Source organism: Oryctolagus cuniculus, chromosome 20 (genome assembly GCF_964237555.1).
Source record: "Oryctolagus cuniculus chromosome 20, mOryCun1.1, whole genome shotgun sequence".
NCBI classification, from domain to species: Eukaryota; Metazoa; Chordata; class Mammalia; order Lagomorpha; family Leporidae; genus Oryctolagus; species Oryctolagus cuniculus.
In genome coordinates, this window is record NC_091451.1 from 3,568,307 (window position 1) to 3,620,793 (window position 52,487).

General features: G+C 38.0%; 2 pseudogenes; both read left to right on the top strand.

Moving 5' to 3' along the window:
• The first annotated feature begins 23,430 nt into the window (after positions 1 to 23,430).
• On the top strand, positions 23,431 to 24,434 carry LOC138847299 (zinc finger CCCH domain-containing protein 8 pseudogene; annotated as a pseudogene).
• Positions 24,435 to 25,473: 1,039 nt separating this feature from the next.
• Positions 25,474 to 31,293, top strand: LOC138847305 (UBX domain-containing protein 6 pseudogene; annotated as a pseudogene).
• Positions 31,294 to 52,487: the final 21,194 nt, after the last annotated feature.

Sequence of the window (52,487 nt, forward strand, 5' to 3'; positions counted from 1 at the left end):
GTGGGAGATGGGAGGAGTGTGAGTGGGAGGGAAATTATGGGGGGGAAGCCATTGTAATCCATTAACTGTATTTTGAAAATTTATATTTCTAAATAAAAAATAAATAAATAAATTGAAAAAAATGAAAAATGTCTATTTAGGTCCTTGGCCCATCTCTTAAGTGGGTTGTTTTGTACTGGTGGTGTTTCTTAATCTCTTTGTAGATTCTGGTTAAACCTTTATCGGTTGCATAGTTTGCAAATACTTTTTCTGTTGGTTGCTTCTTCACTTTCCTGTTTCTTTTGCAGTACAGAAACTTCTCAATTTGATGCAATCTAAATTGTTAAGTTTGGCTGTGATTGCCTGTGCCTCCAGGGTCTTCTCCAAGAAGTCTTTGCTGGTGCCAAGATCTTGCAGGGTTTCTTCAATGCTCTCTAGTAATTTGATGGTGTTGGGTCATAGATTTAAGTCTTTCATCCATGTTGAGTGAAATTTTGTGTTAGGTGTAAGGTAGGGGTCTTGCTTCATGCTTCTGCACATGGAAATCCAGTTTTCCCAGCACCATTTATTGAATAGACTGTCCTTGCTCCAGGAATTGGTTTTAGATCCTTGATCAAATATAAGTTGGCTGTAGATGTTTGGGTTGATTTCTGGTGTAACTATTCTGTTCCATTGATCTATCCATCTGTTTCTGTACCAGTACCATGCTCTTTTGATTATAAGTGCCCTTTAGTATGTCTTGTAATCATGTATTGTGATGCTTCAAGTTTTGTTTTTGTTGTACAAGATTGCTTTAGCTGTTCGAGTTCTCCTGTGCCTGCATATGAATTTCAGCATCATTTTTTCCAGATCTGAGAAGAATGTCTTTGGTATTTTTATTGGTATCGCATTGAATCTATAAATTGCTTTTGGGAGAATGGACATTTTGATGGTATTGATTCTTCCAGGTCAGAAACATGGCCACCAATGCAAAATAAGGTAAAAGAAGAAAACCTCTCAGTAAAAGTTCAAAGGAAGTTCAACGTATGCATTAGGAATATCTTTGGAAAAATGGCAGAGCAAAGTCATTGCCTATTGTCACCTTGATTGTAAATGGCCTCAACTCCTCAGAAAAGGCACAGACTGGCTGAATGAATTAAAAAACAAAAGCCATCTATTTGCTACCTACAAGAAAACACATCTTACCAACAAAGATGCATGCAGACTGAAAGTGAAAGAGTGGAAAAAGATATTCCATGCCAACAGAAAGCAAAATACAGCTGACATAGCCATCTTAATATTAGACAGTAGCTTTTAACACAAAAACTTAATGAGACAAAGAAGGGCACTCTGTATTGAATAAAGGATCAATTCTACAGGAAGATGTAACTATTATAAACATATATGCACCAAATTACAGGGAACCTGGCTGTTTAAAACAAATGTTAAAAGATTTAAAGTGTGACTTAGACTCCAATACAATATTATTGGGGAGTTTCAATACTCTACTTTCAGCAATGGACAGATGAATCAGAAAGAAAATCATCAAGGAAACAGTAGACTTATTTGACACTGTAAACCAAATGTACCTTGCAGATATCGGAAGTTGCTCTAGTATTGACTCCATACTAGGCCATAAAACAATTCTCTGCAAATTCAAAGAAATCAAAATCATACCAATAATCTTCTCAAACAACAATGGAATGAAGGTCGAACTAAGCAACTGAAGAATCTCTAGAGCATATGCAGACACATGGAGACTGAACGATGTGCTCCTGAATGAACAAAGGATCAAAAAATAAATCAAAACAGAAATCGAAAACGTCCTGGAAACAAATGAAGACAGTGCAACATTTTCAAAACTTATGGGATACAGCAAAAGCAGTATTAAAGGAAAGTTTATTGCAATAGGTGCCTACAATGCGAAATTTAAAAGACAACAAATAAATGAGCTATCAATGCATCTTAAGGGTCTAGGAAAACAACAGACAAAACCCAAAACTAGTAGGATAAAGGAAACAATTAAAATTAGAGATGATATCAACAAAATTGGATGCAAAAAATTAGAAAACATCAGCAAAACCTAGAGCTGGTTTTTTGAAACAAACAAAAAAACACAAAAAACAAAAACAAAATTGAATTGACATACCATTGGCCCAACTACCAAAAAAAAAGGTATAGAGAAGATTCAAATAACAAAATAAAATAAGTGATGTAAAGAAATGTAACAACAGACACCACAGAAATGGTCATCAGAAATTACTACAAAGTGTTGTATGCCAACAACCTGGGAAATCTATCAGAAATGGATAGATTCCTGGACACAAAAAACCTACATAAATTGAGCCATGAAGACATAGAAAACCTAAACAGACCCATAACCCAGACAAAAAAAAAATCAATATTAAAGGCCCTCCCAACAAAGAAAAGCCCAGGACTGGATGGCTTCAATGATGAATCTACCAGACATTTGAAGAAGAACTAACTCCAGTATGTCTCCAGCTATTCAAAACAATTGAAAGAGACGGAAATCCTCCCAAGTCCTTTCTACTAAGCTAGCACCACCTTAATTCCTAAACCTGAAAAAGATGCAATAGAGAAAGAGAATTTCCCTGATGAACATAGACACAGTTATTTTGGCTCTAAGACTATTGAAATCAATGGCATAGAATTTCTTGATTTAAGACAGTACAAATTTTCTGTAGTTCAATTGTTTAGGGCTGTTTTTATCTATGTCTGTTACATCCCCTTTTGGCCTTATTTCTGCTTCTACCAAACTTGTCATGGGTACACCCAATAGTCAGTATACCACATATATGAAATTGTCACATTTCTCTGTTTTTCATATTATATTTGAATTTGTTTACTGAATAAATAGTTAGTAACCTAATTTGTGCCAGTTCTAGTGCAGGAAACTTAAGGCTACCGTGATTTTCTTTATCATTGTTAGGCCATCAACTCTCCAATTCCTGGTAGTTGTCCAGACGAATTGTATGTTCACAGTAACTGATAACATTCTAGGGTTGTTCCTTCAGTGTCATTAGCCAGGGTGTTCATTTTTAGCCTGACATACATTCTTGGAACTTGAAATCAACCATTTACTTTGGAAATTTAGGTAAATATTTCTGATCCTTAATTTCATTGAACTTGCTCTTTTTCATAAATATTCTAGTCTAGGATAATTCCAGCCCTGTGAACGTGTGGTCATGATGATTTAAATTTTTATTGTGAGATCACCATCACACCCAACATTCTATAAGTTGTCCTGGAAACTTTCAGTTATACAGTGTCTCAGAGTCATCTTACCAATCATAATCATTCTCTTCTCAAGGTAACATATACATATACATGAAAAAATAATTAGAGAACTCTAAATTATTGTTTGATTATTCAGTTTTTTGATTATTCAAATTTTCCACTGTGTGTGTGTAGATCTTGGCACATTTCCTGACAATTGTGTGGGTAAGTGATAGGATCTTGATGTGGTTTTGATCTCAAGATTGTATATGTTTATCTAATTTTAGAGGTTGGTGAAGAGGTAGAGACAGAAACTATGAGCTACATCTGGTGGCTTACTCCCCATTCTTGTAATGAACAGTAGCTAGATTATTATGGAAATCTAAACTGTACTTTTTAGATAATAAATTATATATATATATTTGAAGTTTTGCTCTATGTACAAATATATAAATAAATAAATAAAATGTATACATTTTGTAAGCGTGGCCAAATTTTCACAAAAATCTCTTAAATGTCTAATCACATTATTATTGTTACTATCAATTAATTGAATCCTACTCAAGATATTGAAATGTAATTTTAATTCTAAACAATGCACCCCTTTGTATATCTAGTTTTCTCTTTGAGAATATTCTTATCACCTGTGTAAATGATTAGTAGTCTAATGAAAGCCCATCCAAGAACTAAACCTATGCATATGTTGCTTGGATTTTATATTGGAAGATCATAAACATACTCAAAATTTTGTTAATTTTTGGTCACTTTTATGTATATTTCATCAGAAGCATTTTTGGCTCATATTCTCATTCTTCCATATAGTTAATATACTTTTAACTTTGGTGTTTTTTTGTGAATGTTAAAAAAAAATCTGTGATTATTGATAATTTTCAAAATGTAACTGTAGATGCCAGTATCATTCATTTAAGGGTGGCTTTTTTGATAAATGGCATATTTTCTTTTCTTTTCTTTTCTTTTTTTTTTTTTGACAGGCAGAGTGGACAGTGAGAGAGAGAGACAGAGAGAAAGGTCTTCCTTTTGCTGTTGGTTCACCCTCCAATGGCCACCGCGGCCAGCGCGCTGCGGCTGGCGCACCGTGCTGATCCGATGGCAGGAGCCAGGAGCCAGGTGCTTTTCCTGGTCTCCCATGGGGTGCAGGGCCCAAGCACCTGGGCCATCCTCCACTGCACTCCCTGGCCACAGCAGAGGGCTGGCCTGGAAGAGGGGCAACCAGGACAGAATCCGGTGCCCCGACCGGGACTAGAACCTGGTGTGCCGGCGCCGCTAGGCGGAGGATTAGCCTAGTGAGCCACGGCGCCGGCCTATTTTCTTTACTTATCATTGTTGATTTCTTTTATTTCTCAAGATTAATGCAAATTTAATACATGTTGGTTGACCCAATTCTGTTGCATATGCTTGTTACACTAGTATTGCTTTTACATTATTGCTGTCACTTCCAGTAATCAGAATACGGGTCATATCCTTATTGGAACATTACTTTTAATCTTCTTCATTTATTTCTATGACATGTATTCATCATGATGTAGTGTATGCTGATCCTAGTACAGAAAAGTGTAGCTCATCCTGGTTAACTTTTTCATTGTGGTTTCATCAATTTGATGGAAATTCTTTATGCTTGTCCATTTTCTTTACACTACTTATTGAACTCTTTTACTTAATTTAGGGCTAACTTTACAAACATTAATTAAACTGCAAGATCTTTATGAAAATTATTGGTGATAATGGGAGAGGGAGGAGGAAGAAGGTTTGGAGCATGGGCAAAATGGAGGGTAGGGTGAGAAGTATCACAGTATTTCTAAATCAGTATAAATGAAATACACAGAACTTGTATAACATAAATAAATTTTAGAAAAAGAAGGAAATTAAAATTACCACGATTGTGAAGAGAGATTTATGCACAAGGATATTTGCTTGTTACTTCTAATGGAAACAATGGAAATAAGCCAAAATTTGAACAATGAGAGAATGAATAAGGAATTAAGGTGGCTGTCGCTCCCCCACTCGTGGAGGAACGACACCAGATCCTGCGCTGTTCTTTTTCCCCGGCCCTTCCCAGGTTTGCTGCTGGCCCCCGTTCCTCCGCAGAGGGGTGGCACCCCCACCGCTTTCCCCGCTTCCGCGGAGGAGTGGCACACCACCGGCCGGCTCTTTCAGGGGTTGCTCAGATGTTCCTCAGATGTTCCTGGTGCATATTGTCTCTCTCCTCCTTTATAGTCCTCTTCCACCAATCCCAACTCTCCTGGCGTTCTCTCCCCACACGCTGAGCACGCTGCTCTCCTCCAATCAGGAGCAGGATCAGCTCCTGCAGCTTATTAGTCGAATTGGTGAGGCAGCTGTGTAGAAGTTGTTTACTCTCTCAGCGCCATATGATGGGAGATCAGATGCATAGAATTAGTCTTAGTTCCAGTAATTTAGTCTAGTCTCAGTTGCTCCCCACAGGGGCACCAAAAATATTCCTTGATTTACATTCCTTGATTGTAAAACTTTTCTCAGGGTAAAAATATTTACTAAATTATTGTTCACCAAACACCTTTACGTCTACTGATACTCTATTATTTATCCTATATATATCCTTATATATATATATATATATATATATATATATCCTTTATAGTCTAATTACAATCATCAGGATATAATTCACATGATAAAATGTGCATTGTTTTCATTATTGTCTTTATTCACTAGTGTGACCTTTTTATATCATCAGTATCCTACTTGCTTGGCTTTTTCTTATGACATAACATGATGGAAATTATTTAAATTCTCTTTGCAACTATTTTATGCCACAAATTCTCAGGTCATCTTGACCTAATCTTTCTCAGTTCCCAGAGGATGAAAAGTTAATTTATATTCCTCTGGAATTCCAAAAAAGCTAAAAAAATCATCTGAGAACTGAGAAAGATTGGGTCAAGATGGGCTGAGAATTTGGGGCATGAAATAGTTGCAAAGAGAATTGAAGTAATTTTCATCATGTTGATGTCATAAAGAAAAAGCCACCCAAATAGAATATTGACAATATATACAGATCACACTAGTGAATAAAGACAAAAATTAAAATAATACACATTTTATCATGTGAATTACATTTTGATGATTGTAATTAGAACATAGGATAAATAATAGAGTTATCAGTAGACATAAAAGAATTTAGTGAATAATAATCCAGTAAATTATTTTACTATGAGAAAAGTTTTAAAATCAAGGAATATAAATTGAGGTACACTTTTTGGTGCCTTAATTATTCATTCTCTCATTGTTCAACTTTTGGCTTATTTCCACGTTTCTATTTTAAGAAGAAACACAGTGAATATTCTTGTGCATAGATCTCTTTTCACAATCCTGATAATTTTATTTTTTTAAAAAATATTATTTATTATACAAGTGCCATGTATTTAATACATACTGATCTAGAAATATAATGAGACTTCTCACTCTCCACTCCCTCTCGCACATGCTCAAACTCTTCTCCCTCCTCCCTCTCCCATTACCACTGTGAATTTTTTAAAAAATGTACTTTCATTTAATTAATGCCTGTAAAGTTAATCCTAAATTAAGTAAAAGAGTTCAAAAAATAGTTTAAAGAAAAATAAAGAGAAAACATAAAGTATTTTCATCAAATTGATGAAACCACAATGAAAAAGTTAAGCAAGATGAGCTACAGTTCTCTGTACTAGGATCAGCATACACTATGTCATGATGTATACATAACAAAATACACAAAGAGGTTACTGGCTAGAATATAAATCATATTTTCAATATTATGAGTAGAAATCAATGACTTGATAGTAAAAATAATAATGTGACAAGCACATTTCAAAGATTATTGTGAAAAATAATCCATGCTTTTATACATACATATGTGTATATATATAGTTCATTTATTTTATATTTGTATATAGAGCAGCTCTTTAAAAATTTATATATATGTATAAAGTTTATTATCTAAAAAGCATAGTTCAGAGTTACATAATAATCTAGCCACTGGTCATTACTAGATGGAGATTAAGCCACCAGATGTAACTCATATTTTCTGTCTCTCTCTCTCTCTACCAACCTCTAAAATTAGATAAACATATAATCCTTAGATCAAAACCACATCAAGATCCTGCCACTTACCCACATATTTGTCCAGAAATGTGCCAATATCTAGACACACAGTGGAAAAATTGAATAATCAGAAAACTGAATAATCAATGATGTAAAGTTCTGTAAAAATCCAGAAGCTTTATATATATACATATAAATTATATATAGCTGATAATTTTTCATATGTATATATATATGTATGTATATATTACCCGAGAAGAAGGAATGATTATGCTCAGCTAAGATGGCTCTGAGACACTGTATACCTGAAAGTTTCCAGGACAACTTAGAGAATGCTGAGTGTGATGGTGACCTCACAATAAAAATTTAAATCATCATGGCCACAGGTTCACAGGGCTGGGATTAGCCTAGACAAATAATTGTGAAAAAGAGTGAGTTCAATGAACTTAAGGACCAAAAATATTGGCCTAAATTTTCAAATTGAAATGTTAATTTCAAGTTCCATGAATGTATGTAAGGCTAAAACTGAACTCCCCTGTTAATGAGACTGATGGAACAGGCCCTAGATTGTACTCAGATACCGTGAACATAAAATTTGTTTGGATAACTTCCAGAAATTGGAGAGTTAATGTCATTAAAATGGTAGCCTTAAATTTCCTGCACTGGAATTGGTACAAATTAGGTTATTGTCTATTTACTCGGGTTGTAGTAAACAAATTCAAATACAATATGTAAAATAGAAAAATGTGACAATTACATTTATGTGGTATATTGACTATTGGGTGTGCCAATAACAAATGTAGTAGAAGTAGAAATAAGGCCACAAGGTGATCTAACAGACATAGATAAAACAGCCCTAAATAAACATTTAAACTACAGAAAATTTGTACACTCCTAAATTAAGAAATTTTATGCCATTGAATTCAATAATCTTAGAGCTAAGATAACAGTGTTTCAACCTAATACGTGGAAAACTTAAAGTAAATGAACAATTTTGAGCCCCTAAAAATAAACTATAAAACACATGTGTCCTTGAAAGTCTGAAACAATTTGATGTCCAAAAGTGATTTTATAGAACATGAAAATGGAGTTTGCTAACACAACTTGAATAATTTTGAGTAAATTCATGGCATTACAATATAAATGCCCAAAGAATGACCATATTATGGCAGTGCTAAGATTAGATTCCATGTGGATAGTGATAAACACAGGTTAAAGTAATAAAATGAAAGTCAATATAAAAAATACAAATCTGATGCACATGGCAAGGGAAAAGTTTGCTTTGCCTTAAGTAACAATGAGTCTTTTAGTGTGAGACATAATTTAAAGATAAACATGTGGATGGGTATTTCTATAGAAGAGTCCAAAATAAACTGGAAAAATCTTATGTCAGGGAAATGTATTTTGGAATATTTGAAAGATCAGAAAATAATTTACAACTCCAGTAACATCCAGAAAGATGTAGTATCCCGTGCTGATGACCATGATGGTACTGGCCCTGTCATGTGTTGAAATCCTGTACTCATGACAGCTTCTAGGATAACTTCCAGCATTTAAACTGAGTTTATGACCACAGAATCATAAACCAAACTATGGCATCCACTGTTTCCTTGTGTTAGTATTGTCATAAATAAGGTTATTAATTACACATTCAGTTGGCAGTGGTAAATTCTAAGACAAATTTGTAGAAATAGTGTCACAATCATATAGAGATGGCATAGATGAATACAAACCTTAAAATTACATTAAAGAATAGCAAAAAATAAGGAACTTAAATTAGAAAAGACCATACTAATTAACATATTAATTTTTAGTCAACATAAAAGTGCCTTGACCTAAGAAATATTTATGGTCAAATTTTTATTTTGAGTACTTAAAACACAAAATATAAAGAGAATACATTAATTTAAATATCTGAATAAGTCCACTGTAGTGACACAATTTTGCAAAATCATGTACATGGAAAGAGTTACACAACTTAGAGAATTGTGAGCCACTTGATGAAAAATATGGCACAGAGAACTACATTTTGGACAATTTCAAAAATATAAGATAGTTCTCTAAATATTCACAAGAGTAAATATATATTTCCTGTCAATGAATATGATAGCACTAGGGCCTAGAAGATTCTGAAAAACTATGAACATTAAAGGTACTAGGAAACCATCCAAAATATACAGGGAGTTGATGACCTCAAAATGAAGAATGAAAAAAATCATGTTTTCTCTGATGTGTACTGGCCAATATACAGAGTACAAAGCAAATTTATTGTATGTGAGTGAAACTTTCATGTTGGGGTTTGATTATTATTTATAATGCTTGTTTTTACTCCTGTGAACAGTGGTCTTTCTACTTTGGACTTGTTGAACTCTTTATTTAGTGGTACATTAAGCCTGTATATAAAACTGTTATCAGAAAAATTAGAAAAGAAATACAGAAGAGGAGGTGAGATAAATATCATTATAACCTTAGAATTGTGCCTTTGAATTACATGAAATCTGTTCTCTCTACAGTAATAAAAATAAATTATTAAAAACAAATAATCCATTCTATTGAGTGACCAGGTGTTTTATTCTGTCCTGTGACTTGCCTGTTTTTTCCTCAAAAAACTATTTTTATCATATTGTGCTGCTCAACATTAGATGATATGTAAAATGCAACCAAGAAAGGGTTATCAAAGAACTGTGCTTTCTCTTTGAACTATTCCATATTTAGCAGAATTCCCATGCCATTAGTTAGGAGCTGTATTGGAAGTGCAGCAGCCATGAGGACATGAATCAGTGCTCATATGGAATGCTGTCATGGGCAGAAGAATTACCTGTTCTGCCACAATGCTGGCTCCTCATGCACTTTTACTTGTATGTGGACTTTTACGAAGTGTGTTCACATAATTTTCCTTTTTCATTGATTTGCCTTATTTTGTTATAAAAAGCCAATACTTTCAGTTTCCAACAGTACTAAAATTCCAACAATGTGCTTTATCACTCTCACTTTTCTCATTATTAAAAATAAGATTACAGCAATTATAACCCATAAAATCATACAATAAAGGGAAGTCTCTAGACTGTTCCTGAACAACAAATCAATTTAATTGCAGACGCCATATTAGTTTGATGTATCTGATACTCTTAAAAGCATAGACCATATTCTAGGCCATAATTCAAGTCTCAGCAAATTCAAAATTTGAAATAACATCATGCATCATCTTAGATGAAAAATGGAATAAAGCTGGAATTCAACGACTCAGGATTCTCTACATCATATGGAAACACATGGAGACTGAACAAATGGTTTTGAATTAACAGTGGGTTAAAGTCATGGGATTCATGTAACCACTTTGGAGAAAGGAGTAACCAAAAACTGCACAAACCACAGCTTCACCCTGCAGTCCTGGTTCTCTTTAATGACTTTCATATCCTCACTACACAATGGGGGAGACTAGAGCTGTGGGTGTGGAGTTTCCCAGCAGGTACTTTGTGAGTGATCCAGAGTAGCTGCTTACAGTGACAGGACAGGATGTATGATGTGTTGGGTGCTCCTCCAGTCCACACTTCATAGGCCAAAAGAATTAGGGAAGAGGCTTTCCAAGAAGGAGCCTGCATCCATAGATTTCAGAGCTAACCATGGTTCTCCTGGGCCTCATTACAAGCATTTCCATACAATTTCAATAAGTTGCATGCTCCCCCTACCTGATGCCCAGAACTACACCCACCATGTCCAATACCCCAGCTTCCAAGGTATCCCAGCCTCCTGGTTTCCAGCATCTATGGTGAGGGACAGTCACAGAAAGTGGAGTATGAGCCACTGACTGACACCTCAAAGCAATCTGCAACTATGGCAGCTCCCAAAATGATAATCTTGCAAGATTAGGTAGTGTTGCAACCAAGGATCCTGCTGATTGAGCAATTTGCACAGCCTCTGAGCACGCACATCAGAACAGATGCAGGCAATCAGAATCCTCCCTATAGCTAGGTGGGCCATTTGTGATTGTGCGATGTGAAGCAGGAGTGAGCCACAGGGTCTGAGTTCAGATCTGAAGCCACCTCCTCCTCCTGGGCCCAGAACCTCCCTAAAGTGGGAGCAGCCATCAGCTTCTAGGTGGTCTCACCTCCAGGAATCCCTCCTTGCCTCCTGTGTCTATTTTCCTGCTACGAAACTGTGATTTGTTGATGGACATAACCTGTTGCAGGGGAAGTTACAATTCACTGACTGTTCTTTGGCTTCTGGACCTTTTTCTTCATATTTTACACTCATTTTTTGTTAGGTCTGTGGACTTTTTTAAATATATTGTTTTGAAGAATGTTAAAAGATAGTACATAGATTAATCCTCTTTTACTTATTTTTTATTGAGATATTTGTTTCCTTGTCTTTTTTGTTGTTTAATAAGATTTTTTGTGTTACATAGTAATGGTGTTAGTTTCATTTATTGATCTTGTATCCAGTAATTGTGTTTAATTATTGTCAGGTTATCTTTCATATAATGATGGGATCCACATGTATGGTTGCCCAAAATAGATCCTTATAGTTCAAGTTTCCTGTTTGTTATTTGTTTCCATCACTAAACATCCAGTGAAATGCTGAGGAGAGGTAACAAGGAGAGGGAATCTTGTCTGAGTCCACTCCCAGAGAAAGCATTCAATGATCCTGTATTAACTGTTGCATGTACATTTTAGACTATCTTGATCAGATTAAGGAATTAACTATTTTTACTCTTCTATTTTTTAAATATTTAAATAATCACATAAGGGAAAGCTGGAAGCATTTTCACTAAAATCTGGAACCAGACCAGTATGCTTACTCTCACCATTACTGTCCAATATAGGATATATATCTCCAATTAGGATAAATCCACTATAGGATATATACTATCCAATATAGGGCTGGATGTTTTAGCCAGAGCCATTAGACAAGACAAATAAAACAAAGGGATACAAATGGGAAGGGAGGAAGTCATGTTTTATCTTTGTTTGCAGATGATATGGTCCTAAACATAGAGGAACCAAAAGACCGCACTAAGAGATTCCTAGACTTTATAACAGAGTTTTGAAAAGTAGGATATAAAATCAACACACAAAAACATATAGCCTATTTCATTGCTGAGAAAGAAGTTGTAAGATCAGACTCATTCACAATTGATATAAAAAATATATACCTTGGTATAAATTTAACCAAGCATGTGGAAGACCCTGGAAGGCACAGAAAATAAAGGCAAAAACAGACAAATGGGTGTATATCAAGCTAAGTATATTCTGTACAACAAGGGAAACACACGACAAAGTAAACATCGACCAACAGAATGGGGGGAAATAGTGCAAATTATATATCCGATGAAAGATTAATATCCAAGATATATAAGGAGCTCAAGAAACTCAACAGCAAAACAATCCAGTTAAGAAATGGACTAACGTATTGAACACCATTTTTCAAAGGTGAAATACAAAAGGCCAACAGACATATGAAAAGATGCTCAGCATCACAGCCATCAGGGAAATGCAAATAAAAACCACAGTGAGGTTTCACTCGCCCCATTTAGATTGGCTGTCATCCAAAATTAATGAATAACAAATGCTAGTTGGGGGGGTACCCTAATACACTTTAGCTGGGAATGTAAATTAGTACAACCATTGTGGAAGATAGCTTGATAATTCCTCTGAAATCTGAAAGTTTTACCATCTGACACAGTCATTCTGCTCCTGGGAATTTACACAAAGGAAATGATATCAGCATATGAAAGTATTATTTGTACCCCAATGTCTGTAGCAGCTCAATTCACAATAGCTATGACTTATAATCAACTAATATTTAAATCACCTGAAGACTGAATAAAGAAACTGTGGATATATATGTGTATATGCATATATATATATGTATGTATGTATGGTGGACTATGATTTAGCCATTAATGTAGGACAAATTCCTGTCTCTCACAACACAATATGTGTAACCAGAGACTATTTTGATTAGCAAAGTAACCCGTTCTCAAGAAGACAAGCATCATATGTTTTCCCTTATTTGTGTTAATTCAGAGTACAAAAAAAGCAATGCATATGAGGGAAATTCACATTTTGAGATCTGAGTATAGACCTTGTCTGTATACTTGAGAACAGTGTTTTTTTCCTACTTATAGCTTGTTGAAATCTGTATTCATTGGAGCATTAAGTTTGTGAATATAAATAAAATTAAAAGTATGTCATTGTAATAACTAAAGGAAAAACAAGGAATGAAGGAAGGAGGGTGGGAGTGAGGGAGAGAGAGGGTAGAGTGGGAAGTACCATTATGTTCTTAAAACTGCACATATGAAATTTGTTCCCTTTATAGAATTTTTAAAATATTAAAAAGGACAAGAAATACATAAAATTTACCAATCAGCTGCCAGTAGAAAGCATAGGACAAGTGAATTTAACGATCATAACTTGTAGACTCTGACCACACGTTTGTTTATTGTTTCTAATTAGGACTGCCAGGAGGCAAATTGTTGAATTAATCAAATTAGGATACAAGAAATCCTTGTGTCTCTAGAACAGCAATGCAATATAAAAGACATGCAAATACTTAACCTTGGACCTTGGATGGAATTACAGTCAAATCACATGCTTTTCTCACCTGTAAATAGAAACAAGCAAGGGTTTTTGCTGATCATTTTCATTCATTGTGGATACAAATTTAAGACTGATGATGTGGGGCTGGCATTGTGGTGTAGTGGGTAAAGCCACCACCTGCAGTGCCAGCATCCCATATAAGCACCGGTTTGAGTGTTGGATGATCCACTTCTGATTCAGTTTCCTGCTAATGCACATGGGAAAGCAGTGGAAGATGGGCCCCTGAACCCATACCGGAGACCCAGAAGAAGTTCCTGGCTCCTGGAATTGGTCTGCCCCAGCCTCAGCTGTAGCAGCCATTTGGGGAGTAAACCAGCAGATTCTCTCTCTCTCTCTCTCTCTCTCTCTGGATGTGTGTGTGTGAGTGTGTGTGGTGTGTGAGTGTGTGTGTGTGTAAAACTCTTTCAAATAAATAAAATTAATCTTAAAATGATTGATGATTGATGATGCATAATACTAATTGGGGGAAAATAAGTTAAAACACACCAAAATGGTTGCCAGTTTGTAACTGTAAATGAGATTCAAACAAACACATACACACAAGTAAGAAGGTACTCCAAAAAGTTTGAGGAAAATGGAATTAAAAGGCACGTTTATTATGATAGAAATTATTAAAACCCATACATATTTTTTTTTCCTCACAGGAGGAGTAGTGGGCATTATTGCATAGTGGGGTAAGCTGCCACCTGCAACTCCTGAATTCCACATGGGCACGAGCTCAAGTCCCAGCTGCTCCACCTCTCCGCTAACACACCTAAGATAATAGCGGAAGACAGCTGAAGCGCCCAGGCCCCCATCACCCACATAGAGACCCAGACGAGGCTCCCAGTCCCTGGCCTCAGCCCAGCCCAGCTTCAAATGCCGCAGCCATTTCAGGAGAGAAACAGCAGGTGGAAGATCTCTGTCTCTTGGTGCCAGCGCTGGAGCGCAAGTCAAGCACCTGCCTGCAGCACCAGCATCCCATACAGGCACTGGCCCAAGTCCCGGCCACCCCACCTCCAATCCAGCCTCCCGCTGATGGCCTGGGAAAGCAGCAGAAGACAGCCAAGTGCCCCAGGCCCCTGGACTACGTGGGAGACCGGGAGAAGAGACTCAGAAGAAGCTCCTGACTCCTGGCCTCAGACCACACAGCTCCAGCCACTGCAGCCATCCGGGGAGAGAACCAGCAGATGGAAGACCTCTCACCCCGTCTCCCCCACCTCTGCCTATCTCTGCCTCTCGAGTAAATAAATAAATCTTTAAAAAAAACAGATCTCAGTTTCCCTCTGTCTCTCAAATAAATAAACAAGTCTTTTTTTAAAAAAAAAAACGACTAAATCTATATTAATCAGGGCTCTCCAGAGATACAGAACAGATATGCAAGTAAAGGGATTTATTAGAGGAATTGGCTCACATGATTCTGGTGGCTGAGAAGCCCCATGACAGGTCATCTGAAAGCAGCAGACCCAGGATGCCAGTCGCACGGCACAGGATAAGTCCAAGGGCATCAGAACAAGAGAAGCCAATGGCAGATCTCTTGGCTCAAGGCTCAGATGCTGAGGACTCAGGAGCCCAAAGACCAGTGGGCCTGTGGTTCTGATGCCCAAGGCACAGAAGAAAACTGCCCCAGCCTCAGAAATGGCCCCACTTGCCTTCTGCACTCGATTTCTTCAGGCCACCACTCCACAGGAGCGTGTCGTCTATGCTGAGGGCTGAACTCCCCTCCTCCACCCCACTCAGATACACACATACTAATCACCGGACAAACCCTCAAACACACACCCAAAATGATGCTTTACCAGGTTTCCAGGCCTTCATTCCACCTAACATGATGCCAGTATCCTGTGGATAAATGAAAATGCACTAATCCCTTCCCAAGAATCCAGCCTTCTACCAATTTTATATAGCTGTTTTTTCCACTTAATAGGAATTGAGATTTTTCAGAATTTCAAAATTTGGGATTTTAATCTTTTGGGTTTATGATTTTCAGGATGTTACACTTTAAGCATCTGGACTAATAATTCTGATCTTCTGGGATTTCAACATTCAGAATCACTGCTTTCAGGATTATGACCAACACCACTCACTGTGGTTCTTCACAGTGCATGAAGCCTCCCTTTAGTTCCATGGAAATTCCCAAAATAAATTGCATGACTGCCCACTACTCTATCTTCAGATGGTTAATCTCAACTACTGAGACTTTTAAAGTGGCAGTTTAAAATTTGGTTCAAACGCATGAATACAAAAAGTACCAACAAGTTCAACCAGGAAAACACCATTTCCATTTCCAACATCAAGCACTGAAGCATCCAGTGGAATCTTCTCTTTCGGCATCCACCTTATTAGTTGAATCATACTCTCCTCTTCAAAACTGTTATAAAGATTTTTGTTAAATCAAGTAACAGATAGCAAAAGTTACAATCCTTTCTCATTTGTTTATAACACATGGCCAGTTAAAATTTTATTAAGATTTATTTTATTTCTTTGAAAGGCAGAGTTACAAAGAGGGAGGGAGGGAAAGAGATTGATCTTCCACCTGCTGGTTCACTCCCCAAATGACCACAGTGGCTGGGGCTGAGCTAGGTTGAAGCCAGGAGCCAGCAGCTTCATCCAGATCTCCCACATGGGTGCAGAGGCCCAAGGACTTGGGTCATCTTCAGCTGCTTTCCCAGGTGCATTAGCGGGGAGCTGGACTGGAAGTGGAGCAGCCAGGGCTCGAACCAGTGCCCACACGGGATGTTGGTACTGCAGGAGGTGGCTCAACCCGCTACGCCATTTTGGCCCTATAAATTTTTTTTTGAGAGGCACAGAGAGACAGAGATCTCCCATATACTGGTCCACTCCCCAAATGCCCGCAATGATCAAGCTAGACAGGCTGAAGCAAGGAATTTTTTTTTTTTTGAGATGTTCAACAGAAAGAATTCCAAGACCATGAGCACAAATCACAAACACAGTCACATGCCAGCCTATCGGCCAGGGGCCCCAGCAGCAGGGTTTTTGGGTCAAGATCACTAGAGCATTAGCAGGAAGCTGGGATTGAGAGAAGAATCAAGGTACTTGGATGTGGGACACGGTGTCTTAATTGCCAGCTAAAGTCTCACTCCATCTTTTTTAAAAATAAGAGGTAGTATTAACAATGAGTTAATCTTTGTCTCTATTGTTATTTAGAAGAAAATACTTCCAAAAAGAGAAAATAGTTAAGAACAGTATTGATGCCTTTTGATATCAGCAGTAACACCTGTAGACGTTGGTGGCTCAAAATCACATTGAATATTTTAAAAAGACAACTATAAAGTGGAAGTAATTTCTTAATACTCTGACCAAATTTAAATGAGTCTTTAAAAGAGGGAAGAGATACCTTAAATCTGAACACTAAAGCCAGATTCAATCCAGGGCTCCCAAAACTTTCATGTTTTCTTTGACTCAGGATTTACATTAAGTGATGTCTATGTCTGTGTATATAACATATACACAACCTTCTGGATCATAACAATTTTTTATCCAACTCACCAGATTTCTCCTGTGTCTCCACATTCCTGGAAAGTTTCTAATTCTCTCTCACAGACTGCATCCCAACTACATAAACGGTGAAATGTAAAGCAAGACTCTTGAATTAAACTATATTATTAATTAAATGTTTCTATTAAATTACAGAGCTATTTATGACAGAGGCTTGGACCATTATTAGCATTATCAATGAAATGCACATAGCTCAGTCTCTTAGCATCCTTGGGTTAAACAGAATGAAAGTCATGGACAAACAGAACAAGTCTGCACCTGCAAAGCACTTGGAATAACAGCTGCTGCGTGAGAAACGCTGCATTTCACTGAAAGAAAAACACGGAGGCGTTCACCCAGGGGTGCCCACACCCAGAATGTGACCCTGCAGCAGGGCTGACCACCCCATGTGGAGACACGGGGCTCCGCCAGGACGGGGGCGGCTCATCAAGGAAGAATCTTAACCTGAGGCTCAAGTCTCACCCCCATCTCCTCTGCCTCTTCCTCCCCAGCCTTTTGCTCACGTTTTCTCCTCACCGTTTTATGTACAGCGCCCGCGCGCAGCCAAGCCCTTCACTGGCCTCCTCGTTCCCACTTCACCCCTCTCAATCCCTGCTCCCCGCGGTCGCCCCAAGTTCCCGCTCATCCTAATGAGCACCCCGGCAGCCATTCATTCCTCCGCCAGCAGCTCCCTCACATTCGCCTCTAACCCAGGAGTGCCCACCTCCTCCCCCACCAGCCCCCCCAGGCCCTAAACTCAGGTCCTTGAGCCCTGGGATCCCCAACCTGCCCTATCCCTCCCCCCGCATCTCGTTCAAGACCCTCAGGAGGCCTCCCCCAGGGCCGCAGGGTCCTTAACCCTACCCCAGGAGCCCTTGAAGAGCGCCAATGCCATAAAATTCCAGGTAAGGGCCCCAGGGCGGCCCCTGTAGATCCCACCCTCTGCAACCCGTCTTGGCCTCTTGCAAGGCCACCTCACGTTTCTTCCCGTCCATACCCCGCCACAGCTTCCCCTGGCCCAGGACAGGCAGCACCGCTCACCCTCCCCTGCCATGCGCCACAATCACTGCTCTCTGGTCCCCAGAGCCAACGGGATGAAGCCATCATCCATCATGGGACTGCCCTCTTGTGTTGGCGCTATGGCCACACCTCCGCCACGGATGTTGTCCTCAGCGCCCAAACCAGTTTTTTTTTTTTAAATAATACGCATTTCCATGAACTTTTTGAAGACCAATCATATATAAGAAAAAGAAGAAGAAATATGTACATGAGAGAGTGGGAAAGCAAGTAATTTCTGATGACAGTTTATTCAGTCTTCTAAGTATGAAAGAAAACACCCTTTTCTAATAATTCATGCATGTATAGACATCTTCCAAAGTAAGAAAGTAATTTAGTTATACTTCAGACCTCAAATGTAAGTGGCATAAACTATTTTTCTATTTGAATTTATTTTGATTGTAGAAAATGAAATTTTAAAGTTTGGTAGAAATGCACAAAGAAGGGATCCATAGATGGCATTTACAAATGACCACTAAACTAACTTGTTCACTAACTACTGCCTGATGCAAGTTCAGATCAGATAGTGCTGGGTAAACAGTAGGTATGAGATCCCAGGCATGGTGCTGGTCAGCAGTTGAAGAATAAGACTGCAACTGTCACCTATTCCAGATGGGCAATCAATAAGGACTTGAGGGTGTGAACACAAATGATGGCTGATTTGAAATGCAGAGTTCAGGTTCAAAGGCACTGCCTGATGAGAGAAGCTGTCCTGTACCAAGAGGGTAAAAGAATGCCTCCAGAAAACAGAGTGAAGCTCCACTTCAAAATGTATAAGAATTATCACTGCAAGAGAGGGATGCAAGTGTATTCTTGCAAAGTAAACTGCATGGGCAAAAGCACTGAGGAAGAATGCATGGCATATCCATGGGATCATCCTACCAGATAGCACCAGCTAAGCTCTAGACGTAGTGGGGATTCAAATTCTACCTCTACCAATTACAATTTGTGTTACTTAAGGCAAAATGTAAAACCATGTGTCAGTGTCCTTCATCTGTAAAATGAAGGCTATTATTGTACTTAACTCATAGGCTGGTGAAGAAAGAAAATTAGCATACAGACAGCACATACCTAGTTTTGTTAGATATATGTTATATAAAATTTTTTGATATTTTATAATACTTTTCTAGATAAAATTAAAACAATGATCATTTGCTCTTCTGTTAAGGGTAAAATGAACAAAACACTGGTTTAATTTTAAAAAAAAATCTTGGAGGGTGAACCAACGGCAAAGGAAGACCTTTCTCTCTGTCTTTCTCTCTCACTGTCCATTCTGCCTGTCAAAAAAATAAAAATAAAAAAATAAAAAAAATCTTCAGATACAGCTTATACATAAAATATTCAAGCATTCTAACAGTACCCTTCAATGACTTTTAGAAAATATATACAGGTGAGGAATCATCACTATGAACTTCTGAAGTCTTTCTCTACTTCCAGCCACCAGCCCCATGTAACTAATACTATATATCTCCATATGTATTTGCATTTTCATATAAATGGTATCATGTAATATGTTAAAAAGTTTGGTCGAAATAAGAACGTGGTTAAAGAAGGTTTTGGGGGGCAGTGGTTTTATGCTGTGCAATGATTCTAATTAAAAAAGATCAGTAGAAATTCTTGTTTTTCCAGAAATCTCTTATTTAATGTATAAAAACTTCATGCATTTCATAAATAAAACTTTAGGAGCATAGTACTTCTTCCCATGATACCTGCCCTCCAACCTGCACTCACACCTTCTTCCTGCTTCTTATCCTGTTCCTATCCTATTATTTTTTTTACTAAGATCTATTATCAACATACACAAAAGATTAAATCTATACTAAGTAAAAAGTTCCACAAATATTATGAAAAAAATGTTCCTCAACAGTTGAGACAGGGGTGTTCAAAATCACTGCATCTCAAATTGTTAATGTCACTCCTTTAGATTTCCTTTTAGATGTGCTATTAGTTAGCACAGATTATGAAGAACATATAGTATTTGTCCTTTTGGGAATGGCTTATTTCACTAAGTATGATCTTTTCCAGTTTCATCCATTTTGCAGCAAATGGCAGGATTTCTTTTTTACTGCTGTGCAGTATCCAGTCTTCAGTTAATGGACATTTGGGTTGATTCCATACCTTAACTATTGTGAATTGAGCTGCAATAAACATGAAAGATAACTCTTTAATATGCTCATTTCATTTCCCATGGGTAAATTTGCAAGCGTGGGATGGCTGGGTCATATGGTAAGTCTATATTCAGATTTCAGAGATATCTCCATATTGACTTCCACAGTGGCTGGACCAGTTTACATTTCCACCAACAGTGGAATAGGGTACATCCCCACATCCTGCATCCTCACCAGCATTTGTTGTTTGTTGATTTCTGTGTGAAAGCCATTCTCACAGGGGTGAGGTGAAACCTTATTGTAGTTTTGATTTGCATATCCATGAAAGCTAGTGATCCTGAGAATGTTTTTCAGAGTGTCTGTTGCCCATTTGGATTTCCTCTTTAGAAAAACCTCTGTATAAGTAATTTGGCCATTCCTTAACTAGAGTTTTGTGCATCCACACACTCCACGTGGATCCACAGTGTCCCTCTAATTTACATGGAGTTTTCTCTGAAGTTTTCTCACTAATACTTCCTGGAGATTTCCCTCTCTCCACTTTTTTAAAAAATCATCTTCCCCTATATTAGAATAGTTAACTCTCTCCCTCATCTGCAATATTGGAATCCCTCAGAGTTTCAACTTGTTCTTTCCTCCTGTTTGGAATCTTACCAAGCCCAGTCAACAAAGCCATAAAATACCAGGCATTCTATTATTTTCACAGCAACACATTGTAAGAATGATCAGAATCATAAAAGCATCTTTGAGATCTGTGATACCAACTATGAAATAGATATAAAAAGAAAATATTCTGACAGAGGAAAAAATGGTGGATTAGGGAGCAGTGCAATTTGCAAGGCTATGGATAAACAGTGAGGAGAAAAGTGTAGGAGGCACACTCTTGGCAGGGAATTGGAGAGAAAACCCCCTGGGAAGCCCCATGGGAGGAGGCAAAATGGTGTGAATCTGCATGGTGAGTGCTGACGCATAGCCAGCACAGCTGCAGTGGCGGAATGGCAAAGCTGGCAGCATTCTTGAGATGCAGGGGAGGGCAGACTCCATCAATCTGCAGGTATAGAGCTGGAGAGAGAGTGTGGCATGGGTCCAGACTGGAGCCTGGAGGGCTGGCAGTTCTGGTGCTCACCTATGGTCCTAGTGGAAGTGGAGGGAATGGTTCAAATCAAATCACTCTCTCCAAAACAAGCTGTGATCCAGCTGAGATAGGCGAGGAATCATTTTAAAACAGGGCAACAACTATGGAAGCCTGAAGGCATGCACATAACAGCTCAGTGAGATGGGCATCTGAATGCAGTCCTGGCAGCAGTGGTGGGTAGGTATGTGCCCAGTGGCTCTAGTGTGCATGTCTGATCCAGAGCTTTGAGTGGAGGGAATGGCCTACAAACCCCACTGACAACTTGGCTAGGAAGTGGCTGGGCAGCTACAAGGGACACAGGGGTACCCACACCAGCAGTGCCCTGTGGACTCAGTGACTGTGGGAGCCTTGTGTGCTGAGACCTTGGGGACTCAATGGCTACATGAAAAGGTGTGGGGTATAGATGGGTATTGAGTTCTACCACGACCAACTGGGGTGTTACCCTGGAGACTCACCCAACCCTAGAGCCCCCTGGCCATACCCACCACACACTACCTAGTATCCACTGAAAGGGCAGACATTCCATTAAGCCACACAGAAGAATAGCCCCAAACATACAAGCAATCAGAAGAAAAAAATTAAAAAATCATCTCTACAAATGCAGAAAAATAAGAGCCGAAATTCAGGAAACAAGAATAAGGAAGTCACGATGACCCCTGCCCAGGAGGAACGCAGCATTTCCACACTAGAATGCAAAGATGAAGAGATCAAGGAAATGCCAGAAATGGGATTTAGAAAATTAATCATAGGAGTACTCAAAAAATCCATGAACTAAAGAAAACTATACATGACATGAACAAAGATTTTTCCTTAGAAATTGAGAACTTAAACAGAAATCAAAATGAAATATTAGAAATGAAGAATTTAAAGGATCAAATAAAAACGCAGTGGAAAGCATTAACAGTAAACTTGACGAGACACAAGAAAGAATATCCGAACTAGAAGACAAATTTTGGAAATATTATAGTCAGACAAAAAAAAGAGAAGAAAATAGAAAATTTAAAAACAGTGTTGGAGATCCATGGGATACTACCAAAGACCCACCATATGGGTCTTTTAGGCGTGCCTGAAGGAGTGGAAAGAGAGAAAGGAACAGAAAGCCTATTTAGTGAAATAATTGCAGAAAACGTCCCCAATCCAGAGAAAGAAAGGGATGGTCAAGTAGAGGAAGCACATAGAACTAACAGAAATGACCAGAAAAAATTTTCACCACAAAAAGCTTTCTCCAGTAAAACATCAAGAAAATATTCTAAATTGGCAAGAAAGAAATGCTAGATTACTTTAAGAAGATCACCAATTAGACACACATGTGCGCTCATCAGAACTGCTACAGGCTAGATGGAATGACGTGATATAGACCAAGTCTCAAAAGAAAAAAAAAACTGTCAACCCAGAATACTGTACTCTGCAAAGTTTGCATTTACGAAGGAAGGTGAAGACCTTCTGCAACAAAAGAAATTGAAATAATTTGTCAATACATAACCACTCTTACAAAGGATGCTTAAGCATGTGCTACACACAGAAACAAAGATAGCCATCATTATCAAAGAATGAAAACGCAGAAATCTCCCCAGGAGAAGCACGAAAGAAATCCATAGTAAACAATAGGAATCTTTATGGAAAAAATGACAGGGCCAAATCAAAGTTCATCAATAGTCACCCTGAATGTAAATGGCTTCAGTTCTCCAGTTAAAAGATACAGACTGGCTGAATGGATTGAAAAATAAGACCCATCTAGGGTGGTGTGGTGCATGCACCTGGGTGAGACATGCCTGCCCTATGCAGAGCCTGCAGGTGGGCCCACCTGCCGGTACCCTCATGCATTTGTGGTTTATTTTGTAGTTACAACGAGAGAGAAGCCCTTGGTTGGGTGATGGATTTTGAAGACCTCTTCTCAAAGCCCCTCAATCTGGCCCTTAGCAAAAAACAGACCTTGGATTCTGGTGAAAGAACCAAAGATGAAATATATTATTCAGGCATTGAAGACACAAGAAGAGAAAATAAATGGTAAGTAAAACTGGAGAGTGAGCAAGTCCCAGAAAAAGCATGGCACATCAGAAACTCTACATCACCACCAAAAACTTTGCTACATAGAAAATCAAGAAGCAAGGACTATGATGTATTATAGTAACAGTGATATCTGTAGTCAGGAACCAGAAGATATTTTTGCAAGGAGCTTCAGCAGTATATGCAAGCTACAGAGATGGCAAATGTCATGCAACCATTACCATTTCCTGAAGAATAAATAAAAAAAGAGGAAGCAAAAGATAGCCAGCAAGCTGCTAAACAGAAAATAAAACTTTTCAAGCTGGTTAAAAGAATGATAAACACAAGAACATGAAGCAGAATTGGCCTGGCATTGGAAACAAAAAAATCCATTGCATTATCAAGGAAAAGGGGCTCACAGGAAGAGGACAGTAAACCTGAAGAGAAGCAGCAGCATGTGACAATGAGTCAGGGATTCATCAACCAACATACTGTGGGACGCAAAGGAAAACAGATCTGTAAATATTTTCTTGAAAAGAAATGTTTTAAAAGAGACCAATGTAAGTTTGACAAGATGCCTATGTCCAGAAGAAAAAGAAACTGTGTAAATTTTATGTATTTTTATGTAAATTTTATGTATATTGTACCAGAGGTGATAAATATCTGTATTTCTATAATGAATCTCCTTGTAAGTTTTACCCTACAGGAAAAACATTATGCAAGGGGAAGTACTTCAAGTTTTCCCACGCTCCACTGAATGAGGAGACATAAGAACTGCTGGCTCAATTTCTGGATACTAAAAAGAAATAATATAAATAATTCATCATGTACCTCTAATCTATGTAGAGTTTCCTCTGCATTTTCTCCTGAACTCTTCCTGAGACTGCAGTCTCCACTTTTTTTAAACTATCTTTTCCTGGACCAGAGCAGTAAGCTCCCTCCCTACTCTAATATATTGGAAGTCTCCCAAGTATATTTTAACCATTTAAAACAATATGGATGGAAGTGAGATTCCTTCTCAATTGAGAACTAATTCAAGCCCAGAAAAACATGTGTAGATCTAACAAAGTTGTTCTCATACTCACTGAGGGTACAACAGTGGTTACTAGAATCTGAGAAGAGCAGGGGTGACAAATGAATGAGAAAAGATTGGTTAATAGGTACTAAGTTATAGTTAAGAGTAAGATCTTCCAGTGTTCCATTGCATGATACAGTGCGATGACTATAGATCATAAAAATACACCATATATTTTTCTAAAAAAAGTTTAAAAGAAGGATTGTGAATATTTTCAATATAATAAAATGACAAATGAGGAGATTGATGTTTACCCTGATTTGAACATTACAGAATGTATATGTCTATAGAAAAACCACATAATGCCACCTAAGTATATATACATTTATGTGTCAATTAACAATTTCAGAACCACATATTCAAATTCAATGCAATTTGTTTTATAATAGAACAAAACAAAGATATATATATATATATGAATTTATTGTTGTAAACATTATGTTCACATATATGAATCCATATAAACATATATGTGTATAAGTATATATATGTTCAATAACCAAAATAACAAGGAAATACTTACATAATTGTAGTTCCATTTCTATGTCTGGAGAAATGCCTGGTACTCAGAATTCCCTTATTCCACTCTCCAGTCTGTATTCCCTTATCCCCCAGAAAGCTCCTGTGCTGATCATGGCTGTTTCCCTGGTGAAATAACACAAACCTTTCAGAGCTGAATACTTTTTGACAGAGAGTCTCCAAATAATTACAGTAACTACAGAGACCCTTGGAGACCATCTCAAAAATATTTTAGTTAAACAGAGATCAGGAAATATGCTGGGTAGGCTGGTCAGCCCACTGCACCAATGCCACTAATGTCCCCAGTGACCAATCATATAGAATTATATTGAAAATTTTCTTAAGGTGTAAAATAGGAAATATATATATAAAGCCAAACTGTGAAATACAGCATAAAGAGTTTCAAAGTGGCAGTTCATACCATTGAACAGACACAGCAAAATAAAAAGAAAGTATCTGAACTATAAGGATGAATAAAAAAGTAGAGTTAAACATTTTAGGAGGCTTCTAAAATATGTCAATACATTAAAATATTATAAATATGACAAAGGAATGGAACTGAATGAACTTCTGAGAGCCTCACATTATATTTAATGAATGTCAAAAATAATTTTTATGGGTAATGGATAGGAAAGAAATAAATATAAAACAAAATTTATTAGGAGAAAGATAGTTGACAAGAAAAAATAAAATGGTGAAAAATATAAATGAGTTGTAAGAAAAGGATCCCAGTGTAAACTAACAATCAGAGCAACTTTAGTATTAAAGTATATCATTCTTGGCCGGCACTATGGCTCACTAGGCTAATCCTCCACCTGCGGCGCCAGCACACCGGGTTCTAGTCCCAGTCGGGGCGCCGGATTCTGTCCCGGTTGCCCCTCTTCCAGGCCAGCTCTCTGCTGTGGCCCGGGAGTGCAGTAGAGGATGGCCCAAGTGCTTGGTCCCTGCACCCCATGGGAGACCAGGAGAAGCACCTGGCTCCTGCCTTCGGATCAGCGCGGTGCACTGGTCACAGTGCGCCAGCCGCAGCGACCATTGGAGAGTGAACCAATGGCAAAGAAGACCTTTCTCATTGTCTCTCTCTCTCACTGTCCACTCTGTCAAAAAAAAAAAAGTATATCATTCTTGGGCTTATAACTTGATACCTGTTTAAAATATGTCATCCCTATATTTTGTATTTAATAACCAATTTTTTGAATATTATAATTTAAAAAAGGGTTATAGTTTGAAAAGACTAAAGAAACAAACCAAAAACACAGAGGAAACAGGCAAGAAATCTACTCCATCAGAAAAAAGAGAGGGGAAAAGAGCATTCAAATAAAGCAAGGCATAGAAAGAAATAAGCTTATAATCCTGAATGCAATAAGAAAACATGATCTTCATGGGACAGGCATGGTGGTGCAGTGGGTTAAGCTGCTGTGTGGGGCACTAGCACCCTGTATAGGAGTGCTTGGTTAGAGTCCCAGACACACCATTCCTCTCATGCAGTTTCCTGCAACCTAACATGAAAGCCAGCAAATAATGCTCAAATTCTTGGGTTTCTCACACCCACTCAGGAAAACTGAATGGAGTTTCTGGCTCCTGGCTTCAGTCTGGCACATGGCTGACTGTCGCAGGCATACCAGGGGGAAAACCAGCAAATATATGTCTCTGTCTCTCCCTCTCTCTGTCATTCTGACTTTTAAGTAAATAATTTTTTTTTGCTTATTTTCATTTTATTTGAAAGGGATAGAAGGCTGGAATCCATCTGAAGACTTTCATGGGGGTGTTATGGAACCAACACCAATTTGAGCCATTATCTGCTGCCTTGTAGGGTGTGCCTTAGCAGGAAGCTGGATCAAAAATAGTGTAGCTGGTACTAAAATTAAGCACATTGACAATGGGATGTGGTTTTCCAAACTGCATCTTAATGACCACACCAAATAAGAAGCTTCCTGGCTTTTCTTGGGGGAAGAGACCAAGCACCTACTGAGTTCATCCAACAAGAAGCCATAACTTTATTAATGATAGAAACAGCACAAATTTCAAACCAAGCTGCAGTTCCTCTTTGAAACACCAAAAAAGATCTTTATTTTTCATATGGTTACATTGTTAATTCCATAATAGCATTTACATTGTCATTACTGTTGTTCTTCAGGGCTCGGACTGCTTTTGCTCTTGACACATTTGCTTGTGACATGACCTACTCTAAATCCTTAACTTCCACACCCATTTCATCCACCTCTTCCTCTTCACTCTCCTCCTGTACAGTTGGAGTCTGTGTGTTTTCCTGAATTTTGAGACAGCTACACCCTGAATTTTGGATTTCTCAGCCATTACTAGCTTTGCAAGCTAACCTTTTAGAAATTTGCTTTAGTGTATATATCTTTAGAGACTTGAATAATTCTTTTAAGATTATTATCTAAAGTGGCTTGATTAAAGATATTAGGATGATTTTAGTATTCTTTTTAAATGTAATATAATATTTTACACCAAATTCTCCAATTTGTATGTCAATCACAATCAAGTAAAATATTTTTAACATGAACATACTCTTCGTTTTGGGTTTTGAAAGATATTTTCCTCATATGAAAACTACTACATGAACACTATTTTCATTCAATACTGAAGGATGTTTCTGAGAGTCATGTAATTTGTACGCATGCCAACAATGTATGCTGTTAACATTCAATTGATCCTCTGTTAAAAAAAACACCCATTGTTTTCTTTACAGGGCTTTTAACATTTATCTTTATTTCTGGGTTTATGCAGTTTAATTATGATCTGCCTTAGCATGGTGATTTTTTTTTCATCCTATGATTGGAGTGCAATGACCTGTTTCATTCTTTAAATTTATAGTTTTGTCAAAACTGTCATATTTTATGATGACTCTTTTTATTTCTGTGTCATCTGTTCTTACATATCCTTTTTCACCTCTAGTTTTATTGATTTGGGTCTGCCCCATTTTTTTTTTGTTAGTTGCTCCAGTGGTAGATCAATTTTGTTTATTTTTTCAAAAAACCAGCTCTTTATTTCACCAATTTTTGTATCATTTTTCTGATTTCATTTTTGTTTATTCTCTCATTTGAATAATTTCTTTTCTCATTAATTTTGGGTTTGATTTGTTGTTGTTTTTCTAGGTCCTTGAGATGCACTGACAGCTCATTTATTTGGTATCTTTCCAATTTTTTCATGTAAGCACTGATTGTTGTAAACTTCACCCTTAACACTGCTTTTGCTGTATCCCATTCCTTTTTATATGCTGTATTGATTTCATTATAACCCACTGTTAATTCAAAAGCATGTTGTTCAGTCTCAATGTGTTTCCATATGATCTAGAGAGTCCTGAGTTGTTGAATTCCATCTTTATTCCATTTCTCATCTAAGATGATGCATGATATTATTTCAAAGTTTTTGAATTTGCTGAGACTTATTTTATGACATAGCATGTGGTCTATGCTTTTAGAGTACCAGATAAATCAAGCTAAGATGGCATCTGGAATTAAATTGATTTATTGTCTGGGAACAGTCTCTAGTCTTCCTTTATCATATGATTTTATGGGTTATCATTGCTGAAAATTTATCTTTAATAATGAGAATAGTGAGAGTGAAAAGGCACATTGTTGGAATTTTAGTACTCTTGACAACTGAAAGTATTGTCTATTTATGTTTATAACTCAACAATAAGACAAACCAATAAAAAAGAAATTATGTAAACACACTTCATAAAAGAACACATACCATTAAAGTGCATGAGGAACCAGCATTGTGGCAGAGCAGGTAAATCTTCTGCCCATGGTGACAGCACCCCATATGATCTCTGATTATTGTCCTGGCTGACAATCCAGCTCCTGGTTAATGGCATGGGAAAACAGCTAAATACAGTCTGGTTCAAAGAGAATGCACAGTTCTTTGATATCCCTTTCTCAGTTGCATTTTACATATCATCTACTGTTGAGCACAATATGACAAAAACACTTTCTGAGGAAAAAACAGGCAAGTCACAGGGCAGAATTAAATACCTTGTCACACTCAATAGAATGGATCATATGTTTTTAATAATTTATTTTAACTAATATAAAGAGAACAGATTTCATGTGTTTCAAAGGTAGAATTCGAAGGATGTAATGATTTTTATCTCCTTCCCTCTTTCTTACTTTCTTTTTGAATTTTTGGGATCACATTTTTATTTACTTTACAGTCACAGGCATAATGCACCACTAAATAAAGAGTTCAACAAGTCAAAAGTAGAAAAACTACTGTTCATGGGAGTATAGACAAGCACTATAAATAATCAAATCCCAACATAACAGTTTCACTCATATACAATAAATATGTTTGATACTCTCTATATTAGCCAGTACACATCAGAGAAAACATGACGTTTGCATTTTTCATTTTGAGGTCGTATAACTCCCTGTATATTTTGGATGGTTTCCGGGTAACTGTTATGTTCGTAGCTCTTCAGAATCTTCTAGGCCCTAGTGTCATCATACTCATTGATGGGAAATTTATATTTACTTTCATGAACATTTAGAGAATGAAAAATTAAACTATCTTAGATTTTTGAACCTGTCCAAAATGCACTTCTCTGTGCCCATATTTTTCCTATGAATATAATAATTGAGCCCATCCTGACTGGGCTGTGCCCTGCTCCTCTCCCACTACCGCTGCCCGCCCCCCTCCCGCCAACATGAAGAAGAGAAACCCAACCAGCTGGCTCTGAGGCAGCCCCTCCAGGGACCCACCGATGAGGCAGAGATGGCGGCAGCTGGAGCAGAAGCAGCCCCGGGCCGGGGTCCAAAGTCGCAGGACTCCATGGGGAACCAGGTGAGGGAGGAGCTGCGAGCCCAGGCCACTGTCCGCAGGAGCCCCAAGGCACAAGGGACTAACGCGGTCCCTGAGGCCAAGGAGGAAGGCTCAGCTCACCTTGCGGTGCCCGGCATGTACTTCACCTGCCCACTCACGGGGCCACCCTGAGCAGGGACCAGCGGGAGGCTGGCGTCAAGGAGGCCATTCTCTCAGTGGCTGTGTCCATCATGAAGATTCACACATTCAACAAAGCCCGTGACCAGGTGAAGTTGGGCGTGGACACCACTGCCAAGTACCTGGACAACACCCACCTGCACCCCGAGGAGGAGAAGTACCGAAGATCAAGCTGCAGAACAAGCTGTTCCCGGAGCGCATCAACTGCTTGGAGGGGGCGCACGAGTGTTTTGAGGCCATCAGGTTCCAGAAGGCCCTGCTTCCAGTCCTGATCAGGAGAGCCCGGAAGAGTTCTAGGTGCTGACCCAGGCGCTGCTGGCCCAGCCCCAGAGCCTGCACAGGCACAAGGAGCAGCCGCTGGCCACCGAGCCTGAGCAGACCACGCTGCAGGCCTCCAAGTTCGAGCTGCCCGCGGACTTCCTCAGCCTCATGGCAGATGAGGTGAAGCCAGAGCAGAGGTTCAGGGCGGATGCGGTGGAGCGGCTGAGCATGCTGCGGGCTAAGGCCAGGCGCGAGGAGGAGCAGCAGAGGGCGCTGCGGGGGTACAGGTTCAGGCTGCTGCGCATGTGCCTCTGGACGGCTGCCTGCTGCAGGGGGCGCGCGGGGCTTGGGTGCCCAGGGAGGGCAGAGGGCAGGGCGCGGGCTGTCCAGTGGGCCCTGACAGTCCTGCCCTCAGGGACCTTCTATGCCCCCGTAAGCTGCTGTCGGTGTTGTACAGCTTCGTCCGGGAGGCCTTGGAGCGCGGCTGGCTGCCTTTGGAGCTGCTGGCCTCAGGGGGCAGAAGCTGTTGGAGGAGGAGAACCTGGCCTTGAAGGAGTGCACCCTGGGGAGGGGTGCCCGGGTTGGGCGCGGGGTCGGGAGATGAGACAGCAGGGCCGCGTGCTGCCCCCCAGCAGCAGGGTGATGCTTGCTCTGCCCCCCCCCCACCAGGTGCCCTCTGCCCTCCTGACCTTCTTGTGGGACCCAGCTGTGCTGGAGGCCTCAGGGCTGCCTGGCCGAGCCCCACACGCATGGCTGCTGAAGCCCGAGCTCTGGGTGGCCATGGAGCGGCTCTTGTGCAATAAAAGCAGAGCTGGCCTCCAAAGGAAAAAAAAAAACTATAATAATTGAAATTATTGAATAATACGCAGTGGTATACTTGATTTAACATCATTTCCCTGAATACCATATACATTTCTAGATTAAGTTCCTGCAAACTTTGTTTTTGTAAGTGAAATTTTGGAAATATTTTTCGATAATGTCCATTACATCTGCCTGGCATTCTTTAATTTGTTTGCCAAAGTTCTATTTTCTAACCTCAACAATGAAATAAATGCATAATATCACACCTATTTTGGTATAATTTTGATTTGCCTGTAACAAGATTATTTACACTTCTGTAGCAGTAGTGTATGTCATTACCACACTATGTTATTGCAATTTTAACATGGGGAACCTGGGCTTACACTGGCTTGTTTTTTGTTGGGAGGTGACCATGTCATATCCTTTCGTGAAGTGTTTGTGTAACTTTCATGTTCATAATTTTTCAGAAGCAAATACACATGGCTATATATGCAATATATGTACCAAATTGTGAATTGTATGGAAAAGATACAATAACCTTGTATAATAAAGATACTTGTATTAAAAAAAGATAAAATAACCAAGGTTATTTATTTCCACAGTGTAATTCTGTATACTTCCATTCCATTAACTTGACTTTGTCATGAGATATGTTGGTTTCTTGATTTAAAATATGACAATTTTCTTTTTACTGTTCTTTAAGAGTTAATTTTATATCTTCATCCACTTCCTGTATATGTGTTTGTTACTTTGTTATCGTTCCTAAAAATGACTCAGTTCTGTTCATTTTGAAATTTTTTAGCATACTATGTGCATCCAAGTCTTATTTCATGTTACATTTTATCGTTTTCATCTATATTTCTCATCCATCTTCCTTGAGGAGCTAACATCAGACTTTCACTCTTGAAATTTTCGTGCCATTTTTATTGTAAGTTCATCATTTCAAACAAAATTCCATACGTCATCTCAGAACATCCATTTGCACATTTCCTGAGAACTATTGAAATAGTGGATCATTCACCCTTCCAAGAATACACGTGCTTTAGAACATTTTATAGATTCAATGGTACATGTAATTGAAAGTTGATCTTGAAAATTTCTACATGCTAGATTGACACACTTTCAGCTTTGTTTCAGAATTATTATGCTAAGTAACATGAATTGATCTAGGGGTCCAATCTGTGGTGTGGCAGGTGAAAGCCCCAGCCTACAGCTGTGGTATCCTATATGGGTGCCAGTTCAAGTCCTGGCTGCTCCACTTCTGATCCAGCTCCCTGCTAATACTGGGAGAAATGGCATATTTTCCTTACTTATCATTGTTGATTTCTTCTTTTATTTCTCAAGTTTAATGCAACTTTAATACATGTTGGTTATCCCAATTCTGTTGTATATGCTTGTTATGCTATTATTGCTCCTACATTATTGCTGTCACTTCCAGTAAAAAGAATATGGGGGACATCCTAACATGCATATTACTCTTAATCTTTATGTTTTATTTCTGTGACATATATAAATCATGGTGTAGTGTATGCTCATACTAGTACAGAGAACTGTAACTCATCTTGTTTAAATTTTTCATTGTGGTTTCATCAATTTGATGAAAATTCTTTATGTTTTCTTTTCAATTTTCCTTATATTATTTATTGAACACTTTAATTAAGGGTAACTTTGCAGATATTAAAGTGAAAATAGATCTTTGTACAAATTAACAGTGGTAATGAGAGAGGGAGGAGGAAGAAGGGTTGGAACAAGGGTGAGATGGAGGGTAGGGTGAGAGTATCACAGTATTTCTAAATCAGAATATATGAAATACATGGAGCTTGTATAACAAATAAAATTTTTAAAAAATAAAGAAAATAAAATTATTAAAATTGTGAAGAGAGATTTATATACAAATACATTCACTTGTTACTTCTAATAGAAACAATGGAAATAAGCCAAAAGTTGAACAGTGAGTAAATGAATAAAGAATTAAGGCACCGAAAATATTCCTTGATTTACTTTCCTTGATTTAAAAATTTTTCTTGTAATAAAAATAATTACTGGATTATTGTTCACCAAATTTCTTTATCTCTACTGATCACCCTATTATTTATCCTGTATTCTAATTGCAATCATCAAAATGTAATTCACATGATAAAATGTGCATTGTTTTAATTATTGTCTTTATTCACTAGTGTGACCTGTGTATATCATCAATATCCTATCTGGGTGGCTTTTTCTTAGGACATCAACATGATGGAAATTATTTGAATTCTCTTTGCGACTATTTCATGCCCCAAATTCTCAGGCCATCTTGACACAATCTTTCTCAGTTCTCAGAGGATTTTTTTTAGCCTTCCTGGAATTCCAGAGGACTATAAAATTTTAATTTTAATTTTCAAGGGTTTGAATACAAATATCTTTCCATCAATGTTTATCTGGTAATTGTCAAAATTTTTCCTTTATTTCCATTCATTTTCCCTTTATTTTCAATTTAAAGAGATTTTAATGGACTGTTGTTTAAGAAATGATCTTATATATGGTTATTTTAGTATCATTGCTATAAAAACAGTTCTAGTCATTGTTATCACAATATATTTGTAGCTTAATAGAGAAAAGTTTTTAACTTGTACTTTGTATTTGAGTTTATGACTATTGTCCAATTATATTATCTAATCATAGTGTGTACCAATGCTAGCAGTATGAACATGTGGCCATGTTTGTTGGCTTTTTATTGTGTTGTCAGTTCTCAAAATTTTGTAAGTAACCTTAGTTATCTATCTTGGGATATTCCATATACTTGGTATCTCTGAATGGTCTAACACCAATATGCTGCTTCATGCTATCAGAATCACACAAAATTTTGCTATTTTTAAGGTTTTAGGGAATTCCAAATTTATCACTACCATTGACATTTTCAATAGCATCATTTTACATAAGGAAATCTTTCTGTCAGGGTTCTTCTGTAAGGTGACATTGTCTTAAGTTCCTCTAATATGCAATAATTTTAAAAATATGATTTTAAAAGACTATTTTCACTAAATCTCTTTGTTTATTTGCCACTTGGTAATTATTCCTACCAAACTGCTCAGTTCTATCCTAATCATGATTTATACAGCGATATGAACATCACTTTCATTTTTTTTTTATCTTATTACTGTCACCAGTATAATCCATCAGTCAGTACCCAAGTTGTAGGCAAGTGTTCGCATTGTGGGTTACTGTTTTTACTGAGAGTTTATTAACTAAATAAAAGTGTCTAAGCTTTCCTGTCCACTTTCAAGTGTACATTTTTTCTGTACTCCCCATGTCCACTATATTGTTTCACCCATTCAAGTTCATTTCCCTTCACTGTATTTTGATAGAGATGAGATTCAATTTAACATTTGATTTGGAATATTCCACAGTGTCATTCTAGACACAGTTATCTTAAAGTTTTCTGTTGACTTAAGGAGTGATGTTTTCTTGATTGCAAATGCTGCTCCTCCGCACGCGGAGGAGCCGCACCGGACCGGATACTTGTTGTTCCCCTTTTTTACAAGTCTTTTCTATAGTAAAGTAAAAATAGGTAAACAGCGAACTCCCAAAGCAAGAATGAGAGAAATGAGAAAGAACGAAGCAACGAACTTCCCCGCGAACTCTCCAACCAACCCACACCACCATGCTGTCTCTCTCCTCCTATATAGTCCTCTCCACCAATCCGTGCTCTGCTACCCACACGCTGAGCACGCTGCTCTCCTCCAATCAGGAGCAGGTCCTGCTGTTTATTGGTTGAACTGGAGGCAGCTGTGTAGAAGCTGTTTCCTCCTCTCCCAGTGCCATATTGTGGGAGAGCAGATGCATAGAATAAGTCTTAATTCGAGTAACAGTCTAGTCTGAGTTGCTCCCCACAGCAAATCCTGAAGCTCTATATTCTATTTTTCTTGATAGGCAGAGTGGACAGTGAGAGAGAGAGAGACAGAGAGAAAGGTCTTCCTTTGCCATTGGTTCACTCTCCAATGGCTGCCGCGGCTGGCACACTGCGGCCGGTGCACTGCACTTATCCGAAGGCAAGGACCAGATGCTTCTCCTGGTCTCCCATGGGGTACAGGGCCAAAACACTTGGGCCATCCTCCACCACACTCCTGGGCCACAGAAGAGGAGAGGGGCAACCAGGACAGAATCCGGCGCCCCGACCGGGACTAGAACCCAGTGGTCCGGCGCCGCAGGTGGGGGATTAGCCTATTGAGCCGCAGCGCCGGCCTCTATATTTATTCTTAGATAAAATTTTAATTGTTTGTTTTTAAGACAATTATTTGTTTATTTGAAATTCAGAGAGAGAGAGAGAGAGGGAGAGAGAGAGAGAGAAATTTCCCACCAACTGGCTCACTTCCCAGATTGCCGCAGTGGCTAAGACTGAACCAGGAACTAAGAGCTTCTTAAAGGTCTCCCACAAGTGTATTAGTGTCCAACACTAGGACCTTTTCCACTGCTTTCCAAGGTGCATTATAAGGGAGCTGGAGCAGAAATGGAGCAGCCGAGCCTCATTCTATTATGGCTTCCACGAAATTACTCAATTCTCTTGAGAGTAATCACATTATATATTATTTCAGAGAATGTTAATTGTTTTTGCCTTTGTCATGTCCTAATTACTATTGCCTGTGTATACTATCAGTATCACAGTTTTTGCCAAGATTAACACCGTGAATGTATGGCCATTGTGGTTGGCTTGTTCCATGTGTGATAATGAAGTCATGGAAAATTGTGTGATTTGCAATAACATCTTTTACAAACAGTTGATCAGAGATGTTTAGATCTGGTGTAGTAATTCATCCTATGAAACTCATATGTTGATTACAGTCTAAAGATAATAGTTAATTCATAATAAATTATTTCTTTATATCTTCTTATAAATACTATTGTTGCTATTTAGTTTTAATTTTACAGTATTTACACCATTATAATATCAGTTTATTTTGAGTTTCAAAATATTACTATCACATATATATTATCAATACTCTACTGTCTAACAATGCTAGAATAGTGAACCTGTGACCATCTTGGATGGGCTTTTCATTGAGACCTCACCAAATGGAGGGTATTAGTCCATATTCTCCTTACAATGTTAATGTTCATATTTTCTTTTATTATTTATAAATCAGAGGAGGATGTAAAGAAAGAAAGAGAGAGAGTGAAATAAGCCAGTCCCAAAGGGACAAATACCATATGTTCTCCCTGATTGGTGACAACTGACTGAACACCAAAAAGGAAACCTCCTGAAGTGAAATGGACACTATGAGAAACGGTGACTTGATCAGCATAGCCCTGACTGTTAATGAACAACTTAATACATTATCCCTCTTAGTAGTTTTTTTGTCTGCTCTACTTAATATGACTGGTTTAATTCTGTAATTAATACACAGTTATTCTTAAGTGTTGAAATTTAACTGAAATGTGATCCCTGTTGAACATAAGAGTGGGAATAAGAGAGGGAAGAGATGTACAATTTGGGACATGCTCAGGCTGACTTGCCCCAAATAGTAGAGTTAGAAACATACCAGGGGACTCCAATTCAATCCCATCAAGGTGGCATGTACCAATGCCATCTCACTAGTCCAAGTGATCAATTTCAGTTCACAATTGATCATAATGAAAGGACTAAGAGTCAAAGGGAGCACATAAACAAGTCTAGTACCTGCTAACACTAACCGATAGAATAAATAAAGGGGAGAGTGATCCAACATGGGAAGCGAGATACTCAGCAGACTCATAGAATGGCAGATGTCCTAAATAGCACTCTGGCCTCAGAATCAGCCCTAAAGGCATTCCGATCTGGCTGAAAAGTCCATGAGAGTATTTCAGTCATGGAAAGCCAAAACACTCAGGAAAAAAAAAAAAAAAACGAATGAAAGATCTCTGTGAGTGAGATCCCAGTGGAAAGAACAGGTCTTCAAAGAAGGAGGTACCTTTCTCTGAAGGGAGGAGAGAACCTCCACTTTGAATATGACCTTGTCTAAACAAGATAAGAGTCGGAGAACTCAAGGGGCTTCCATAGCCTTGGAAACTCATGACTGGAGCATGGGGAGATTACTGAGGCCATAAACAAGAGTGTCAATTTGTAAAGTCAACAACAGGAGTCACTGTGCACTTACTCCTCATGTAGGATCTCTGTCCTTAGCGTGCTGTACATTGAGACTTAATGCTATAACGAGTACTCAAATAGTATATTTCACTCTGTGTTTCTATGGGGGTGCAAACTGTTGAAAGCTTTACTTAATGTATACTAAACTGATCTTCTGTAAAAAAAAAAAAAAGAAGAAGAAATTATCAATTCCCAACTTGACTCTCACTGAGATTAAACATGACAATAGGTCTGATCTGATTTCATTATCATTTAAAAAATCATCTATTATTTTTCAATTTATGTTTCTGTGTGGGAGCAAACTGTTGAAATCTTTACTTAATGTATGCTAAACTGATCTTCTGTATATAAAGAGAATCGAAAATGAATCTTGATGTGAATGGAAGGGGAGAGGGAGTGGGAAAGGGGAGGGTTGCGGGTGGGAGGGACGGTATAGGGGGGAAGCCATTGTAATCCATAAGCTGTACTTTGGAAATTTATATTCATTAAATAAAAGTTAAAAAAAAAACAGGAAACTGGAGTCAACATCCGCAGCAAGACCTGAAGCTAGGTACTCGAATATGGGACGATGAATCTTAATCAGTGTTTTAACCACTAGGTTGAACACCCGTGTCTGAGTTTATGTAGTTTTAATCCATTTTATTAAATGGATCAAATTAAAAAAAATGCAAAAATAAAGGAATTTAGTGAAAAACACTTAATTGTGATTACATAAATTGAAAAGTAAAAATCAATGAATATAAAACTCATTCCACCTACTAGAAAAATTCTGAGAAAGTATATCTAGAGCTACACTTTGGGAAAATTCAGTGAATGATTACTCTGGAGTTATAAATATTAAGAAAGTTTAAAAATGTGTGACTTTAAAGTGTGTAAGATTATGCTTATCCTAACAGAGTTCAGAGAGACTGTACATTAATGTTGCCAGCGAAACTTAACAGAATTTTGAGTGATCTGATGACATTACTGTGAGAGAAAATCAAGCAGCAATGTCACAGTACAAGGATTTACTTAAATAAGAATATTAAGTACACACATATCTGGCACTGGGTCTGTGGCACAACAGGTTAAGGTCCTGGCCTGCAGTGCTGGCATCCCATACTGGTGCCAGTTCAAGACCCAGCTGTTCCACTTCAAATCTGTCTCCCCATTAATGTGCCAGGGGAAAGCAGTGGAGGACAGACCAAGTCTGTGAGCCCCTGTACTTGCATGGGAGAACCAGAAGAAGCTACTGGCTCCTGACTTTGGATCAGCTGAGCTCCAGCCATTGCAGCCATTTGTGGATGGAAGACATTTCTTTTTCTTTCTCTCTCTCTCTCTACTTCTCTCTGTAACTCTTTCAAAGAAATAAAATAAATCTTTAAATAAAAAACCTGCATATATCAATAACTGCAATCACAAAACCAGAAAGGATGCTCACAAAATTAAATATACCACTGATACTGTAAGTTAAACTAAATAACTAAGTCGGAGTTCCAATAAAATCACTACCAGATATAAGGGAGTTTGGAGAAAAAGAATCCATTTCAAACAGTTTAAAAATGTAAATAGAGCATCTTAAGTCATGAAGAGATAACTGTACTTTACACAGTATATTATAGGAAAGGTACACATCAATGGCAAAATTCAGGAAACGATAAATTGATATGTGGAACAGAATACCATGGCAAACATTTTTAAAATTTGTAGAGAGAATTACAGAACTTTGAGCAGGTTTGTGATACCACTACGAAAATGCAAAGCAAGATTGCCACAGCTATATTATCACCATTGGCTTACTTGGATGTTAGTGAACTATACATGGTATAGCATTAGATGCAAAGGCAATGAAAACAGATGTACATGTCATGGAATAATGTATGCTGTGATTATTGTGAAAAGAAACGAATAATAATGGTATGAAAAGCAGATGGACAACTTTCTGTTATTCTTCACTGCAACTACATCTATATTGAAGAACATGAAAAAATACTACAAACATGATTGAAAAAAGATCATGCCTTGTTCTACAATATATGAGCACAGACTTCCATATCGAGATTACGCTTAGAAAAACCTTAAAAATTAAACTCAAACTTAGTTCCACAAACATCCAAAAAAGTAAAAAATATGTTATCTAGAAAGAGTGAATAATTACAGTAGAGTAACAATGTCTGAGAACCTGTACATGACAGTTTCCAGGAGACTTACAGAAATTTGAGATAGGTGATGACTTCACAATCAGAAAGCTAAGCAATCTGGTAAAAGGTTAAGAGTACTAGGGTTGACTCAGACTAAGATATTACAAATATGCACTGTATATTTGTAATATTGAGTATAAAGACATAAAAAGGCATTCAGCTGTTGTGAAAAACTGTTATTACCATAAAATGGATAATTTTGTGGAAGAAACAATGACAAAATGAGTGAATACAGGCAAAGTGGATGAAAAGCAGACGATTACAATTACACTAAAAACGGAAAAGAAAAAATTTCAGCAAACATAACAAAGATCATAGCAGCTCTTACCAACTTAGAGTAAGGATGCCTGAGGCAGTGTTGTGGTGCAGTGGATATACCCACCATTTGGGATGACTTCATCTCATCTCAGAGTGCCTGACCAAAGTCTCATCTATTCTCCACTGCTGACCCAGGGCTCTGCTTATGTACACTGGAGGAAGTAAACAATGGCCTGTGTTCCAGTCAGGGACCTCCCTGTTACATTTAATGAAACCAAGTTCCTAACATCCAACAGGGTGGCATCTTGCATTTGTGGAGTCACTTTCCTGCCTGTACCAACAGAAATGTCAGGGTGACCCTGCAGGTGTTTCCATCTTGGCCTCCAGTGCAGGGCTTACTAGGGAGCATTTTCCACAAGTGCTATCATCTTTTCCCAATATTACAAATATGTATTTTATTGTGTATATATTATATACCTTATTATACACACACACACACACACACACATATATACATGCCACGTGCTGTTTTTTCATGGACTGAAATCACTCTGTGATATTTTTTCTGCAACACTGAAGATTTTTTTAAACAAATATGCTTAAGCAGATGAATTTTTTAAAATTCTTTTTTAATTAGACAGTCTTTATTGATTGTGTACCTACAACCATGATCATGTTAGCAATGCTGTTTTGAGCCAGGTCAGCAAGTTAACCTGCTAATAAACGAAGTTGATGTTTCAAAAAAAAAGTGAATTTTCCATAATTTTCAAAAGTTTCCTTATATTTATAACATCATGTTGCATGCTTGATTATACACAAATTTGTCAATCATATCCAACAATCTTGAAAAAATTAAAAGAAACATAAAGTACCAGGCTCCCAAATCAACATATAAATTCAAAATAACTCAGGAGACATATTTTCAGGATTGGGAAGATTTTTATGGAACAGAATAAATTTAAAAATACTCATAACTTTGAACAGACAAAATTCCTACTCTGAAAGTGCAAATGCAGAGGGCAGGCTGTGAAAGGAAAGTGTAAGGGCTAAGATGATAACCAAGTGTCAACTTACAGGGCACTTGTGCCCCTCTAAAATCTGAACAAAACCCCCAAGTCAAACAGAATGTTTTAGTCTTACCCACTCTAGGTGACTGTTATTGGAAACAGAAAATGGAGAGACCCCCTAGAAACAGCTGTGCTGAGAGGCCAGCATCCTGGGAGAGACCCTGCTGCCCACATATTTAGAAAACTGGGGGGAATCAGGTCCCAGCAGGGAAGGACGGAGGAGCCCAGGGCCGCACAAACTACGCTCCCGTCCCACACGCACCCCACACACGGAGCCCACATTCTTCCTAATGACCACCCCGTGCCCACTGCACAGTCGGGGAGACGTGGGGCTGCTGCCACACAGCTGCCCGGGGATGGCTCTGGGCCGAGAAGTCGCTGTGAGCAGGGAAGAGGCAGGGCGTCGGGGGTCCCGGGTGCCAGTCCAGACCCTGACCCCCGGGTCTGAGGGAACCAAGGGAAGCGCTGGGCCAGCGGCAATATGGCGCCACAGATTCGGAGACGAGCTCTGGGAGGCCCGCGTCCTGCCAGCTTCTCAGCAGCCTCCACGGCTGCTTTACGCCTCTCCCGACACCTGGGCGCACACACTCACCACGTCGCGGTTTCCAGCTCCAGGTGTCCAGCGTCCCCGGTGATGAAGGTGGAGGCCACGGAGCCCGACTTGCTTTGGGAGCCTCGCGCCTGCAGAGCCGTCTCCTAGCACCTCGCTCCTGCCCAGAACTGTAAGATGATTGTGACGTCAAGACCCCGCGTGATGACGCGGCGTGGACGTCGTCGTGCCTGATTGGACAGCGTGCATGGCCGTGAGTGCACACAACGTCACAAAGGACGCAGCCCATCAACATCCTGCAGGGCAATGGGCCCCTGACTTCAGGTTGTGCTGGGTGGGAGAGCAGGAGGCGAGGTTTGGGTGCAGGTTGGACTCCACCTCCCCAGGCGGGAGGCCTCTCCCCTCTGCTCCTGCACCCGCCGGGTCCCTCCTGTGGCCTTGTCCTCCCTGATGGGTCCCTGCTGGAGCTCTCGGTGCAGTAACTGCTTCAGTGAGTCACAGTTCTGTGCGTCGGCCTCTGGGCTTCTTCATATTGTGACTCATTTTCCTGTTGGGTCGTTTGTGTTACTTTTTAATATTGATTGGAAGAAAGCTGAAAGAAATCACATGATTTAATCCTTTTTTCCCTTTTCTCCTGTCAGTATTTGTTTTCTACTCTGCCTATTGACCTTTAATATTTTCTATTTGTCTTTTGTTGCTGCATGGTAATCTAGTGGATTTTAAAAATATTGATCCTTCCAGCAAGCTTGTTAAATTCATTTATTTCTTTTTAGATTTATTTCTTTTTAGATTTTATGGATTCTCTCTAAATATACCCAACATATTGACATTTTATTGTTTAGAAATCTTTACACCATATTTTTTCTTTTTGCTCTCCCCTCTCCCCACTACTCCTCCAATAAGAATTTGGAGATAGTGGAGGTGCTGCTGTAGGCTTACTTCCAGGGAAAAAGCTGTCAATGATCCTGTATGTATTGTGTTGTTTGTTTTAGGATCCTTTTAAACAATATTGATCAGATTATGGAAGGCACTTTTTTACTATACTGCTAGCAGTTTTTTTATTTTGTAAATTTTATGCTAATTTTTAAATGTTTTTCATATTCAATCTAAATGGTCATATGATTTTCTTCTTGAATTTTTCACTTACTTGGAAAATTTACATGGATTGTTTAAAAATGTTAACCACCTGTTGCATTCTTTCTTGTATCTCACTTGTTCTTCATTATATTTTCATATGTGATTTAATTTATTATAATAGTACTAAGGATATATGCATCTATGAATGAGAGGCTTATACTTAATGCATATTTCAAGTTTGGTCAACTTGCATCATCATCAATGTAATGCTGGCCTTCCAAATAAATTTGGAAATATTCTCTACTTATTTCTACCTTGGTACGGCTAGAAATAAAGGTGTGTTTGAAATATTTTGTATTTCTTTTTTTTTTCCCAAAGATTTATTTATTTTTTGAAAAGCAGAGTTACAGGGAAGTGGAAGCAGAGAGAAAGAGAAAGACAGAGAGAGAAGAGAGTTACAGACAGCGAGAGGGAGAGAGAGAGAGAAAGAGAGAGAGAGAGAATCTCCATCTGCTGGTTTCTTCCCCAAATGGACACAAGGGGCCCGAGCTGGGCTGATCTGAATACAGGAGGCAGGAGCTTTCTCCAGGTCCCCCATACTGGTGCAGGGACCCAAGCACTTGGGCCATCTTCCACTGCTTTCCCAGGCCATCAGCAGAGAGCTGGCTCGGGAGTAGAGCAGCCAGGACTCAAATCAGCACTCATATGGATGCTGGCACCATAGGCAATAGCTTTACACCGTATGCCACAGCACTGGCCCTGGAATATTTTGTATTACTCTACAAAAGTTTTGCTTCTGTAACTTTATAATTGGTTGGTTGGTAATTTTCATATTGTGATTCAATTTGCTTGTTTTAGGTAGGATTTTGCTATTTTATATTATATTTGGTTTTGGGAATTTGATGTCCAAAATATAGTAGATTTTAATCTCTAGTCAAATTTTTCTTCCTAAGCATTTTACAGATTTTTTTAGCTTCTTGACAAGGCTATATTCTATGTAAAGCATTGTTTCAATTCCCTGAAACTGGATATTAGTGTTACTTTTCCCTGTATTGTCTTAATTACTTTTACTCATAGTTGATTAATTTTGGAACCTTAAAAAGTAGATCCTTCTTTATGGTGCTTTTAAAAATCATTTCATATTATGGTATATATACACTATAGAATACAACTCAGTGATAAAAAATGAAATCGTATTTTTTACAACAAAATTGATGCAACTGGAAACCATTACATTAAGTGAAATAAACCATTCCCAAACAGATAAATAACATGTGTTTTCCCTGATCTGTGGTATTATAATAAATTGAAGTGAAATTGACATTTTGAGCTTTGATGATTTTTATAGAAAGCTTTTATTTAATAAATATAGATTTCATAATTACAACTTATGGATTATAGCAGTTCTTCCCCCCATACCCACCCTCCCACTCCCTATACATCCCACCTCCTACTCCATTTCCCATCCCATTCTTCATTAAGATCCATTTTTAATTATCATTATAAACAGAAAATCAACTCTATACTAAGTAAAAATTCTAACAGTTTGTACCCACACACACATACGTACCCTTAGGGGTATGTCAGAGGGAACATATGCCCAACTGTACATCTCACCCCTCTCTTTATTTTTTGTCACTCTTATTTTTAACAGGGGTGAATTTTTAATTGGTTTTAAAAACCTGAGAATAATACTGTGTTAAGTAAAGTGTTCAAACAAGGGTATTAAGTAGAAAAAGAAAATACTAAAAAGAATAAAATAGTAAGCTGTTCCTCAACAGTCAGGACAAAAGCTAATCAAGTCAATGCTTCTCAGTGTCAGTTTTACTCCTACAGGTTTCCTTTTAGGTGCTCAGTTAGTTGTCCTAGATCAGGGGAAACATGATATTTGTCCCTTTGTGACTGCCTTATTTCACTCAGCATGTTTTCCTGATTCCTACATTTTGTTGCAAATGACTGGATTTGATTTTTACCGCTGTGTAGTATTCCATAGAGTACATATCCCATAATTTCTTTATCCAGTCTTCAATAGATGGGCATTTAGGTTGATTCCATGTCTTAGCTATTGTGAATTGAGCTGCAATAAACATGGAAGTGCAGATAGCTCTTTTATTTGCTAATTTAATTTCCTTTTGTAAATTCCCAGGAGTGGGATGGCTGCGTCATATGGTAGGGTTATATTCAGGTTTCTGAGATATCTCCAAACTGTCTCCATAGTGGCTTTACCAGTTTGCATTCCCAAAAACAGTGGATTAGTGTGCCTTTTTCCCTACATCCTTGCCAGAATCTGTGGTTTGTTGATTTCTCTATGAAAGCCATTCTAACCAGTGTGAAGTGAAACCTCATTGTGCATTTCTCTGATGGCTAGTGATCCTGAACATTTTTCATGTGTCTGTTGGCCATCTGGATTTCTTCTTTTGGAAAATGTCTGGTCAAGTCCTTGGCCCATCTCTTAAGTGGGTTGTTTGTTTTCTAGTGGTGGAGATTCTTGACTCTTGGTAGATCGTGGTTATTAATCCTTTATCAGTTGCATAATTTGCAAATTTTTCCTCCCATTATTTTGGCTGCCTCTTCACTTTCCTGTTTCTTTTGCAGTACAGAAACTTCTCAATTTGATGTAATCCCAGTTGTTAATTTTGTGTTTGGCTGCCTATGCCTCTGGAGTCTTTTCCAAGAAATCTTTGCCTGTGCCAATATCTTGCAGGGTTTCTTAGATGTTCTCTAATAATTTGATGGTGTGAGGTCATAGATTTAGATCTTTATTTAGTGGATTTTTGTGTAGGGTAGGAGTCTTGCTTCATACTTCTGCATGTTGAAATCCGTTTTTCCCAGCACCATTTGTTGATTAGATGGTCTTTGCTCCAGGAATTGGTTTTAGTTCCTTGATCAAATATAAGTTGGCTGTAGATGTTTGGATTGCTTTCTGGTGTTTCAATTCTGTTCCATTGGTCTGCTCATATATTTTTGTACCAGTACTAGACTTTTTGATTACAATTTCCCTGTAGTATATCTTGAAATCTATTATTGTGATGCCTCCAGCTTTCTATTTGTTGTATCATATTGCTTTAGCTATTGGATGTCTCCTGTGCCTCCATATGAATTTCAGCATCATTTTTTTCCAGATCTGAATATAATGCCTTTGGTATTTTAATTTGTATCACATTGATTCTATAAATTGCTTTTGGAAAAATGGACATTTTGATGACATTGATTCTTCCAATCCATGAACATGGAACATTTTCCTATTTTTATATCTTCTTCAATTTCTTGCTTTAAAGTTTTGTCATTTTCATCCTAGAGATCTTCAACATCCTTGGTTTAGTTTATCCCGAGGCATTTGATATTTTTATGTAGCTATTGTGAATAGGATTTATCTCAGAAGTTCTTCTCAGCTGTGGCATTGTCTGTGTATACAGAGGCTATTGATTTTTTTGCATTGACTTTATATCCTGCTACTTTATCAAACTGTTCTAAAACTTCCAGTAGCCTCTTGGTGGAGTCTTTTGGATCCCCTAGATATGTCATTTGCAAATAGGCTTGTTGGACTTCTTCCTTCCCAACTTGTATCCCCTTGATTTCTTTTTCTTGCCTAATGGCTCTGGCTAAATCTTCCATTACTGTATTGAATAACATAAATCAATATTTTGATGAAAGAAAAACACTTTGTGTTGCCATATCTACCTTTGTTATTCCATAATCAATTCTGATTTTGTAAATAGCCTTGTGATGCCATGAGCAACTGGACTATAATAAACAAATAATGTGGTATCATAAACCAAATTTTTTATATCATAAGCAATAGTGAAATCTTAAAAATATTGTGACATTATAAAGCTACCATTTTGATGTTATAATCAATTGTGATGTCATAAAAACCTTGTGATATCATAAAGCTACCATTGTCATCTCATAATTAATCGTGATATAAAAACACTGTGATGTTATTAAGCTACCATGTCATGTCATAATAAATCATGATGTAAAAATTCTTATGTTACCTAATCAACTGGAATGTGATAATTCACCATTGTTATATCATAAAGATAACATTGTGATAATATATGTATCACTATTGTGATGTCATAATAAATTCTGATTTTGTGAAAAATATTGATACAATAAACCAATATTATGATGCAATAAACCAAAAATTGTCATATCATAAACCAAGTTGTGATGTCATGACCAACTGTGAGTCCTAAAAATTATTGCAATGCCTTAACTTATAATTGTGATGATAATCAGTTGTGATGTCATAAATCATTATTATTTTATAATCAATTGTGATATCATGAAAGCATTATGACATATGCCAATATTGTGATAACATTTACATGACATTGTGATTTCTTTTTTTTTTTAAATTGTGTTTATTTATTTGAGTAGTAGATTTACAGACAGTGAGAGGGAGAGACAGAGAGGTCTTCCATCCGCTGGTTCACTCCCCAAATGGCTGCAACATCCAAAACTACTCCTATCCAAAGCCAAGAACCAGGAGCATCTTCCTGGTCTCCCACCCAGGTGCAGGGGCCCAAGGCCTTGGGCCATCTTCTACTGCTTTCCCAGGCCATAGTAGAAAGCTGGATGGGAAGTGGAGTGGCCGGGACTAGAACCAGTGCCTATATGGAATGCCGGCACTGCAGGCAGAGAATTAACCTACTGAGCCACAGTGGTTTCACAAACCAACCATTGTACTCTCTATGAATTTTTGTCATAAAAACCATCGTGACATCAGAAACCTATCATTGTGTGTCATTATCATTGCAATATCAGAATATGTCCTAAAATATCATTGTTGTGTCATAATCCATTGTGATATTGCCAAAACCATCGTGATGTCATTTTCAATTGGGATGTGAAAAACTACCATTGTGATATCATAAACCTCAATTTAATTTAATATGTTATCAGGGGATAAATGTCACTTTTTGGGTAATTTAAATATGAGTTTTATAATGCATACCAAATGTTATGTTTCAGAAAACTTGAATGTAAATCATATATAAAATAGCACACAATTTTGAAGACTTTGGATATTCTGTATCTTTCAATCAAAACCTGAATTTTTCATAGAAAGAATATCTGTTTAGTTACCACAGAAAGGATAAAATATATCATTTTTTTCTTTTGGAGACTGTCTTATTTCACAAAGTATAATAATGGTTTCCAATTGCATCCATTTTGTTGTGAAAGACAGAATTTCATTCTTTTTTATTACTGAGTAATATTCCACAGTGTATACATAGCACTTCTTTCTCCAGTCATCAGATGATGAGCAACTAGGTTGATTCCAACATAGTTATTGTGAATTGAACTGCTATAAATGTGTGGTACAGAAAATTCTTTCATATGCTGATTTCATGTTCTTTGGATAAATTCCCATTGCTTGATCATATGGTAGATCTATTTTCATCTTTCTGAGGAATTTCCTTACTGTCTTCCACAATGGCTATTCTAGGTCGCATTTCCACCAACACTGGACTCACTAATCTTTTTCTGTACATCCTCACCACTATTCATTGATTTTTAATTTTTTTCTTGCCAATAATAACTTAAATTTGGGGGATCTATATATAGAACTCATTTTCCTTCCCAGTACACCAAAAGAACTGGGGTTATGAGGAAAAAATAAGTTCATACATGAAGAAATTTGAAGCAAAACAAAATATAGGAGGTGTATTGTTATCTAAACGCAACCATGAAAGAATGGACAATATTTCACCAAACTATTTCTGAAGACTTTTAACTTTGACTGGTGAATAAATTTTCCTTTCTCCTATATAGCAAGTATTTATTCTGTGTTCCATAAACTGATAGTGACATTTCTTAAAACTAAAAGAAATTGATGAAGCAATTCTGCGATATTTATTAATGTCAAGTAACCTATCAGAATTTATTTATAAACAGAGAGAAAATAAGCGCTTTTAAATATTGCAATATTGTTCATGATTTTACATCATTCAATATACTGTGTAAAATATTCTGGATTTATTTATAATCCATCCCAGTCACTTCATATATGAAATGTCCTGCTTTGCTAAATACTCTCTGCAAATGTTTCACTTACATAGCATGTAGTTTCCTAAAGCCCTCCACTTTTCTTCTTACTTACTCCACATCCCAGTCAATACAGAAACATAGCTACAGAATCATTCTTTTACTGGGTTCTAGGAAAATCAAGTAGTTAATGAGGAAAGACAGCTGTAAAGCAAAGACCAAGAATACCCAAGGGAGGTCAGGAAAGCCAATTCAACAAGTGAGATTACCAATATGTATACTGCATCCTCTGTCCTTTAATATATTTTTATTTTCATGCATGAAAAGAGATCAGGGCTATTGAGTCTTTTGATAACTAAGGAGATACACAGTGCTAAAGAAAAGTGACTCTAGGACATCAGATCTAACACAGAATCCCAGCAAACACAAATGACAAAAACTTATGCACTTCATTCATGTTTCCAGAAATAGCAATGAAGTAGAAAAAATAGAAAATTACAAAATAAAAAAAAAAACAAAACAGAAAACTCATGCCAGACTAAGAAATTTAAACTTTTTTTTTCTAGAAGATACAATTAAATATATCTAAATGGAGGAAAACAATTTTTTTTTAGAAATCACATTGGAGAAAGAGTTAAAGATTATGGTGATTAGGCTGGTGCCACGGTTCACTAGCTAATCCTCCACCTGTGGCACTGGTACTCCAATTCTAGTACCATTGGGGCACTGGATTCTGTCCCGGTTGCCCCTCTTCCAGTCCAGCTATCTGCCCTGGCCTGGGAAGCAGGGGAGGATGCCCAAGTGCTTGGGCCCTGCACCTGCATGGAAGACCAGGAGGAAGCACCTAGCTCCTGGCTTTGGATCAGCGCAGCGTGCCAGTCGTAGCAGCCATTTGGGGGGTGAACGAATGGAAGGAAGACCTTTCTGTCACTCTCTCTCACCGTCTAACTCTGCCTGTCAATGAAAAGACTACTGTGACACCACCTAGAAGAAGTGAAAAACTGTTATTTCAACTAGCACAGTGACAGTAAGAATAAAAAGAGGGGGAAAATATGACCAACAGAGTTAAGATGCACCAGTTGTGACAGTTGACAGAATCTGAGTGTAAAGAAAGGTAAGTGATTAACAGAAACATTGAATAGAGAAATTTCTCAAAATTTTTGAAAAATAATTTCCTGTCTAAAAACAGTGAGAAGACTTCAAAAACTGTAAATATCCACATCTTCAGAAAACTGGAAATTATACGGATGCTTGCATAATCTGGGAAGGGTTTACCTAAAAAAGTGTCTAAATTTCAGTAAAATAAGTGAGATTTGGATATGGAAAATTTTCCAATCAAGACTGTCCCTACACCTAATATTCCAAACCAAAAAGCTCCAAAGTCCAAAACTTGTTCAGGGTCACCATAAGAGGAAAATTCTACAGCTGACCTCATGTGAGGTATTGTGGTCAAAAAGTTTGCAAACTGAGGCTGGTGCTTTGGTGCAGTGGGTTAAGGCTTCAGCCTGCGGAGCTGACATCCCATAAGGGCGCTAATTCAAGTGACTCCTTTTCTGATCCAGCTCCCTGCTAATGTGCATGGGAGAGCAGAATAGGATGGCCTAAGTCCTTGGGCCCCTACAGCTACGTGGGATACCCAGAAGCAGCTCCTGTTTCCAGGCTTTGGATAGGCTCAGCTATAGACATTGTGGCCATTTGGGCACAGCAGATGAAAGACCTCTCTCTCTCTCTCTCTCTCTCTCTTTCTCTCTTTTTGACTCTACTTTAAAAAATAAATCTTTAAAATTTTAAATGCTGGCACACTAAAAATATGGTATAAATTATATTTACTCCATCAATAAGTAAGTTTCATGTTGAGACTTGAGTCCCATCCCCAAGATTTCTTATGAAATCTATGAATATTCCAAAATCTTCCAAAAGTATTAGTCTCAAGCATTTCACATAAGGCACAGTCAACTTATATTGAAAACCAACACATCTATACTCAATAGAAAATAGCAGATAGACCGAATATGCAGCAACGTTAAAAAGAGTTGCAATTACTTGACCAGATTGGCTCATTTGTGAAAAAATTCCAGTAGGAAACCCTGTCTTTATTTGACCTAACCCACAGCTAACCTTGTAATAACAGTTTTCCCCCCAGGAAACCTAATTAAAACAAGCAGCAGCAATAGCTTAACCCTGAGTCTACCTGAGATGATGATAACCATTGGACAAAATATACAATAGACACAGAATTTGTAAAGAAAAGCCAGAGAATGTTATGTTAGGGAATGTATATTTGAATCTACCTCAAAATTCACATTTTGAATCCTTTACCCAAGTCTGGCTTTGTTTAGAGAAGGGAGCTCTAAAGAAGTAATTAAAAATAAATGAGTCATAAGAATGCGGCCAGAATCCAATAGGATTATTAGTTTTCTATGAAGAGAGAGCAGAGCTTGTCTGTTCTGTTGTGACACATTTATGGAAGAAATGTCATTTGAGGACATAACAAGCAAAATCTGTGTGCAAGCCAGTAAAAACTGCTTACCAGAGACTGACTCCACCAGGACCATTAGAAAATGAACTTCTGTTGTCTAATCCACTTAGTCTATGATAATTTTCTTTTGGTAGCATGAGAAGACTACACAAATGCCTACAGAGGGCTCTGAAAAGTTCTAAACCATTCCTGTTAATCCAGCCACACATAAGTGGAAGGCTATACACAGTCCCATAAAGTATTTTGAAGGCCCAAACTCTTTTTTTAAAGATTTAAAAAATTTATTTTCAAGGAATAAAAATTTCATAAGTACAACTTTAGGAATATAGTGATTCTTCCCACCATACCAGCCCTCCCACCCCTACTCCTTCTCCTCCTCTTCCCCTCTCTCCACTTGCCAAGCCAATTCTCCATTAAGATTCACTTCCAATTAACTTTGTACATAGAAGACCAACTATATACTAAGTAAAGATTTCAACAATTTACACACACACACACAAAACAGTTTGAGAACTAGTTTTATAGTTAACTCTCAATACAACTCATTGAGGACAGGGGTCCTGCATGGGGAGACAGTGTTAGAGAGGTAGAGATAGAGATAGAGAGAGAGAGAGAGAGAGATCATCCATCCAGTGGTTCACTTCCCAGATGGCTGCAATGGGTGGAGCTGATCTGATCTGAAGTCGGGAGCCGGGAGTTCTGGGTCTCCCATGTGGCTGCAGGGACCCAAAAACTTGGGCCATCTTCCACTACTTTCCCAGTCCATAAAAGAGAGCTGGATCGAGAGAGGATCTGCCAGGAGTAGAACTTGTGCCCATATGGGATTCCAGTGCTTCAGACCAAGGATTTAACTGATAGTGCCACAGCAGCAGCTCCAAAGGGCCCAACTCTCACTTCTGGCATCTGTGGAGGCTCTGCATGCTGGAATTAAAACCTAATGCAGAGTTGTAAACTACTTGCCTGTTTCCAAAACATACAGAAAAGCTCTAGGCACAGCTAGGCAATTCACAGTTTCCAGATATTTGAGGAAATTTCTTTTAGATTATTAGCTCACAACTAAACTAGTCAAGCAGAAGCTTTAGTGGACACGCATTATGAAGAATACAGAATTAGTTTATGAAAGTGTTTAACCAAACAGTAAAAATAACAACAACAAAACTAGGGATAGGGGGAGAATCTGACTTCCCACATTTCATCCATTTTTATATTATTTAAAGTTTAGTTTTGAACAGAAGTATTATAAAAGAATCAGAAATGTGATAAAGATATACATTTTTTCCCGGCAAAAGAAAGTGGCAGTCAACAGAAAATATCCCTGAGGAAGTCAACATACTAAATTTATGAGACAAATCAGTTAATTTAAATATATATAAAGAACTAGATAAATCCATGTTTTAAAAATAATAATAAAATATTATATTAATGTTTCCTTGTATCCAGAATATCAATGAAAAGATGCAAACTAAAGCACAATTGGCATTACCTAATGTAAAGAATAGAATTAGAGGATAAAACAAAGCATAGAAGACCT